Source organism: Eublepharis macularius, chromosome 5 (assembly GCF_028583425.1).
Source record: "Eublepharis macularius isolate TG4126 chromosome 5, MPM_Emac_v1.0, whole genome shotgun sequence".
NCBI classification, from domain to species: Eukaryota; Metazoa; Chordata; class Lepidosauria; order Squamata; family Eublepharidae; genus Eublepharis; species Eublepharis macularius.
In genome coordinates this window covers 36,740,399-36,812,487 of record NC_072794.1, presented here as the reverse complement: position 1 = coordinate 36,812,487, position 72,089 = coordinate 36,740,399, and positions in this window count along the sequence as shown.

Sequence of the window (72,089 nt, the reverse complement as noted above, 5' to 3'; positions counted from 1 at the left end):
TTATATATGAGGTATTGTGCAAAACCAAACAGTCCTGAGTCCTTCCAGAAGTGACACCGTTGAAAATGAAAGACAAATTTCCAAACCACGCCCAATCTGGGGCCGGCTTCACGCTGCAGATTTCGTGACACCTTCGTCAGGAGCGTGCTGTTCACTAAAATACGAAGTTCAAAACTGCTTTCATATCCAAAGTAACTATTCTTGTGCCATAGATTATAACAAAATAAAAATGTACCTCCATCAGGTCAGGACAGAGCACAATCCAACATAATTCCATCACCAACACTCTTAAAAGCCCATGGCACGGCAGCTATGCTTGTTCTCTTGTGCAGCCAAACCTTTCAACAATTCCCCATTACATAGTCTCCTGGCTAACAACCAAACAACCCCTTAAAGGGACCCTGCTCAGTCACCCAGATTCTAAACACAGTTACTTTTGCTGAAAAATCAGCAGTCCCCTTGACCATATCTCTAAGACTAATTCCAAAGGAAACACCCAAGGGAAAGGTCATGATTGAGTCCACCTGGACCCTGCTGACTCCCCAAGTTCTCAACACAATTACTTTTACTGAGAAGTCAGCAGCCCCCTTAGCCACATCTTTAAGACTAATTTCAAAGGAAACACCCAAGGGAGAGGTCATGATTGAGTCCACCTGGATGGACAGTGTCCAGCCCGTGGATCCAATAAGCCTCTCTGCGAAGCAATAATGTTTGAGTGTTGGCATGATTCTGTCTGTGTAAAACTTCCAGTACGATCACCCTGATGGCATTCTCCTTATGTGCTTTGTCCCTAAAATGTTGTGTTAAGGGCGCATCTTGAACACAATTCTGGATACAGGATATATGTTCCAGGATACGTACCTTAATAGGTCTTGTTGTGCATCCTATATACAGGAGCAGAGCAGATGGCAATGTCCATCCCTGCTTCACCAGCTTAGATCAGGTACAGAGTGGGAGGAAATGCCCTCTCCCCGCCCTCCCCCAATTGGGATCATGCGTAAAGCACATGGCAATGACCACCTCTGCTTCACTTGGCCAGGATCAGGTGCAGAGGAGGTGACCACAATCACCTCCCTGCCTTCACCTGGCTGGGATCAGTGATGGAGGAGGAGGGAATGCCCACCTGCCCACCTTCCCCTTCCTAGAGCCCATTGTATTTTTTCCCACAACGGGCTTTGTTGCTAGTGGGAAATAATATGGAAAGCTGAGTTCTGTTGGCCAATATCTCTTGATGTCTGACAACAAAATCTGGACCTTCAGTGTGGATCAGATCCCTCCTTCCGCAACTCCAAGCAAGCAATCCTCACTGTGCTCTCATTTTCCTGTTTACCTGAATGCACAAACAGCAAGACTTTTTGTTGTGATCATGGGCAGCAACATTTAGAAGTTAACTGAGGTTGCATTTTAGGGATGTCAGCCACAAACTCTTCCCCACTGTTCCGTGATGGCGCATAGGGAAAAGATGGGGGGGGGGGAATGCCTAGAGTTAGGTGCTGCTGCTTATATTATGATGAATAGGTATTCAGTTCATTTTGACTTGAATTATCAGTTCAGCTACAATCAAGGTAGTCTGGATTTCGAAGCTCATGAACTGGAATATATAGAAAAGTATGGGAAATCCTTGAATTATTCCCCTAGCCTTCTGCACATGTCCTCTCTATGCTTTGGCAAAACTTAGGGAGAGGGAAAGAGGGAATGAACAATTTGGCCACACCCTTGACTCAGTAACACACAAGTAGAGACAGTGTACATGTTTATGCTCCCTTCTTGTAAGGAGCAACACTCAAAAAGCAGCATCCCTTAGGGTGAGAGCAAAGATTGGGACAGACCTCTCCATGCTCATGAACAGGCAATCCCATGGCGTGCTCATGCCACATTCCCTCTCCACACATTCAGTCAATGGAGGGATTGTATGTAGAAGGCCAATAGTAGACTGAGAAAATGGTATGTAAGGTGTGTCAGAATATTAATAATCCATTTTTAGAATCCTCCATACTTGCAATTTATTAAATTGTGATTTAATTCTGGCATAACATGAACACATAGTTAGTTTGTGAAACTAGGACTTAGATCACTGATGATTACTCCTGTCCTGGTTTGCTTTGACAAATGCTGGTTTTCTCACTTCCATAAAAACACAAGAGAAGTTCTGCTACATCAGACTCATATTCCATCCAGTGCCGCATAGTGTTTCACAAAGTTCTTAAAGCGTAGAGGCCAAGGCCTTCTCCCAAAGTTGCCTTCTAACACAGGCATTCAGAGGTTTGCTACCTCTGACTATGGAAGTTTCCTTTAGTCATCATGGCTAGCAGTCACTGATGGACATCTCCTCTTTGGATCCATTTAATCCTCTGTCAAAGCCATCTATTGCTCATGCCCATCACAAACAGTGAATTCTACAACTTAATGAATGTCATACTTCCATTTGTCTAGCACTACTACTTTTACCTCACTAGACATTACCAGGTCATAGCAAGGGATGGTTGGTCACATTGCAGGCATGGATCCCACATCTGGCTTCTTCGCACACATGCTCAAGAGGCCCCAAAACATCACTTCAGTTGAAAAAATGGGGTCTCAGCAATCATCCCCAAATATTGCATTTTATCTACGTTTGGAGTCAATTTTGATTTAACAGGCAACTCAGCTTGCCTTGGACTGTGTGGGGCACTGCATGTCTTCCTGTGTATATGTGTAATTCTCTTGATAGTAAGCTAATTCTCTTTGTCTAAGGTAGGAATGCCTCCTGACTCCTCCCCTGTCTCTGTGTCTTTGGGGAGATTTCTTGTCTCATGGCCTTCCAAAGATAAAGATGTATTTCTTAGAGCTCCTGCCATGCACATTTCATCTACACACCCACATGCAGCCTCGATACCAGACAGGCTAGCCAATGGTAAATGGAGAAAGTGACCCTTTAGACTGGGATTCTTTCTTCCTACTCAGTGATATTGCTGTGAATGGAACCTACGTCAATAAACTCTAAGTTCTATCTTTTCTACAGTTTGATTGCCTGAGGATTGATTAGAGCCAGTTTGGTGTAGTGGTTCAGGGCCAAGCTACACATGACGAATGACACTTGAACAGCAAGTGTATTTCTCCCTGTTCACTTGCCCTCCACTCAATCCACTTGCCGTTCAAGTGTCATTCGTCATGTGTAGCTTGGCCCTAAGAGTGTGGGACTCTAATCTGGAGATTCCTCACTCCTCCAATTGAAGCTAGCTAGGTGACCTTGGGTCAGTCTCAGCTTCTAGGAGCTCTCTAAGCCCAAACCCACCTCACAGGGTGTTTGTTGTGGAGATAATAATACTTTGTAAACTGCTCTGAGTGGGTGTTAAGTTGTCCTGAAGGGTGGTATATAAATTGAATGTTATTGTTACTACTATTATTACTGCACATTGAGGAAAATGCTTCTGACTAAGTAACTCTGCTATCACTCAGTTACCAAACAAAATATAATTATTTCTAATAGACTTGGCCCCACTGAGACCCCATAGGTTCCAGTTTTCAACCAGAAATGCATCATCAGTACCTCTGAAGCTCACACGGACCATTTCACTGCATGCGCTGGTGGCTCTTAGCCTGCCTTCCCCCTCCTTTCCCGCCTGCCAGACAGGTGAACAAGCCTTGGGAGGTAAAAGGAGGGATAGGGGATTCCCATCCTCTCCCCACAGGGCTTGGCATCCCTAGATCTCTATGGATGTCTTAGAGTATCACCATAATGCAGTGACATCAATTCTAGTTTTTGGGTCACAAATTATGTTGCAGTATTGAACAATGCAATTTTTGCCTACATGTTTCCTTCCACTGCTCATTTGAGTAACAGCTGGGAGGATCAATGAGAGCCCTGTTGGAAGAGGAGGATCCAGCACTTTCCCTCTTCTCAGGTTTCAGAGGGGGACAAACCAAAGAGTTAGAAAGATAGAGAAGTCAGGGCACTCTGTTTACTGTTTACTATTGTTTACTGCTCTGACTGTCCTTTAAAATACAGATTGCTATTCTTAAGATTTCCTCCTCCTGACTTCCTCCCTCTCATTCCTTCTCTCTCCGGCTTTGTTTCAGGCAACACCTCTCTCCTTCTCCTCCCTCCATCTTGGCATCATGGATGCAGGCCTTGCCCTGCAATCCATGTCCATCCTTAGAATAGATAGGTAGTTAGGATCTATCTCTCCTCTTTTCCTATCATAGCATGGAGTTCCTGCAATAAAGAACCCTTATTTCTTTTTTAAATATAAACCAAGTGTATGCTTTTATTATTTTCTCTCCTGCACACACCAGCCAGCAGAACGAGCTCACAAGCACCTATAATCACGCTTTCTATGCCTAACAATAGACTCTGCTAATGGCCCGAACATGGAATCCTTTAATTAGGTTTCTGGGGCCTACATAACGATTTATTTATCAAGCCCTCCTGCTGGAAACAGGTAAGGATCATCCTTGGTCAGTAGAGAGGGTGGCACCAGAGAACAAGCTAGGATTCCGCCATGCTGTCTGCTTTCATAAATCACACATAACTGTATATTTATGACTAATCATGTTCAATAAATCAACTGCAAGTCATAGTTTGAGGCCTTGGTTTCATGGACCCTAACCAACCACAGTTAGTGTAATGGCCATTCAAACAAAGTAACCATAGTTAATTTAACTAAATGATAGTTTTGCATTATGTCTGAACTGAGCTTTATTATTAAACTTGAAAAGATATATTACATTTTATCACTAAATAAGGAACCATTCCTTGAAAGAAAGAACAGGAGGCAAGCCTCAATGGTATTATCGAAACCTACTGTGCAACTAAACCTGTCCTGTTGCCACTTTCTGCTTTTTACATTTAGTTGCTAAATGAGGTTTCATTGGAAAGCAAGAAAATATATTGAAGCCATGGTCTAAATGCAATCAGCTAAAATGAGTTGTTCACAGGTGCCCTCCATACTAACCACCCTATTTGACTTTAATGAAAAATTATCCACTTGAAAGAAAAATGAAAAGCAATATTCTGCTGACAGGTTTGGAAAAAAAATGATAATAATTCATTAAACTAGAGGACAGATTAATCCAGTTGGAACCATTTTGTGCACCACTTTAACTCAGGTGTTCAGGTTTATTTTTCAAAGCTGATAACATTCATCTGTGCAACAACTGATAGCTACAAAATGAGCCTGTTGATTTTCATTATAAGATTAGACTCCCCCTTCCCTTCCCTCTGCACTCACGGCTACAGGGAGCTCAACAGGCTGGCCCATTAATTTCAAGGATACTTGCCACCATATTTGGCCTAAAATGACACCCAAAGCAAAACTGGAGGTTTCTCTGCAGATGAAAACTGCTGAAGAAATTCCAGAAGTTCCAATATTTTGCATTTATCAGGGAATTTTGTTACCTGACTCGATTTCTTCCTCCTTATTGCTTTTGGGAGATGCTTTGTTAAATTGCTAGTATGAACAGTTCCGGCATCTTTACATGTTGCAAAATCCTCACATTTGTGGAGTGATAGGATGAGGATTTTGAAGCAGATGTCCAAAGGAGTTTTTTCTCTCCCAGACACACATGTGCCCTTTCCCCTCATGATGACTGGCTGCACTGGCAGAAGCAGCTGCAGCTTTCACCACCATGCTGTTTTCTCCTCCTAAAAAAACATTCCAAGTTTGAAGTTCCTGCAGATTTTAGAGATGAGACTTGGAAAAGTAGAGTATGGGGAGGGAGCTCAACAGGGATATGATGCCATAGAGAGTCTATACACCAAAGCAGTCATTTTCTCCAGAGGAACTGATCTCTGTAGTCTGGAGATCAGTTGTAATTCTGGGAGAACTCCAGGCACCACCTAGAGGTTGGCAACCTTACTACAGAGCCACTGTGCTTCAAACCTTACATGCAGCCCATGAAAGCCACATGATTTTGCTAATAGTGGCTCCTCAGGACTCTATCGGGCAGAAAAAGTAGCACAGAAGAGAAAGAAACCCATTTGTAACTCTGCACCTTACGAAAATAAAATGACTTGAACACAAAACTCCCATTAAACATCTGCTTCAAAGAGTCTCTCTATACAAGACATACGGGACACTCAAGTGTCTTTACTTTCTGTGTGGTATTATGTGTACTCTGTCTCCCTAGTGTACTCTTAAGTGTACTCTGTCTCCCTAGTGGCACATGTGTATCCACAATGGGAGAACAAGTGTAAGATCTTTCACTTGATCCTACATGTGTAAGATGTCTTGTATATAGAGACTCAAAGGGTCAAGCTAAACGTGCAGGTTTTTAAAGAGTTGAGTTTGTAGCCACACAGCAGCTTTGGGGAATGGCTCTTTAAAAATAAAGGTGAGCCAAAATGGCCTTGGAATTCCACCACAGAGGAAGGAAGAGCACCTGCTACCCCCTCAAGCCATTTATCTGTTTCAAAATAGCAGGAGGGGAGGCATTTCCTTGTTCTTACTGCTTCACATACACAGAACACTCCACATGGAGCAGCAAAAGCAGAGACCCCTCCCAGCTCAGTATTTTGGAAAATGGCTTGAGGGGGGAGGGGGGAGCCCTTTCTCCCCCTGCGGTGGCATTCTGAGGCTGGTTGGGGTCTCCTTTATTCTTTAACAGCCATTCACCATAGTTCCTGTGTGGCTGTAGAGAACCTAAGTTGGGTTTGGGGAACTCAACTTTTTAAAAACATGCATGTTTAACTCGGACCAAAGTCCATGTAACATGGGAAGAGATTTTTGCATGTAGAGTTGTTATTCTTCAGGGCTCCCTCCCAAAGGTGAAGACTCAAGTGCAGTGAGTTAGTTGGGGCCAGCAATTCTGGTTGCTCCCATTGGCTCCTTCCAGACCAAGCTGAGAAGCAGGCATAATCTTTATCCCCAGGGTGATCCACTCCAGAGGTTGTGACAGGGTCCATTCCTTATTAGATGCCTCAGTTGTTCACTCTGGTTTGCCTCCATCTTGGCTGGTTATTCAGGAGAAAGAAACCAACATCTGTAATAAAACGAGGGCTATGCCAAAGGCCTCTGCTACCTCTTTCACTGGAGAGAAGAAGGTGAAGGAGTCATTTACCTGTTTCTTGGATCTAATTAGGAGAAAGCAGCTGAAGTACATGATGAGGGGCAGCAGGGCAAGAAGTTATGCTGTGGGAATGGATAGAAGCCATTGGGAACCCCTGAGCTGCTGCTTGTTTATGCCTATCACCAAAAAATCCCCCCCCAAAAAACCCAAAATATATCAGAAAAGATCTGAAAAGAAGTTAAAAAAAAAAACTTCCTCCGACTTTTCAAGAAAAGGTCCTGCAAAGCCATTGAGAATTCTCCCAATTTTCCTCTCTTCTCGGCATCTGCAGTCTGCCAGCTGCCAAAGCTTAGATGAGAAGCCACACTGCTAATTTAAACACTGGAAAGGAGACCACATTTATTTTTGACTGACAGATTGGATATTTATTACAAAATTGGATACCCACTGTCAAGCTGAGATTCTGGGTTTCTGATGTGAATCTGATATTGCAATGAGAATGCCAAGATGTCTCTGGGAGTTATACATGTCATTTCCTGACCACCAGACATTTTTTCTTTATACAAATGCTGCACAAATATTGAAGTTATAGCTCATATTTACAGAATAGTTGGGACAGTTTCCTCTGTATCGCACTACAGAGAATGCAAGAAAATGATTAATTTAGAACTATTTCTATAAAATAGGCCTTCTAAAGGTGTGATTAGGTGTGTTTCAGATACGGTGGCCTACCAAAGATCCATTTTCTTGCCTGTCTGTATTAGAGATGGGCACGAAGAGGGGAAAAAATGAACCCAATGTTCATTGTTCATTGCCATCCACGAACAGGGATTCACGAACATCGATCCTGGCCCCAGACTGGTGGAATGCTCTGTCTGAAGAGACTAAGGCCCGGCAAGATTTGTTATCCTTTTGCCGGGCCTGCAAGACAGAACAGCAAACCAACAAAAGGAACCCCCTGGCTATACAGACAACACAAGTACAACAACCAGGGTCACAAAAATTAATCATGCAAGGTTGATATAAATTTTTGTATTAAATCCAAAGTGCAACAGTGCAGAGGTGTAATATATCTCAAACAAGATTTAAAGTGCATATATATACAAGAAGAGGTAGTCTATCGGGTAGACAATAAATATATTTCTATATACAATGAATATTCTGGTGGTGGGAGAGTGTAGACAGATGGAAGGATGCACACCGGAAATGTCCATATGTCCAAGAGTGGAAAAAGGACGTGTCCAGAGACACCTAGCCGACGGGCTACAGCTTGCTATTTCCAATTCCCGTTTCGGTCTTTCTTCATCCTGGGCTAGACTCTATGGATGTCCACTGGCATCTCCCCTCACTCCACACACCATTGCAGTTCCAAGTATTGGTAACTATCGGTGTACTTGAAAAGTCGGAGGAAGTTTTTTTTTAACTTCTTTTCAGATCTTTTCTGATATATTTTGGGTTTTTTCTCTTCACAGTGGTAAAAACCGGACTGTCTGCTGGAAGCTAATTGAGGAGTTACAAACTGACCTTCCCAATGTTCAATACCCACCAAATTTACAGGGGACATAGTCCTCACTGTCCTCTGAAGACCCCCAAAGTTTCAGAGAGATTGGACCCTGGGAAAGCCATGATCCATGGGTCCCTCCCTTTCCTGTCATTTTCTTTACATAGTGGAAAAAACTGGACAGTCTGCTGGAAGCTACTTTGAGGGGTTACAAGCCAGAAGGAAAGCCAGAAGGAGTTCAGACAGAGTTCAGACAGTCCATGCCTATGTTGCCAGGGGAATTAATTGAAAGGCGCCAGACTGTCTGGCTTTGTGAATGGCTGACGAACGCCATGAAGAGGGCTTGGAATGAACACATGTTCGCCAGGAATGGGGCCTCATGAACAGCTTGCTCGCGAACAGCAGATTGAGGTGTTCATGGCTTTTTTTTTGTTTGTATTGCTGTTCGTGCCCATCTCTAGTCTGGACAGGAAGGAGAGGGGTTAAGCATCTCCAAGTCATAACACCTGGCTGGTGGTCTGCAGTGCAGTGAAGTAACCAGGGGTTGAGTTTAGGTCTACTCAGTTTTTATTGCTTGGGGTTAACCTTTTATTTGTGATAACACAGTTCTTTGCAGAAGCAAAACAAGCAGCTGTTTGGGATGCCATGACAATAGATGTGCCACCTGTTCATTCATTTTTTGTTCCTGTTTTCTTCCCCCTTATCTGGCCAGCTGGAGGACTTCTCTATGCCTACATCCCTTCTGATTCCCACCTCCCTTCTTGCATAATTTTTGTTGTTGGCAAGATAGTGCAGTGTACCAACATGGATGGAAAATGAAATCAGTGACAAAAATAGGACTGGGAATTAAGTAGAAGACAAAATAACACTGGGGAAGTGTCTTGTTTTAATGAGAGCTAGGGTCATTGCATTTAATGCCAAATATGAAGAGCCTATCTTGTATTCTTAACATTTTTTTTTAGCTTTAAGCACTTCAGTTGCTTACAGTGAATGAGTCAGCAGCTAAAGTGAACACCATAGATTCTTCGTGGGAACTAAAAAGTTGCTTCTATTATACATTCTATGACATCACATTGGCTCACCCACCTAAGGGAGATAGCAGGGATAAGGAGCAAGATACTCATTTACTTCAGGTCAGATTCAGTCCTATGAGTTGTAAGTTGCTGACGCCTGGTGTAGGATATGGATATATGAACTTTATTAATTTATTTTATGTTAAGTGAATGTGGACTCCTTGGATTATAGTGGTATAGAAAACACAGTTTAATTAAAGTTTATGAAGGCTGGGGGGGAATTCCCAGCAAGTATTGATTATACTTTCTAAAAATGTAGCCTTAAGGTCTGTTTTAATTGCTTTCTTTCCCACCGTTTTCGTCTTTGTTTGTTTTACTGTTAATTTTCCACCATCTGATGAGATTATTAGAGAGCAGGGATAGTGATTCATTCAATGTCTCAGCTAGGGAGGTTGACACTGCTTTTTAAAAAAATCTCTCTGCTGTTACATTATTGTTCTAGAACCCCTGATAGGCATATAACAAAGATGTAGTACACACACAAAACCAGACAATACACTAGAATAAAGCCGCCCTGCTTCTGCACTCTTGGGATCACTGAGTTCTGCAGGCCTTGGCTCAGAATTCAGCTGAAACAAACAATAAAAAAATATTTAGTTCCCCAGTTTCACCACTCAGGCTGTGGGTAAGAAATTCTGCATTTAAAATCTGAATGCTTTTGACTTGCTGGCATCTCTTGATGGTTTTTATCTTGGTAGATTTCAAAAAGGAAATTAATTAATAAATGACATTTAGATAGTTGTCTTTAATATGTAATAAAAACAACTTTAACTTCCAAGAGAGAAATTTTTTTAAAAAAACACACAAACGATAATTAAGCATAATAAAAATATTCCTTGGATAGGCCATTCTCTACTGATCTGGAGCTAGATATAATGGAGGGATACTGTCTGCTTACTGAGCTCTTTCTGTGGCCTACTGATGACAGAAGTTGAGGAAAAATGGTTGCCAGCTCCACAGTGGAGAATCCCCCACCCCCAACTGGCATTTTCCATTGCAGCTCTGAGTAGCACTGGGGGAAAAATAAAACAAATGGCTATTGACATGATGCCACTTCCACTTAAACCCTCTAGGAATTGCTGGAAACTCTATGATAAAATATAGAGTGACATCATACCATCAGTCACTGCTCCCTCATGTCCCAACCCCCCTATTATCCAGCTGGTTGCCAAACTAGGCTTGGACACCCCTATGTGAAGAGGGAGACTCCAGTAAGAGCTACTGTGACAGAGTACATTTTATACTAAAACATTTTTTCCTTCAACATTTGTCACATGTTCATCCTAAGCAGGAACTGATAAATTTCTTTTTAGGGAAAATTTATTGGCCTCTCATGTAAATTATTATATATAATAATCAGAAAATCCCAGATCCAATCTGGAAACCTGGATCCAGACCCCCCCCCCAGTATATTCAGGAAACATGGCTTCAGCCCTTGGCTGGCTCCTTCCTGGGCTTCTCCCACATTGTTTACCAAGAGGGAAGGGGGGAGGGAGGCAAGGAGGGGGAGTGAGTGGCCAATCCATGCAGGAGCTCTCCTTGTCTGCCTGGCTTCTGCGAGTGACACTGATTCAGTTGGGCCAAATTATAACAGCATCCCTTTATTCAGTTTGGTTTTTATGGAATTCTCTGTTTTGATATGAATCTCTGGTTTGATGCCGGTCCCCTTGTTTCATTTTGGTTCTGGGGGATTCCATCCATTACCTTTCTTCAATTTGGTTCTCTTGCAGTTGAGAGTGTGCCTATGGTCACTGGTAGCCTTGCCCCTGTGTGTTTCTGCCTGAGAGCCAGTTTGGAAATATTTTCCTCATAGGAAATAATGGAGAGTGGCTGGGCAGCTTGTCCAGGGGGGCACCTGGGATTAAGAAGGACTTCAGTTTGGTTCTGTTGGGGTTTCTCTGGGTTGAGGTTGCATTTGGGAGTGTGCCTTTGGCCACAGGCCCATAGAACTGGACCTTGGGGTCCAATCTTCCTGATTGGAGGGGGCTTTAGAGAACAGTTAAGAGTAGGTCCCCTGCAAATTTGGTGGAGTTTTCTTGAAAAATGCTCACCCAGATTGGTAAAGGTAGCCCCCTGTGCAAGTACCAAGTCATTACTGATCCAAGGGGGGGACATCATATCATGACATTTTCTTGGCAGACTTTTTGTTACGGGGTGGTTTGCAATTTTCGTCACCAGTCATCTACACTTTACCCTCAGGAAACTGGGTACTCATTTTACCAACTTCAGAAGGATGGAAGGCTGAGTCAACCTTCAGCTGGCTACTTGAACCTGGCTTCCACCAGGATCAAACTCAGATCATGAGTAGAACTTGGGCTACAGTACTGCAGCTTACCACTCTGCACCACGGGGCTCTTGCCCACCCAGATAGCCCCCAGATATTTCCCTCCCTTAGGGAATAATGGCCAAATAAATCCTGGATTCTCTGTCTTAACTGGATCAGAGAAGCTTTCCTGGATTTCAGGAATCCTGGATTTTTTTGGGATCCCTGAAACCTGGATCTGGATTTCCCAGATTCATTCATTCATTCATTCATTCATTCATTCATTCATTCATTCATTCATTCATTCATTTCCTGCCTGCCTTCCTTCCTGCCTTCTTACACACCCCTAATAATACAGCATCTCTGTTTCCTTGCAGTGGTTGGGCCTTGTTCTTTATTTATAATACCAAATGGTAAAGGAGATCTTTTCCTTCTTGCTCTATACACATTCATGTTTTCAATTCTCTTCATTTGTCAGTTCACAACTGAGAGAGAAGGGGCCCCTGTACATTTCCCAGTTTATACGTTTTACCTTTCCTCATTTGACAGAAACAATCTATGTTGATGTCATTAGCTGCCATGACATTTTAACTGTCTCTGTGAGGTGAGGACCTCAGATCTGTGACAATAATTAAAAAGACAAATATGAGAAATGTTTTTAAAAAACTTGAACAGCAACAGATAAACTATGATGAAGGCAGATTGCTAATTATTCTTTATTGATGACATTTTCAAGACCTGCTAGGTGTGTTCCTTTGCTGATTGTGATTTATCTCAAAGCAACGTTTGCGTGTGTGTGTTTTATTGCCTTTCCAAACTCAAATCCATTTCAAAGTATTTATGCCTCCACACAGGATTTGTGGGCATGGCTGCTCATACTCACTGTGCACTTATGGAAAGATATAGAGATACCAGGGTTAGAGAATGGAGAGAAGGGGTTCTTTACATCCGTCAGCTACACAAATCCTCTTAGCCACCATCTGGTAGTAAGCTAAAGATTCTAAAAGAGCCACTGTTGTTATAGTAACTGCTTTGCTAGGTATCTGTCTGCACTGCATTTTTATCCTATTTGTGTGATCATTTCATGCGGATATCATGATCTGAAGCCTATATGTCAAGTGGTTTACATTAGTAACAGCATAAGATGATTTCTGCTGGTATCTAAAGTTATTTCTTTGGTATTTCCATTAGGAAATATGCTATCATAAATTGACACAACGTAAATTCAAACTATAAGCAAGTTTTCAAATATGTTGCTTTAAATGTTGTAGAGTGCAGAGGTGTTGGTGACATTGGCATCTGTGTGTTCCTGCACATCACATCATAACCTTACCTTTCACATGATTAACAAAATCAATTTACCATAAATATGCTTTTAAATTATTATTGTTATGAAATTTTAAGTATATGTAATTAAGGAGAGGGAGAGGAGAAACATTCCATAAGTTAGCTGGGTTACCACATATTCTAAATATTCTTTTCTGTTGCAGTTTAAATTTAGTATTCTGTATTTTGTATAAGGTTCTATGTACTTTCTATTGCTATTTGTATTTTTCCTTTGAAATAAAATTCTAATTTAAAAAAAAATACAGAACAAAAGCCTTCTGAACTCAGATTGTCCCATGTATTGAAAATATTCAAAAGACCAACAGGCATTCCTTCAGGTTGGATGTTTATGCATCATGCTATCTTAACATGCTTTCATTTCAATTCATATCCAGAAGTCAATAAAAGTGAGCACTTCTGAAAGAAGGCTATTTGCAATCTTGACATTTGTACAATTATTCATTATCTCAGATACACCCCTTAGGCATCCACTGGTAGGCCTATCCCTTCAAGTTCCTTTCCTTCACCCCTCTTAAGCTGGCTTCAGACCTGGTTAGGGGACTGAGAAGGGAGACTGAAAAGTAGCAAAGTACTGTAAAACCTGGTGGGGATGGTTTAAAATCATGTTACCATTTATCTTTTCCTTTAATCTGATGAAAACTCATTGATTAAAAGTCTTGAGCAGTCAAAGTCACCAATTCTGTCATTTCCAACTTAAGCAAGAACTCCACTGCGGAAGTGTGCAAGAGAAGAAAATCTTTTATGCTCATTTTGTCATATCCTCAGTTTGCAGTCTTCTCAATTCTATCATTACCAACATCCATTTACAGAGACTCCCCATAACTTCTGGTTTAAATAATTGTGTTTTTTCCCCCAGCACCAATGAAACATTAAATAAATATTCTGTTCAGTAGTCAACTAAAACTAAGGTCAGCAGGTATGTAGGGGGGGGAACATAATAAAGGTGGGGAAAATATAAAGATGCTAATAAATTATATGGATTAGCTTGAGAAAAAATAACGGGCTAAGAAAGTGGGCGGCCATATTTCATCTCTTGACAAGCCTGTTACCTAGGAAACAAAAGACCAAATGATTGCTTAAATGACCTATGCCTGTGGATTTAAATTGATGAAATTATATAGGACTGAAAGCTATGAAGAACAAGAATGTAGATCGTCAGGGTCATTCTTTATTAGGTGGAATACAAGAAGAAAAAAAGAATTAAAAAGTAATTTTCAATCTGATGAGCTTTTTTAATACAAGTATTTATTATCCAAGTCTTCTGTCTTTATTATCCAAGTCCCTGACCTAACAAAGCAGAGGAATTAAAACCAACCAGACATGCGTCCTACTGATTAATCACCATTTTAAAAGATTCTTGTATAGGCAGCTAATCACCAAGCGAACTCCAAGCTCTCAGCAGTAGGAGAGAACTTAGTTCCAGCTGACATCCAGATGGTATCAGCAGGGCATCATTTTGACTTGTGGCAAGAATACCATTAATCCTCCTGTGGCTTCCAGCAAAGGTAATCCAGTGTATTTTTCCACCCCAGAAAAACCACAGTGTGTCCTTACAAAAAATGACAAACAGATATTGCTCATTAATTTTACAACATAAGAATCTAGTGATGCAGCACACACAATCAGTATAAATAACCTTCAGGGTTAATATGTAGAAAAATGGGGTATGTTTGCCTGCGTTTGGTGGCAGAGGGGAGGGACCCATGAAGTGCTTAAATAAACTCCCTACAACTTGTGAAGAGCATGTCTTTTCACACAATGAAATTACTTTGGATTTAAAATGTTATGATGTTAAATAGGTACAATGAGAACGGAATCCATGAAAAAAACACCTCACAGATAAGGAGGGAAAATATGCATCTGGAGACATTTGTCCTCTGAAGAGATAATCTTCTCCCAGGGACTTTTTAAAGCATATAGGAATGAGCATAGAGGATGTATGCAAATGAAGACGTCCCTGTCTAAAGGATTTCAGCAGAGTCCAACTCCTAATACTATGCTGTCCACTCTGTCATTTCATCTGAGCATGGAGGACCTACTTGGGCGAGGGGAGTCAGAATACTTAGAGATGGAAATATTGCTCAGCTTGGTCATGAACTCAGTAGGTGGCCTTGGGTAAGCCACTCCTCTCAACCCCAACTCCCCAGCTGTATTGTGGGGATAATAATAACACTAACTTTTTCACTGCTCTGAGTGGGGTACTAACCTGTCTAGAAGAGTGGTATACACATGAAGTTATTGTTGTTGTTGTTGTTCTGATTGGTCCAGAGGAACTCCTCAGAAGCAGTACTGTTTCCCAGCAGGACTGTTTGTTAAAAAGGTGGAGATGGCCTTTCGGGCCAAATGCTAGTATAGCCATATATTTAATTACATTAAACAAAAGGTGTGCTATCACTCACCACAAATGAATGTTCTCAGTCTTTTATTCACCACAACCCCTGCTTTGGCTCTATTAGCATTGGCTTAGGCATGAATGATGAGTTTATAGCAGGGGAGCGACGGCCAACTATATCAGCCAATTGTTGCATGAGAATGTCCCATCTTCTTGTCTAAGATCCATCCATCTTTCTGTATTCTCTCATACGTCTTCCCCAGTGCATTCTGGAAATTGACATTAAGTATCAGACATTCTGGGAAACTTATTAGCAGTGCAACAAGTACCATTCTTCCTTTCCCTCCAAGTGTGTTCTGGAGATTTTAACCCAAAGAATGTCTAATAATTAACATTTTCTGGAAACTACACTTAACAGAATGCATGGGGAAAATAGTGGAAGAATGGCAGTTACAGCATGCATTCCATCTCTGCAAAGGCATCTCCAGTTACAGCATGTGTTCCATCTTTACACAGGCAGGATAGTCAGGGCTCCAGATGTGTTCTGAAGTCCAGTTCTGGCAGTATCACAGATAAGGACCAAAGTACTAAGGAAAGAGAAAACGAACTGTTCCCCTTGTATCATGTTCCAAAACTAAGTTGGCCCCTTCCCAGCCGGATGCATTGTGGCTTGGACGGGGGCCGCATTTGCAGCCCTGGTAGAAGGGAAGACAGCCTGTGCCTTTCCTGGGCATCTGGGGATCGCTAGGTGGGTGGAGCAAAAAGTATATAAACCTGCTCCACTCCCCCTTCAGCATACAGTCACTGGGTTTACTCAGCCCACCCACCCTCCCTATTGTAGTGCAGGATTAGCCAGTCGCTGTTTATCAGGGCCAGGTAGGATTTTTTTCTCTTCTCCCAATTGGCATTCAGGGAGAGGGGTTTTTCACCTATCTTGCACTATGGAATGTATTTAGGTAATTGGTTTGGTGGAGCTGTAAATAGTTTGGCATCTGACAGGTTAGGATGGGAAAATAAGTCGACTAGTGACCCCCTTGGCACATTCTCATTGGAGAGGAATTGGGGTCTGTCAGGAGCAGCTGGTAGGCTGTATGGCAGCCAGTTGCAAGGGCAGACTGCCGCGTGCCTCCCCCTGTACAAGTAAGGCCCTCCTGCTGTATGGCAAGGTGCTGCAGGCTTGGAGGGGGGGACCATTTGCCTAGCTGCTGGGTACAGCCATGCTTTGGATGGCTCCCCCCTGGGGCAGTGGGGGCTTGCCCAGACAAGTCAAGGTGAAGGTCTGGAGTGACCCCAGGGCTTGACCTGTACCATTAGTTAACTAGATACCTTGCCGTAGTGACAAGTGATGTTGCAATCAATAAAGTGGCCCAATTTTATTCCCAAGCTTTGCGTCTACCTTTTATTTCGACTGGGGGGGGGTGCAAAATGCCCCTTTTGAATGATATTAAGCACCAGTAGGAAAAAAAGATGAGTACCCGTATCATCATTGCCATTTTCCAGACTAAATGACATTTTCTATTAGGACAATATGTGGGAAGGGGAATAATTAGCCTCCATTGCCCCCCTACTATAGCCCCATTCCCTGTTGCTTCCCCCACACACACACACACCATGTGGCTGTTTTTTAGGGCCAAACTCACTGGGGATCCAATCATATTTGTTCTATAGAACACCAGCAGTTGGCATAGAGAGAAGTACCTCATTTTAAAGCAATCCTATTCTATTAAACTTGTTTCCCTTGAGCCACAGTGTCCCATATAACAGGTACTATAAAAGCGGGTGTCACAGCTCAGGGCATCTTATCCCTGAGGAAAGAGTGCAATCCAGCTGAAAAGCTGAGTCAAGATTAAGGTGGGCCTACATGAGCAAAGGAGGAACAGCCAGGAGGAAGACCAACCAGAACAAGCTCCAGGGTTTGAGGTGATTTGAAATTATACAAAATCTATGTTTGTGGTGTTGACCTGTAATGGTCCACTTATAGGGAAACAGAATCTCTTAGTGGAAGAGGGATAAAAGGTCCCAGTTGAAGGAGGTAAAGGAGACCATTGACTGTCAGCTATGAAGGCACAGTAGACATTCAAGCTTCTAGCCTGGAGAGTATCAAGCCTCTTAAAGGCTCAAAAGGCAATATCCCTGGCCCAGAAGGAACTTTTATACCAAACACAAGCAGATTGGCTCCTTCTTTCCTAGCTTCAGGCTTAACCCTGTAGGAAAGGTGCAGTAGTCAGGACAAGAGCTCAGAGAACTGGGTGAAAGACTTATGGTGGAAAAGTGGCCCCAGCACCTAGGTGTGAGCAGTTGGAGGTGATGAGAGGTGAACTGGCCAGTTTACAACGTAGCAGTTAACCTCTGAAATTGGCATTGTAAAGGAGCTAAACCATTAACTAGCAACCTATACATCTGTGGTATATTGACTGGTCTTTAGGGCGGTGAAAAGATGAGGCCTCTGACCCTGGCTGTTTCCACACGGCTCCCCGCTGCTCGTAACAATCCGGAATATCGTGAAAAAAATGCGGAAGATTGCGTTTTCTCGCATGAGATTTGCACGATCTTCCGTGTTTTTTCCCCGTGATATTCCAGGTTGTTACGAGCAGCGGGGAGCCATGTGGAAATGGCTAGTGTGAGCTTCACAGCTAGCTCATGAGAGCATCAATGCTCCTTGATTTCTCACCACTTGATTAACGCATGAGCTGACTCAGTTGATATGTGTTTGAGATGATTCGAAATTATACAAAATCTATGTTTGAGGCATTGACCTGTAACAGTCTAGTTATAGGTAAGTCATCATTTAATGTTGCAGTTAATACTCACTAAACACGTATGTGCGAACCAGATCAAAAAAATCTTATTTATGTCAAATGTTTTTATCTTACTGCAAATCCCTTAGCCCTGATGGTCCTGGATCCCCATCTTCCTCTGCCCCTGTTCTTTCCACTGAGCTAACCTTTTAAGTGTTATTGGCTGATATTTCCTGTTGTCACTGATGTGGTTCTTCTGGCTGTCACTGACTCATCAGCTGTGATCTCAGAGGTTCTAACTTGCCTTGTCCGAAACACTTAAGGAGTCCGCTGAGAACTTAGAATCCAATTTCTGTGGGCCATGAGCATACCCTGCTAAATTAAACTCATTCATCTAGGACAGTATGCCAAAGGATTTCAAAGTTTGCAGGTTTGGCTCCATTGGGCAATCATGAAGTTTTTTGCTAGACAGAACAGACAACACCTGCTGCTCCTAGTAAGCCTTAATTGGGATCAGATTCAGTTTCCCTAGAACATTAGAGAAGCTTGAAAAGAAAATTTCTAACTCCTAGACGTCCAAATCTCAGCCACTCTCCACAATTTACAATATTTGATCTGGAGAACAAAGGAAACTATTCACAACTTTTAGTCACATTGTTGAGAACTGTAAACATCTGTAGTAATTTGACATGTATTTAGAAAGTATTCGTAATGCTTATTTGCATTGCTTTACATTTTCCTCACTTGTACTAAGTGATATCACAATTAAATCCAATTGGCTATGCTGTGTTGTACATAACCTGTTTACTTCAGGATCCCTCACTATGTTAGATCAGTCATGGGGACTAATATCGGAGGTAGAAAGAGGTAGCAGGAAGGGGAAAAAAGAGGTAGTACCAGCTTTGGAAACAAACTGTGTGTATGAGCAAGGGAAAAAAATGAATATCCCCATAAACTGGATTTTTTTTGTTGAGGAAATTCTTCTCTCCCATTGAAATTTCTAGTTGTCTATGCAAAAATTAAAATGAAACTCTATTTGGCACAACACTAACAAAACTTGAGTATAAGAAAACCCACAGTCTAAAAGCTTTTTTAGAGTTTTTAAGCATAAGCAGAGATAATAAGGAAAATATCACCATCACCCACACCCAGGCTGAGTGCTTACATTTCTTTTATCTCAGTTGACAAATGGAAAATTGAGAGTCTCTTTTCATCAGTTTTGTTTATATTCACCAGTAATACACAATGCCAACTTCTCTGCTGCATCCTTGGCGGCTTTTGTTAATTATGTGATCACTTTTATCCTTTACTGAGGGCATCAGCCTTGGTTTTTAGCTATAACACAGAGGGGTAAAAAGATTCCACCAGGTCTCACTAATTGGTTCTGCTCTTCTTTGTGTTTCATTATTTCTTAAATGCTTGCAGTTTACTTTGTTCTCATCATGTTGTTTGCACATCCACTTTCACTTATTTTCACATGTGACATTTTGCTTTCATAAACAATCTTAGATGTGTGAACGTACAGGGAACTTGTTGCTCTTTAGCTAGTCCTTTGTTATGCGTACTTTTGATATTTCCTCACAAATACGGCTATTTTTTTCCGTGGCGGGTATAAATGTGATTAACCAATTATTCCAGCTGTCTTATGCAAGGATGACCCTTACTTGAGGGACTCCACAGGCAAATCTTGTTCTTGTTTTATTTTACTAGTGGTCGTGAATGAGATGCTTGACAATTCAAACAAGAACTAGAATCATGTGAAAATCAGTAGCACCTCAAGTAATGGTCTAGCAGACCTAGAGAATCCATTAGAAATTAAAGAGGGGAATTACCTAGAAATGTGAAATTTGCAGAAAGTTTGAAAAAGTGGAGAAAATGTTTCCTTTTCTGGAAAAAAATGGAATTTTTACAAAGAATTGAAATAACTGCAATACCTACTTTTCTATCAAATTTAAACCAATCTGCTGCTTTAGCAACATAAAATATATCATTTATTATAACTTAAATGTCATATAACATAACATTACTTGACATATTTATGGAATTTAAAGTATAAAGATTGCAAATATACTAACACTATACACTCAGGGCTATCAGCTTCCACGTGGGGCCCAGAGATCTGGAATAACTTATCTCCAGACTATAGAGATCAGTTCCCCAAGAAAAACAACTCAAGATGGTGGACTCTATGGTAGACATGGGCACGAATCGAAATATGAATCAAATTTCATGACGAATTGGGCTGATTCGTGTTTCACGAAACACATTTCATGAGGGCACGGTTTTCATGAAATTCACGACTTTTGGGGCTGATTTGTTCAATTCGTGAATGATTCATGATGCCAGACAGGCTGGCTCAGATACATTAATTACCCAGGCAACATAGGCTTGGAATGTCTGCAGACTTTTTGTTGCCATTGGAAACCCCAATCCTAGCCCACATAACCTTGATAGGCAGCTCTTGCTGCCAATGGGAGAGCTTCCATTCTGCCCTATTCAGCAAGGAGCAGGGGGGTTAATCCCCTAGGCAACTGAGAAGATGGGCCTTCTGTAGCTATGGGAACACCAATCTCATCCCTCCAAACCCTGTTGGGCAGGTCTGTCTGCCAACCAGAGACCTCCTGTTCTGCTCTATATGAGCATTTCTTATATAAGGCACAGCTCTTTGCCTCGTGCTTTTCAGTTCCAGTAGACAGAGGGAGAGAGAGGACCTGTTACTGGGATTTGAAGTGAGAGAGTGGAATTGGGAGCTTTTGGCTGGATTTGCTGCTGTTTTAAGAGAGATTGAAGAGCCTCTTTCTTTTTTTCAGCTTTTGACTTTGCTTGGAAGGTCATTGGGTGAGGGTGTCTTCTTTCCTCCACCCCACCCAACCCCAGTCTCAGGGGATTGCCTGGCTCTGGGGCCTAGCTTGACTGAGGCCTACCTTTTTCCCTTTAATTTTCTATGCTTATATTCTTATTTAGAGCATTTGTTCTTGCTGGCTTGTTGGGTGAGGGTGGGTGGAGGAGTGCTTGCTGAAGTCTCCCTGCATGTTTGGTATCTCTAGGGGCCACTGACGTGCCCTAGGTTCTGACGAATCATGAATCATTTCGCAAAATGGGACAATTTCATGAAAGTTCATGATTCGTGGAATGTGATGAAACATGAAATGCCCATTTCAGTTTTTTCCCATTTCATGCCCATCTCTACTCTATGAATGGCATCATACCTCACTGAGGGCCCTCCGATTCTCAAATCCCATCCTCCCCAGGCTCCATCCCCAGAGATCCAGGTATTTCCCAACTTGGAGTTTGCAACCTTAACTGTACTAAAGTGACAGAGCTGCACCTTGTGCTATCTTATCACATTTCACTCATCCCAAACAAACTATTTCATATGAGGGTGTTTTTTTTTTCAGTGCACCCTCATATTTCGACTGGGGAAAAACAATTTTCCAGTGAATACAGCTAACCTTATCTATTTTTTCCATCAGAAAAAACAGAGTTCAAGAAAAAAACGGGGGAAAACAAAATCTGTTTTACTCCCTGGGCCCTCTAAAGTAACCTAAAAACAAATGACCTTATGAAGGGCAGAAGATTGCTTGGAGGTCAAAACTAGTTAGAAGATGGCTGTCCGTGATATAGCTTGCTGTTTTGCTGAACAACTACTCTGGTTTTTCTGTTGAAAAGTTAGCTAATTTTAGTGGCTTATACAAAGTGAGAGAGATGCATTTAAGCAGCATTTGCAGCAGGAGAGGCTGAGGCAGAGCAGAACTGAAACTGGAGAGCAGCCTACATTACCAGCTCCAGTAATTTGGCATGAAAGACATAACAAAAGGAAGACAACAGCCAACAGGACCTAAGGCAGCTCAACCATTCACAGGCAGCTTGGCCATATTCTCCATGATTCAACCCAATTTACTCATGCCATTGGTCTTGGCAGTTCCAGCTTGATAGTCATTGACTCTGCAAGCTATGCAGCTGGTCTTTGATCTAGATGGTAATCTTTTAAAAATTAAATAGAATCCCATTGCCCCTTGCCCATTTTGAAGCACAAGTCATTTTGAACCACAGCAAGACACCACAGCTGTCAAAAGCTAAGGCAACAACATCAACACTTAGGAAGAATCAAGGTTATTTTGTACTTTTGGGCTACTCACGTTTGCTATTTCATCACAAAGGGTCCCATTTATAGAACAAGGTGACATTATGTACACCAAGAGAATAGTAATTCTGCATTTATGGTCTTCCTTGACTTAGAAATAAAGTGGACGACTCTGTCTTCCATTCTGAGATTTCTTGACATGGCCTTGACAGGGCTGGGAGACAAAAAATCCTTGCCTCTTCAGCTGCCTCCCATTTATCCAAAACATTATCCCACCTTTGCTCCTTGAACTTGGGGCAACATACATGGTTGTCCATTCCCTCATTTCATTCTGACGACAATCGTGTAAGGTTGCTGTGGTTGAGAGATGCTGGTAGGTCCAAGGTTACCAAACAAGCTTGGATTTGAACTTGGGTCTCCCAGATCCCAGTTCAATATTAACCACTCCTCCTTATTCCCCCAAATTTTGTTAGGCAATCTATATATGCCTTTTGAGGGAGCCTTGTCCAAGTCATCTCAACAACCTGCTTGGACAACTGCCTAGCTCTGTGGCAGTCATAGACTCTACCTCCAGAAAACAAGCGTGGCCTAATGGCTGCAGGGTGAGTGACAGTTGGAGTCAGCTCCTGTCAGTGCCTGTATTCCTGGAACCTTCCCCATGCTTTCCCCATTTCAGGATCCCCCCCCAAAACTTATATTTTTTAAAAGAAAATTTGAATTTCACACATTTCTTTAGCCTCCATGTCCTCTGTATACATTTAAACTCTGCTCATTTTCTCTCTTGTTGCTTCAACACCTTTCAGAAACACAACTGCTGAGGAGAAAAACCAGGGAAGCACTGCCTTGTTTATCTTGTTTCCCTTCCATCCATGGTTCATTGTACTCTTCTATTTTATGGCATAGGCAGTACTTCAAACCAGACATTTTTTAAGCTAGAAGATTTAAGATTATTAATGGATCACTCTATGCCAGTTACTCTGCCACTGTGGTATCCATAGTGAAATGACGTTACCTGACCTGTCTGAGGATGTGCAAAACACTATTATTTACATATGTGGCTTTTTCTGCCAGTCTCAAGCAGGACTCAGCACTCAGTGAGTACATTGGTGAAACATGCGGTAGAAATAATGACAGCACTCCACTGACCTATGCTCCGATTGTTCTTACTTCACGGATTCAGTCAATGAACTGGAACAGTCTAAGAAAGGAAAAGTCTTGATTCTGCTGTCAGGCTTTTCAACTTGATATCCTAGAGACATGGTATTTACCAAGTTTATCGTTTTATAGATGACTGGCCTACTGAGGAGGGGAAAACAGATGGAGCACCAAGGAATAGAAGTTTAAAACTACTTTCTGTCAGAAAAATTACAAAGGCTCGTTTTTGTCAAAATGGGCCAGCAGCAAAGTTGACAGAGCAGATGCCACTTATGATATGCAAGCATACTACCAGCGCCCACCATGAAAGGACATTTTTGCAACTATGAGTAGATGTAGTTTTGTAAGTGTATCAGCTGAAGGGGAAGTCACATGGTCTTAAGCAGTAAGTAGGAAAACCTCCATATATAGCATATGAAACTGCCTTATAGTGAGCCAGGCCATGGTTCTGTTTTGTTTTATTTAATTTGGAGATCAGTTCCAGTTACTCTGGAACTGGAGAGCTGCTGCTTGTCAGTATCGAGAAACCGGGGGTACACAAATCTAGAAATTAATTATATATATTTTTCAAAGTGCAAGGTGCAAAAATGCTGTAGTAAATTTAACATGCATCATAAATACAATTACAAAATACAAAGTCCATCCATTTAGAACATCAAATCATCACAATTACAAATTCACAAAGTCCATCCGTTTAGAATATGAAATCATCAATCTTCACCGTCCGGAATTCATTTGAAACTTTAAAGTGCAAATGCTGGATACAATGAAAGAAGACAGTAGGTGGGGAGACTGTGCAAGATGTTGTTCATTCACGGTCCAGAAATAGAATAAATACTTAAAAACCAACTGAGGCATATACTAGTTCAATGTTTTGTACGGATAGCAGCAGAAATGTCTGTAAGCCATAGATGAGACAAAAGGGGGCAGTTTGAGGCACCTCTTCCAGCGTGCTTCCGGTCTGATGATCTTTATGCCCAGGATGAAGTGAGTCTTTTTAACTCACAAAACGGGTTAATAACAATTTGCCTGCAAACTACCGTCGACATTTTTTTAAGTATTTATTCTATTTCTGGACTGTGAATGAACAACATCTTGCACAGTCTCCCCACCTACCGGCTTCTTTCATTGTATTCAGCATTTGCACTTTAAAGTTTCAAATGAATTCCGGACGGTGAAGATTGATGATTTCATATTCTAAACAGATGGACTTTGTGAATTTGTAATTGTGATGATTTGATGTTCTAAATGGATGGACTTTGCATTTTGTAATTGTATTTATGATGCATGTTAAATTTACTACAGCACTTTTGCACCTTGCACTTTGAAAAATATATATAATTAATTTCTAGATTTGTGTACCCCCGGTTTGTTGGTTTCTCTCAGTTTGGTTCTAGGGGCTGCCCATTGTCTTCCTTGCTTGTCAGTATCGGGCAATGGTCTCCTCCAGTCCAACTACTTGAATTCCTTTTAATCATAATGTCAGGGAGGGATTCAAGATATGACTTTTTGTATCCAAAGCATACAACTTACCACAAACCTATAGTGCCCTTCCTTAAAAACATGTTTTCTGGGGAAATTTCATCAGACATGAAGGGAAAAAAGCATTGATGATGTACTCAACATTACAATTACTTTTTATAGTCTAATTTCATGTTACTTCTGAAAGATACTGACGTGTAGTTCCTTTCCATCATTCTGGTAACCTAAAAATCCAAAGATCACAACAGGAGAAATCAATGAACATTCACATGCCTAATTCATGCCAGCTCTCAAGAAGGGCACAACTGATATCTGAAATAGTGGTATTAAAATGAGATGACTGACGTGGATTATTATAGGCAATGTAATTATTACTTAAATGCGATTCTTATTGAATGACCTCCTTCATTGTGCTATTAGGATGAACATGGGGCACTATGCTAAACAGCACTTTACATGATACAAGAGCATATATACAAATGGTAAATACTGCATATGCTAAATAAGTGTTAAGAAGTACACGTTTGTATTTAAATGAGATAAAAATGAGAGGCAATATGTACTGTTTCTCCTTATCCCCCAAGACCCATCTCTTTCTGCATCCAGGATCCTCCTGCTCTCCAAAATCAGAAATACAGATGAATCCATCCATCTTTATATCAAAGCAGGGTGTTCCATCCTTGGCCAGTGTCAGCTGGTCTGAGTCATGCTTGCCTCCCTTGCTCATTCAGTCATTGGAACCAGATGGAGATTCCATTACATCACCTGGTACTCTCATCTGGTATCCCTTTGAACTGCCCTATGACAGCCAATTCTGCACCAAAGTCAGCCAGTAGCAGTGCTTCTGTTATCTGCACCCAGATAAATCTAGATGCATAAGAAGGGCATGCCAACCCCTGCATTTTTGTAGCAGGGTTTGCTCCAGAGTCTCCTTCCACTCATCATGAATGTGAAAACACTGGAGTTATTCAAGACAAGTGAAATATGTTGCTTTCGTCTCTGTTTCCCTTCCTAAATTTAACCCTCCATACTTTCCCAACTGTTTCCTGCTTTTTCCTCCCCCAAGCTCATTGGCTAGCCTTATAAAAATTAGCCTCCCCCATACCACCCTTGCCTGGCTAGGGACTCTTTCCCTTTATATTCACAGAATCCTTTCCTGCTTAACGCACTGCACCTTTTGTCCTGTTTGGGAAACCATCACTTATCTCTTCCCTAGAAGTAGGGTTCTCTGGACTAGCCATGTGGAAGAAACATTTTGGATTACAAAGTAACACTAAGTGGGTATTTAGCTTAAAGCAATACAACTGAACACTAGGATTATGCAAATTAAATGGATTATTGGAGTGCCACATATAAATTACTGCTATATCATTGCCATTAAATATTTTAGCCTTCTGTACCTTGGACAAGGTAGTAAAGTTACTTGCTGGTTAAGTATCCACCACTTCCATCTTTCCTTCCTTGTGAGACTTATTACATTAGACTGAGAATTGTGTATATAAAACTCAGCTGATCTTTTTACCGTGGAATTTATGTTCTAGTTCTTCTTGTGTAGGCAATAATCTCATGTGACAGCTATAGGTAAGGAGTTGAAACTAAGAACTGGGGTCAAGTGCCTTTTCAGCTCATGAATGACTTTGAGCCAAAGTCTATCAAGCTAACTTATCTCAGAGGGCTGTTGTGATAATATAATAGGAATATATGCCATATCTATCACTCTGACCTCCTAGGAGGAAGGATGGGATACATCTGTGGTAAATAGTATTGTTTGAGCAACAGTAACGTATAGGAGACCCTGACCTGGATAGCCCAGGTGAGGCTGATCTTGTCAGCCTTACCGGGGCTATCCCTGATTCTAATTTTACTTCTGGCAGGAATATGCTGGATGGTTTACCTGCAGCTTCCCAATTTGCAATAAGGCTAATTTGTGTTGTAGGTTTATTGTAAAGGTTAAGTACATGAAATACTTTAATGCTGTGAAGTGTGTAATATCATTATCTTAATCTAAATAACACACAGCAGTATCCTTGTACTACTAGATTACAGTGTGCATCATTATTCAAGATTGGTCCCGCCTACCAAATATTCCAAGTAGATGGTCATGTTAGTCTTCAAGAAAAAATAACACAGGAGACCAATAGTGTTTGAGAAACTAACAGTTTATTCCATGCTAAGCTTGTGTATTATCCAATAATAAAAATCTTTTTAGGTATAATGTTGGAAGGTTGTCTTACATTCAAGGTCATCTTCCTTTTGAGTAAATGTGGTCATCCTAGGTCTGTAGATTTTGAAATCTTAAGCATGAAAGCTGGTCAGCTTAAATGTTACTGTATTGCTGAAAGCCATATAGCATACTGAAAACTGATTGCTAGCTGGTGAGCTCAAAATCCCGGGGGTGGGTTGCGAAGAGGCTGGCTATTTTGTAGTCTCCTGCTATGACAAATGATGTGTGTGATGTTGTGGAGAGATATAGTTATCTTCAATGTCCATTTTCACCATACCACTTTAGTGCTGGACGTACTGAGTTCAATCACAGCTTTTGGGTGTTCTTGCACATTTAACATTTTATAGGTAACAAAGGTTATGAATTTTTTCACTGTAGTAGGTCAAGAGGGAGGAATGTGTGGATTCATTTCCCCCCCAATCAAGCAACCAAAAAGAACTTGCCCACAAAGTATACAAGTAAGTTTCCTTCTGTTTCTGCTCGTTCTTTACCTCCATTGTTGCAGTTTGAAAAACATACACTTCTGTTAAATATTTTATTGAAATCTATGCTGTATTACAGTGATCACTAACAGTGTGATTCCTGATATCCATTGCTTTCCCTAACAAAATATGTCTTCCCCAAAGCAAAGAACCAATCCTGGCTTTCCTTCACTCAAATGGAATAGGAGGAGAAGAGTCCAGAAGTCATCCCCTGTAGATCTTCATGGAGAAAGAGCTACACCCTCCCTAAGCTGATGCTTGTAACTTGCCAACATTTAGCAATTTTCCCTGCTATGTTAGCCATTTTGTGGCAGCTATCATTACTAGGGGTGTGTGCAATTCAGGTTCTGTATTTGGTTAAAAATACTAAATTTTACCTGATTTGGTAAAATTCTGTATTACTGAACTTAAAAGGGATTACTGAATCAGATTTGATAATACCTAATTCAAGTTTACCAAATTTATTTGGTAAAATTCTGTAAACTTTGGAAATCATGGCTAGGCTGTTCCTTTGCTAAGGAACAGCAAAGAAACACTGTTTCCTGTCTTTTTAAACCACATTGGGGGGGGAAGCGAGACAGAGGCGGAAGGGGGAGAGAGGGGGAAGTGAGTAGCCAATCCTTGCAGAAGCTCTCCTTCTCTGGCCAATAGGATTCTCTGGAAGGACAGTGCTTTTTTTAAATTGCTGGAAGAAGTTAAATTGAGAGGCTTGCTTCAGAGCAGATTCCAATTTACTCTGGCCTGGAGACTGAGAGACACTGCTTGGTTTGCTGCTTAGCTGTTGGCTCTCTCTTTGTGGTCTGGCTGCTTTGGACTTTAACTGGATCCTGCTGCACAGTGACTGCATTCCTAGCTGTTGCTTCCTGTGCTGAGACCTGCTGCACCTGGAGGACTTCTCCTGCACCTGTTGGAGTTTTGCTGCCTGGTTCGAGAGTTGTCAGATTCACTGAGTTTTCTCCCTCTTTGGGAGGAGGGGCTTGGCCTAGTATCTGGGAGGGATTTTTAAAGGGTTTTTTTTTTAGTTTGCATTTTAAAAACTGCTTTTATACTGTGTGTGTGAGTATTTTGTTTAGGCTTTTTGAGGGGTTGGTTTCTGGTTATATTTACTGTCCATTTTGCCATTTGTTCTTCTAGGGGGAACTCTTTTGTTTTATCCTGTGGTAGATACTTTCTTTATTTTCTTAGCATAGTTACTTGGCATTTAGTTGCTGTTAATTTCTGTAGGTTCATTTGGGGTTCTGTTGTTGGCATAGAAGTTTGGTTTGGTGCTTAATTTTTGCTGCTTGTTCCTCTTGAGGGGAAAGATGTTTTATCCTGTTGTGGGTAATTTAGGGGTTTTTTTGCTGGGTTGTTAGAGGACAGTTAGGAGTAGGTCCCCTGCAATTTTGGTGAAATTCAGTCTAAAAATGCACTCCAGGCCAGTGGACATACTGGAATTGTGTTTCCCATAGAAAACAATGTGCCAATATTACCGAATTTTACATAATTTGCTCTGTATTACCAAAACAAACTATAAAATGAATTTGGTATTCAGGGAATTCTGATTTTTTCCCCCCAGTTTGGTACTACCGAACCCAAATTTACCATTTTTTCCCCTGTCCGTACCCTTTATCAATGCCATTACCCATTCCAAGAAGTTGAAGCATATGGAGTCATGTTACTTGAACGACATTCATATATACCAATAAGTGGAGTGGCTAAAGCAGGAATCCTGCTCAGAAGAATCCGGCACTCCAGGCAGCAGCCTCGCTGCGTTCAGCCTGGGGCCGTAATTTGCAGGCTTGTGGGAGGGAGACAGACCCCCTCCCTCATCCGGGCATTCTGGCCGGGGGCGGAGCCAAATGCCTCAGAGGCTGCTCTGCCGTCCCGGCCAGCAGTCGCGTTCTTCGCTCGGAGGGGAAAGCAGCATGCTCTCCCTGAGTGGAGCGACTGGGCCGGTTGATCGGCTAACGCGGCGGCGGCGGACGGACGGTCTGGTTGGGGCGGCCGCGCTGACGCGCGCTCTGAGCCGCGCCAACTCGAGGAGGCCTGCGGCGCCGCGGAGAACGAGCGGCTCGTTTGGAGGCGGCTGGTTGCGTGCGCTCTGCGCCGCGGCTGCTTGCAGCCAGAGGCTTCTGGCTGCGGGTCGTGTCCCTGGGTCGGGGGTGGGTGCGTTTGCCCTCGGCGTTCAGGGCAGCCGTGTGGTGCGGTTTTGTTGGAGTGGCGCAGTTGGGAGGGCTCTCCCTGCGGGGCTTCCCCTAGGCACCCTTCCTTCTCCCCCCCCTCGGCCCCGGACTTTAGCCAGCCCGGCTGGCCTGTTGGGTTTTTTTTTTACCTTCCTTGGGGCTAACTGCCCCTCGTTGGCCTTCGGCTTGGTCTGCACTTGTCCTAGGGGTGGCGGCCGTTTGGTGGCCATTTTGGAGGTGGGTGGGGGAGCGGCCATTTTGTGGTCTGCACAAAGCAGTCAGTGCGTTTGTGCCTGAGCCCATCAGCCACTGCTATACCTTGCGCAGGGGTAATTTGCAGGGCTTTGGGGGTCTTTTAGCCCCCACTGAGTGCGCTGGTCTTGTTGGGAGGATAATAATAACATATTTCCTTTTGTTTGAGTAGGTCAGCGGAGGAATGCCGCCTAAGAAAGGAAGTGGCCCATCTAAGGGCAAGCAGCCTGCTAAGCGGGCTGCTTCCAAACGGCCTCACCCCCCGGCTCTGTCTTCTTCCGAGGATGAGGACGGTGGTCCTAGCCGGCAGGAGATTTTGGCCCGGCTGGCTGCTCTGGAACAAGCACGGGGGGTGCACCATCTGGAGGATCAGGGGCCAGGGTTCGGCGGCCCACTGAGAAGGCCTCTTCTGCCGCCTTCCAGAGGGAAGTTATGATGCGCCTTTCTGCTTTAGAGTCCACAGCAGTTCCAGAAGGCGGTGTGAACAGCGACACTCCCGCAGAACCCAGGACTACCGAGGAGGTTCCCCCAGAGGATGGGTGCGAAGCTATAGAACCAGGGCCGGTTGCCATTGCTGTGGACCCGAACACGCAGGAGGGTAAGTCTGCCTTGCCTTCGCAAGGGTGCACCTGGCCTTGGGGGCCCTGGGGTCAGTTGGCTGCCTCCGGACCTCCAGGCTCTACACCTACACCGGCTCTGCATACACCACAGGTTTGGGTTCCTCCTGTCGCGACCAGTTGGCAAGGCTATGCTAGTCCTTCAACCAGTCAGCAGCAGCCCCCTGTGGCTGATCCATTTGGGAGCCTTCAGGCTGCAGGTTGGCCTTATGGTCACGGCCAACAGTGGGTTTTCCCCCCCTATGGCTCCTCTCCGTATGGCTTTGTCCCGTATAGAGCCTTGCCATTTGGTGACACCGCTCTCCCCTTGGGTGATCACCTGACACAGGCCACTCGGGATAAGATTATAAAGGGGGAGTATGTCGATGTCTTCACCCTTCTCTTCAGGGAACTGGAGAAGAAGGACAAGGAAGACTTAGACGAACGGGATAAAGAAAAGATCAGGCGTAGGCGCGTTGATAGGTGTTGGTCTAATTGGTTGCCTGGATTCCTCATATACGCGGGCGTGTTGGCCAGGGTGCACCCTTGGAGGGCAGCGCCACTGTTCCAATACCTGAATATTATTTATCGCGGTTACACGGACTTTGTGGGGCCAGCTTAGCTCCAATACGATGAAAAATTTAGAATGCGGGCCGCATTGAACCCCAGTTTGCCGTGGGACCAAATTCAGCAGCAGCTCTGGCTGCAAGTGATGTCCCCTGCTAAGCCTAATGCTGGGGACCGTTCTGATAGCAGCCATTTGATTCAGCGCCCCCAGGCTACGCCCAGCACCCGCGGTTCCGCGGGGCAGCGGGTTCAATTCCGGCTGCTCTGCTGGGATTTCACTTCTAAGGGTGTGTGCAGTAGGAAGGCCTGCAAGTACAGGCATGAGTGCCCCGCCTGCGGGGGACCTCATTCATACGCAGCCTGTCCTAAGGCTAGGCAAGGGGGCGGAGGTAAGCGCTTTGGGGGTGGCAACACCCAGCATACTGTTGGAAAAGGGTCCCAGCCCGGTAAACCTGAAAGTTCTTGAGCGCTTGTTGCGGCTCTACCCCAGGCGTCAGGACGCTGAATTTTTGGTTTCTGGTTTCCATTTTGGTTTCCGTATTCCCTTTCAGGGCCAACGGGCACCTTTCATGTCTGCCAATTTACGTTCTGTGGCTGGCATGGAAGAGGTGGTCCGTGTTAAGATTGCCAAAGAGTGCACGGAGGGACGGGTCCTTGGGCCATTTGAATCTCCCCCTGTTCCATGTTTGAGAGTTTCGCCATTAGGTGTGGTTCCCAAAAAGGCGGCTGGTGAGTTTCGCCTTATTCATCATTTGTCATTCCCCAGGGGTGGCTCGGTGAATGATGCCATCCCTGAGGGACTTTGTAACGTGCATTATACATCCTTTGACCAGGCGGTCAAGGTGGTTCGACGGTGCGGCGTTGGGGCGGAGCTCGCGAAGTGCGATATTAAATCGGCATTCCGCTTGCTCCCTGTTCACCCTGAAGACTTCGAGCTTCTGGGGTTTTCTTTTGAGGGCAAGTACTATATGGACAGGGCCCTCCCCATGGGATGCTCGATTTCCTGTGCGGCATTTGAGCGCTTCAGTTCCTTTTTGGAATGGGAGTTGCGGCGCCGATTCTCTTGCCCAAACACCTGTCATTATTTAGATGATTTTTTATTCGTTGGGCCAGCGGGCACCGGGCAGTGCGCCCGGCTGTTAGAGGGTTTTCTTTCTCTGGCAGGGGAGCTGGGCGTTCCCCTGGCACACGAGAAAACTGAGGGCCCTTCACAGGTGTTGACCTTTTTGGGCATTGAGTTGGATACCGTCCAGCAATCATTGAGGCTCCCCATGGCTAAGGTTGAAGATTTGCGACGCAGGCTTGCAGACTTTCGTGGGAAGAGCAAGGTTTCCCTTCTCGAGTTACAGCAGTTGCTGGGACACTTGAACTTTGCCTGCAAGGCAGTTGCCCCCGGTAGGGCGTTTTTGCGTCACCTGTGTGATGCTATGGGTTCCTTGCGGTTACCCCATCACAAAATGAGGGTCAGTAAGGGCTTACGCGATGACCTTGAGGTATGGCAGGCGTTATTAGCCTCCTTTAATGGAGTGTCCTTTTGGAGGGAAGACCTCTTGTTGGAAGCAGAACTTCAGATTGCCTCGGATGCTGCTGGAACCTTGGGCTTTGGTGTATATTTTCACGGACATTGGTGCGCTGAACAATGGCCGGCTGACTAGTTAAATCGAGGTTTGTCTAAGGACTTAACATTTCTAGAGTTTTTTCCTTTATTGGTGGCAGTGTGGATCTGGGGTAAGGAGTTAGCAAACCACACAGTCCACTTCTGGTGTGACAACCAGGCGGTGGTACATGTGGTAAACTCCTTGTCATCGAGGTCTCCAAGGGTCATGGGGCTGGTGCGCCCCTTCACCTTGAAATGCTTGCAGTTGAATATCTTATTTCGGGCTAAGCATGTTCCTGGAATTTTGAATGGGGTGGCAGATGCTCTGTCTCGCCAACAGATGGGGCGTTTCTGGCACCTCGCTCCGTAAGCGGATCGGTGTCCTGTGCAGATCCCCATGGAGCTCTGGGAGCTTGGAAGGCGGAAGCGGAACGGATGATCCAGCTAGCCATCGCCCCTAGCACTCGGCGGGCTTATCAACGTGTGGTAGGGCAGTTTACTGATTTTCGGCAGTCAGCTGGTCTGCAGGAGCTCTGGCCTGTTCCCGTGGAGCATTTGATGCACTTTTGCGTGGTGCAGCGGGGCAGGGGTCTTTCTGTTAAGTCCATTAGGGGTCAGCTGTCGGCGTTGGCATTCATCTGCAAGGCCCGTGGTTTGCCGGAAGTCACTGGGGATTTCCGCATACACAAAATGTTAGAAGGTTGGTCGAGGGAGACCAGTGGGCCTAGGGACCTGCGCCAGCCCATTTCCCCATCGGTGCTGAAGGGACTTGGGGCAGCTTGGGAGACAGTGTGCTCCTCCGATTATGAGCGGCTGCTTTTCCATGCTGCTGCGCTGGTGGCCTTCTTCGGGGCCCTGAGGGTCAGCGAGTTAGTAGCCCAATCGCGTAAGGACTTGTCCGGTAGGGCATTGTTGGCATCTGACATTGCTTTTGTTGGGGATAAAGTGTCCATCAGGATTCGGAGGTCTAAGACTGATCAGCGGCAGAAGGGGACTTCACTGTTGTTGGGTCCTTGTGCTGATTCTGACCTTTGCCCGGTCCAGGCACTCAGGGACTATCTTTGCATACGCGGCACGTGTGAGGGTTTTCTTTTTAGGCATGCTGATCAGTCCCCATTGACACGGTATCAATTTTGGGCTGTCACGGAGCGGGCCCTCGGAAAGATAGGGCTTTCTGGGGTCAAATTCGGAACCCATTCGTTTAGAATTGGGGCGGCCTCTACGGCAGCTGCGATGGGTTACTCCTCCAGTGCTATTCGTAGGGTTGGCAGGTAGCGGTCCAGGGCTTTTAAGAGTTATATTCAGCCCCTCATGCAATTTTAACCGGTTACTAACTGTTCTTTCCGTAGGTGCGGCACCGGGCACTGGAAAGCGCAGGATCCTGATATGCGGGCACAGCATGATTTTCTGGGCTGCCCATCAAGCCAGGAGAACTGAAATCGGATCTCAGCTGGGGCTCAGTGCTGTGGCCGTTGTTGAGTGGCAGGGTCGGCGCGGCCTTCGTTGGCCTGGCCTACTACCACTGTTGTTTGGGGGCAGGACGGGTCCTCCTCCGGATATTTTGGTAATCCAGCTCGGTGGAAATGACCTGGGGTTAGTACAGGGGAAGGCCCTGTCCCTGCAGGCGACCGATGACCTCCGGCTGATAGCTAGCCGTTGGCCTGGTGTCCTGATTTTTTGGTCTGAAATTCTTCAACGTCGGGTCTGGAGTGAAGCTTAAGACCCCCGGGCCATCGAGGGAGCGCATCGCAAGGCGAATAGGGCTATGAAAAAGCCTCTAGGGACTGGCTTGGGAATTTATTTGCCCCATCCACGAATTAAGGCCGAATTTGCCCATCTTTACCGAGATGATGGAGTTCATTTGTCTCCTGAAGGCAATGAAATTTTCTTAGACGACTTCCGGCAAGGGCTTAGGTTGGCCTTAAGCCACCTGTGGGGTGCGAGGGTCTAAGCAGAGGCTTGACCCTTGCAGTGGCAGGAGTTTTGGGTAATAGGGAGCGGGCCGGTGAGCACCCAGAGGCATTTCCCCATAGGGGAAACAGGGTCTGCCAACAGTGTGGTATGCTTGTGACGGCTACCATTGCACAGGCAGACGCCTGCAGGGATCCCCAGGCACAAGTCCTTCCCTCATGCTGTACGGCTGGGGCGTTAGGAGCTTGATGGGGGGATCCAGTAGCCTAGCTGGCCGGGAGGCAGCCATTCCTTGGATGGCCTAATCCTGGGGCTGTGGGGCTCGCCCAGGCAGGTCAAGGCGGAGGTCCAGAGTGGACCCCGTGGCTTGACCTGTACCGCTTAGTTTGCCCTTGCCGTTGTTTATGTTATGTTATTCAATAAACGGCCATTTAGTTCCAAGCCTGTGTCTGTCTCTTTATTCCCACTAAGTTTGCAAAGTATTTGTACCAGTGGCCATTTTATCTTAATTCTGAAGTAGGGAATTAAAGTCTAACACAGTGTCCAAGAATTATTTTTGCATACGTAACATAAAACATGGCATGTACAATCTAACATTTAAAGGGACAATGGTCCAAAAATCTGTCATCCTAAAGGGCTCAACTGCATGTTTATATCTCTTCTATGTTTATTTTAAAATACTTTTTACTTTTGCAGATATATCTGCTGTAAATGTTTTTTTATCAAGGAGGAGAGAGAGAGAGAGATTAGCCTTTTGCTCCCCTGCCATTTTCTCACTGGAAAAAATCCACCCCAAGCCACTTTGATCCTCACAGAAAAATACCTTAAGTTTTCCCCAATGGGAGTTAAGGCATCTCATAGGTGGTTTTTTCCAGGGAGAAAAAAAGCAAGAGGGGAAAGGTTTAGTTTCTCCTCATTTCCCAAGCCATGGTAAGGGCAGTCCAGGCAGCTAGATTTCCAATAGGAAAAAGGTCATTTAGAGCAAAAACAGAAGAAAGCCTAAGACATAAATGAGCCTCTTGTCTACCAAAATAGTATATCTTCATTCAAGCAGAGCTCAGTGCAATTTAAAACAGAGAATAATCCTTCAACAGCAAAGAGAAAGAAAATTCACTGTTGAAAAATAATTTGAATGAAGAAGCTGTTAAGTGCCAAGGGCATCATTACAAACATACCATGGAGCAGAGGATAATTTCAATATTTTTCAATTAATGTAATCAACTTCGAATACCACAATAGAGTAACTATGTTGGCCTTATTTGGATATATCCTTTTCCAGAATGTAGGACTTCAAGTATTAACAAAAAAACTCTTTCAGCCTTTAAAACATTTCACATGTTAGTAAGTTTCTTAATCTGTTGGCAACCTTGGTAGCCTTGATGACAGCAGAAAAGTAGGGCATACATTTGGAAATGAAAATAAACAGGTTTGCTTCTGTGTATACACTTGCTGATGATCTGGCTCTAACAAGCATGCAAATATGAGTCGCGGTTTGTCACATTCACAATTGTAGTTATTGTTACAAACTTTAAAAATTCCTAAATGTACTGCTCCCAGTTACATTTCAATATGAATTTAAGCATGCTTAAGTCTTTTGAAATCAATGGTTTTAAGAAAAATAACCCTTCACATGCTAACAGCCAAAAGACTTACAGTGTGAAGTGCAAAGGAAAATAATGGCTGAAAACTAATTAATTTAGTGTGGCTCTGTAGCCAGCTCTGCCCCACCCACCCCATATTCACTCCAACAACACAATCACTGGACCTAACAACACCAGCTATACCATCTCAGGCACATTCACCCATTCATCAACTAAAGTTATATATGTCATCAAGTGTCAGCAATGCCCTTCTGCTCTATATATTGGACAAACAGTTCAGTTTCTTTACAAAATAATAAATGGACATAAATCTGATATAAAAAACCACAACATTCAAAAATCAGTGGGAGAACGTTTAAATCCGCCAGGACATTCCACCGCTGACCTAAGAGTAGCCATTCTCAAGCACAGAAATTTCAAAGGAAAATTACAACATGAGATGGCTAAAATTGAGTTTATCTGCAAATTTGGGACAATGGATCCCCCAGGGTTGAATCAGGACATAGGATTTTTCTTGCATTAAGATGCTAACTAGTATACTTCAAATCTATGCTCTGTCATGCTGTTTACAACATGTATTATAACTAGCTTCCTGACATTCTAATTTACAATACTCCTCCCACCCTCTACCTGGATTATAAGAACTCTTTCCTTTTTCCACTCCTTATATCTGATGAAGGGAGCTCTGACTCTCAAAAGCTAATACCCTGAAAATGTAGTTGGTCTTTAAGGTGCTACTGGACCTTAATCTTGCTCTTCTACTACCAACCAACATGGCTACCCATTTGAAACAACCTGTACCCATTATAGTTTGAAATTATTACTTTCATCCAAACAGAAATATTGTATACAATGAGGGGTACCGGAACTCCTGAGAAGAGATGGGCCCAAACTGAAATACAAACCAAAATCAAGCACAAACCAGGCCGGTTCGTGGTTCGTGAACCGCAGTTCATCAGATCCCATTTCTGACGAACCGCCACAAACTCTAGGCTGGTTTGTTTGGTTCGTTTTTTGGTTCGTGACTGCAGACAGCCTGGTGCCAGTCAATCAGTTTCCGAGGCAACAGGGGATGGACTTCCTGCAGACCTTCTGCTGACCCAGAAGTGACCTTCTGCTGGCCTGGAAGTGATGATTTTCTGACCCCGGATGTGGTGTTTTCACGAACCAAATGAACCGGTTCGTGAACTGGGGCAGATTCGTGAAAGTTTGTGGTTTGTGGTTCATGAAATTTGACGACCCACGAACCGCATGGTTCGGTTTTTTTCTGGTTCGTGCCCATCTCTACTCCTGAGACTCGGAGCAGGGAGCATATGGCAAAGGATATCAACAGCTGTTCAAGGGGCAGAGCCTGGGTGTGCTGGATAACTCAGGAGTAAAGTCTGAGGTACACAGAATGATTTTAATAAAAATGCATTCAAGCAAAGTAGAAAATATCCTATTCCCTTGCTTCTAAGCACATATGCTGAGGCCTTCCACTAGAAATTCAGAGAAGGGTTTTATAACCCCAAAAGCTTTACTTCTGACACCCAATAAGCGCAAACCTAAGTACAATTGAGCGTGCTAAGACTTGGTCATGGTCTTCGGTTTAAAGCAAGTGCTTATGGGATCCTTCTGTCCGAGCTCATAAGCAGCAAATTCAAGAAGCAGCCAAGTGGTCAAAAATCAGACCTAAAACAAGAACTGTAGCAAGAACTGTAGAAATAAGCCAAGTCACAATAAGCCAGGACTACATATAAACCTACAGGTCAGAATGGCAAAGAACGCAAGACAAAACTATGCCCAACTTTAACTTACAGGCAGGAAATGCAGGGCTAGCGAGAAGGACCAAGCAGGGAGGACTGTTGTCCAAACAAGTTTTTGCAGCCTTCTACATGGCTTTCTGCATCAGAGATCCAATGGGCTGTGTTCATGGGTAGTGGCTTTCAGAGGTCAGAGATTATTATAGCCCCTGGAAGTGGCTCATAATGACTTACCACACAGGGCAGTAAAGCTTTTAATCATAGGATTAGCAACAAAAAAGAGAGTATCAAGTGGTGTCACAAAGGGTCTAACAGCAAAAACCACGTGACATGTCTGACAACATTTAAACCAGTATATTTAATACAAGAAACACATTACACAGTAAAACACATATACTCTAAAATAGCAATTATATAAAACAGATTCAACACCTCATATATGGGAAACCATTAATAAAGTTGCTAAAATGCAGGTACCACAAGTTGATAAAGTGCTGGTGCTACAAACCTCTACTGGAATTCATTGCACATTTATATAATTAAAGTGCAAGTGCCTAGTAACAACTCAGCATATTGTATTGTCGAAGGCTTTCACGGCCGGAGAACGATGGCTGTTGTGGGTTTTCCGGGCTGTATTGCCGTGGTCTTGGCATTGTAGTTCCTGACGTTTCGCCAGCAGCTGTGGCTGGCATCTTCAGAGGTGTAGCACCAAAAGACAGAGATCTCTCAGTGTCACAGTGTGGAAAAGATGTAGGTCATTTGTATCTACTCAGGAGGGGTGGGGTTGAACTGAGTCATCCTGTAAGAGTTTCCCAGGGTGTGGAATGCTAATGGCGGGAGGCTTCACTGTATCCTGAGGAGGTTCTTTTGCATATGGATTGGTACTTGATGTGCTAATCTTCTCTGCAGGGCTATTGTCGGGGATAGAATGTTTTGTTAGCCTGGTGTTTTTCAGAACTGGAAACCATGCTCTGTTCATTCTTAAGGTTTCTTCTTTCCTGTTGAAGTTTTGCTTATGCTTGTGAATTTCAATGGCTTCCCTGTGCAGTCTGACAAAGTAGTTGGAAGTGTTGTCCAGTATTTTGGTGTCCTGGAATAAGATACTGTGCCCTGTTTGCGTTAGGCTATGTTCAGCCACTGCTGATTTTTCAGGTTGTCCAAGTCTGCAGTGTCTTTCATGTTCTTTTATTCTTGTCTGGATGCTACGCTTTGTGGTCCCGATGTAAACTTGTCCACAGCTGCAGGGTATACGGTATACTCCTGCAGAGGTGAGGGGGTCTCTACTGTCTTTTGCTGATCGTAGCATCTGTTGTATTTTTCGGGTGGGTCTGAATACTGCTTGAAGGTTATGCTTTTTCATAAGCTTTCCCATCTGATCAGTAATTCCTTTGATATATGGCAAAAACACTTTTCCTGTAGGAGACTGTTTTTCCTTGGTTGTTTGATTCATCCTGGGTTTGATTGCTCTTCGGATTTCATTTCTGGAGTAGCCATTTGCCTGAAGTGCGTGGTTTAGATGATTGATTTCCTCATTGAGAAAGTGCGGCTCACATATCCGTCTTACACGATCCACTAATGTTTTCATTATGCCTCTTTTCTGTCGGGGGTGGTGATTGGAGTTTTTGTGTAAGTACCGATCAGTGTGAGTTGGTTTCCTGTAGACCTTGTGACCTAACTGAAAGTTTGCTTTGCGGATGACCAAGGTATCCAGGAATGGGAGTTTTCCCTCGATTTCACTGCAGACTTGGACAACCTGAAAAATCAGCAGTGGCTGAACATAGCCTACCACCTTTCTCATTCCTAATACCAGCTGGGTGAAAGTGGGAGCGGGGCATTGCCACCTGCTCCCATCCTGCTCCAGGCCTGGTCTTCCCACCATGGCACATTTTCTGGAGGTACATGGTGCCTTGCCTAAGCTTCCCTCCATGGTAGTGCCCTCTTGTGGTGCTCTAGGGTATAAAATGAGTTGTCTGAAATACGCTTATTCAATTATATAGTAAGATACTCTACCTTCCTCTCCAATGGAGACCCAAAGTGGCTTATATTGTTCTCCTCTCCTCCATTCTAACCCCAAAACAACCATGTGAGGTAGGTCAGGCTGAGAGCATGTGCTGGCACAAGGTCACCCAACAAGCATGGGTGGGATTTGAACCTAGGTCCTCCAGATCCTAGCCCAGCACTTTTAACATTGTTCTATGGTTGCTCACTGTGTTGGGAGGACAGAAAGAGCAGCTTTCTGTCCTCTTTCGCTTCTAAAATACCTCTTTCAAATGTTTCAAATCCTTTCCCCCCATTCAAGAAAGCTAGATCCTTGCAGTAAATAGCATAAAAATATAAACATGCAAGTATCACAGTACTTAATTATAAATTGCAATAGATTAAATTCTATGATAGCACATCAAAATCACAGACAAAATCACAGACACTCTCCTTTCCAGTAGTTAGATTGGCTCTGCTTGAGGAGACACTGAAAATATGACATGGCAAAATTTCTGTTTTTCAAACTGCTCCTCACGTATTCTTCTTGCAAGGCAAGGATGCCTCTAATCTCTAAATTCTAAGAGGCAAACCTGCCAGCCCTCCAGAGTAGAAGAGAATATGCACCAATTCCCAGCAGGAGATTGTTGCGCACAGCATCAAAGCGATCAACAAAAGGAAACAACCAAAGAGGAACAACGTATCATTGAGTTCTCCAAGTCTTCAAACTCTTCCCACTGTGAAAGCTTGAGGCTGCTTCTCTGCCAGATGCAATCAGTCATCAGTCCCCTCATGTTTTCAGTGACCCTTACAGTATCTTGTTTTTGTATATGCATACAAGTGCATGGATGGAAGGAACAGCTCTTCCCATACAAAACCAACCTTGCTATCAGAGTCAAATTCTAATTCAATTGTGCTACCAGAGAGAGGCTGAATAGAATTAGGAACATATTTCTGTTCTCTCAGAGCTACAGTAATGTGGTGGCTGAGCAAGTGATCCATGAACTGCTCTGTACAATTCTTGCCTCTGCCATGGAGTGCCATGTGACTTTTCCCATCACATGGCAGTCTTACAAAATTGTATTCAATCATAGATGTGAAAATGTCTATTTATGGTGGTGATTTTCTCTTAGCATTAGCCCCCAGTTCCAACAGCTTTGACTACGGTTAAAATAATTCTGCCAGGCTTCTCACAATGTTTTCTGCAAACTAATATTTTCTGTACACTGCATGCTTCAGTGTCTCACAACATGTTCCTTCTGTTCACACAAAAGCCTCTCACATACTAAAAGCCCCATGTTGCAGTGCAAACTCTGTCCAAACATTCTTATACAATAAACATGGTTATATGACATTCATTCAGTGTGTCCTCAAACCCTTATAAATAGCACAGATGGTCTTCACCAAGAAACGTGAAGGCACTCTGATTGTTCTTCACGTGTAATCAAGAAAGTTCAAACAAAGTAAGTTAACTTGGCAATCATGCCAGTGGTGAAGTTGTCAGCATGCCTAGTTTGTGAGCATCATTTAATTTCTCCCTCTTAGTTTTTTAGCACTAGCAATGTTACTGGTTGAGGGAATTTCTATATTCTATACTAAAAATGAGACTCTCAAAAATCTTTTACAAAGGGTAGATTACTATTCTTTCCTCACCTAGTTTTCCTGTTTGTGGGGACACCCACTGGTTCTGCTCCAAATTGTGAAATTCCCAGTTTGAGTGTAAGTGTTTTGAAAAGTTTTCTTGGACTTAGATTAATAAAGAGCTCCAGGAAGATCTTCTGCTGCCCTGTCCTCCAGCCAGGTGGTGCCCGTTCAGAGAGCCTGCGTGTCCTCAGAACCAATGCTACAGAACCAAGCCTGAGGAGACCCATGGTAGAACCTTTTTTTGAACTGGGTGCTGATTTCTGGTTCTTGAGGGTGGGTGGGGCGAAGAAAGGATCCTCCTTTCTGCTATAGAACTTTCCTGTTGTAGGGACCCCTTTGTGTTCTCTCCTTCCTCCCATTTGGGTGCTCACTTTACTAATATAGGAAGTAATGCTGTTTCCTTCTGTATTTGCCAATTGGTTACTCAGTTTCTATGGCAACTTAATATTACTCTTAATGAAACTTTTAATATAAACCTAACAAAAGGCAGAAACTTTCTCGCTGGCATGCTCTTACACCTGAAAGCAAAATGTGAAGGACAAATAATGAGAAAATTATCCATGCGCCCGTGTGTGGGAGTGTAGAAAGTTCTTTGGGAAGCTGAGTTAAAGTAACATTTTGCCTTCATAATGAAATGAAGAGTTTAGCAGACTGATGGGAGAAGGTTCCTGTACTGCAATAAACCTAATTACTTCTGCTATCATGTCACTCTTATTGGGTTTCCACTGAGAATATTACACAAGAATATTTTAGAGGAACTTTTCACTGTTTCTAACACAGGAGCCCACTCTTGTCTTATCTCTAGGTTTTGGAATGTCTGAAATATTGCCATGTATAGAATTTGTTTTTAGTATATACTCATTCGTTAATCTTACTTTTGTCTTCATGTAATCCTTTCTAACTAGTGTTAAGCGTTAACTATAAGTCTCTGATGAAGTAGGCTCTTGCTTAAGACGCCTCATATTCTAATACCAAGATCTAAATAAGTTTGTAAATGCCCATCTGTAAAAAAAAAAAATCATTCATTCATGATGTGTAGATATATGCCAATGTTAGGCTTGCCAATCTGAGGTGGCTCCTGGAAGTCTGCTAGATTTCCAATTGATCTCCATACTACAGAGACCAGATCACCTGGGGAAAATGGCAGCTTTATAGGGCAAGCTCTATGGTATACCATAGATTCTAGGTGAAATCCCTCCCCAGATTACCACCTCCATAGGCACCGCCCCCCCAAATCTCCAGAAATTTTCCCAGCTGGACTTGGCAACCCTAGCCAATTTCGCCTTCGATTAATCATTCTTCACATCTCATGAAACACCAGCCTAACCTTCAGGGATGAGTGGGACTCTCGTATGAATTTCTAATGAGGCAAATTTATGGAGAATAGGTCCATCAATTGCATTATGCTATGATGGTTATATTGAACCTTCGTTTCCAGAAGCTCTATACATCTGGATATTACTTTCTGGGTCAGGTAATAGCAGAGGGAGGCTTTAAAATATCTTCCCCGAGTTGTGAGCCTTCCAGGGCATCTGTCTGGTAACTGTGAGAAACAGGAGACTAGACAAGATGGAGTGTTGTTACCTACCTTGCCCACCCCCCCCCCATTGTGGGAGAAATGAGGGTGCAAACAATTTTGAAAAAAATAAAGAGATCCCAATTTCCCAGAAGGTCTAATCTATCTGATTTTTTTTATTGCCATCTGCAGTGCTTTAGCATATTTGCCTGAGTATTTCACTTAATCAATCACTGGGGTTTAAATTAACTGATCTGATTCGGGATGGGGCCGATATACTCGATTTTGTCTCATATTATGCTTTGGATCAGTTACAAATTAGTTTTTTTGTTATCTGATACTGATTCTTTTGTCACTAGCAGAGTATCCCTGTTTGCCTTAGCTGCAAAAAGTTAGAGCCAAGATTGTTTCCTTAGAAATCTAATTTTCCCATAACTGTCTGGTATTTATTAAGGTCCCATTTTAATTGTATTCTATTTTTATTATTTTAATAACTGTATTTTATGCTTGTAAGATAGATTTCTATTTTTACTTTTTTTAACTTTGTATTGTGACAGCCTTTGGCCATATACAATTAAAACTTCTTACAATCTTACAGTTACAAAGTAGCCATAAAATGGGGGACTGAGAGGGAAAAGTGGAAAGCAGTGAGAAGACACATTTTGTGGAAGAGAGACCTGCGTTCTTACGCAAAGTGTCCCACCTCACCAGTGATAATTTAGAATGGGGGGAAGTTGTGAAATGGGTTAAATATTCTCACATTCAGAGTGAGGTCAGGAAATGTTGTTTGTTTGTTTATTTGATTTGATTTATAATCCACTCTCCCCATTTTATTCTGATTTGGTTTTGTGGTATATCTTGTAACCCAAACTCACTGGCTGCATGGTATCTTAACATCATCTTGGCTGCATGCTCCCTGATTGGCTGAATGATACGGCTAACAAGAAACGACAACCTCCTTTCCTTTTTAAAAATGAAGATGGCAGCAAACAGACGTTAAATTGAGTAAGAACATGCAAAGAAAGGTAGGATGTTGGTGGAGGGTTGCTTTTTGAGAACATTTTGGATGGTATTGAAAATGACAGTTTGGATCAGGCCTAACAGAATCTAGAATAGCAATAAGTGGACTTCTCTTCAAGAGACAGAGTGGTTACAGTCAGCTTTCATAATGTTTTTTTTTAAAATAAATTCTGTCAACAATTTAAAAAAAAATAATTAGGACCAGTAGTCTTTTCAATTTAATACATAACAACAAACATGAGTTTCATAGCAGATGAATATAAAAAAAAATCCCAGAATGTTTAGCCAGGATGGGGAATTATCTTTCTGGTGTTGTTTGTTCAACAGAGTTAAGAACAGGGGAAGTACAGCAAATATGAAAGGGGGGAAAGGGTCACTCTAAAAATGATTCAGTTAAGCCACTGTGACTCCTTAATCCACACGAAAGATTAAGTTGCCATCTATGATAGAATATAAAACACTGAGCAATGTGGTTTTTCTAGAGGTCAACAGGGAGAGAGAAATCCACATGCCGTAAGGAGAAAAGTCACATATAGTCAATAAGCTTGGTGATGAACCTTCAAGTATTACTTTTGGAAGAACTTAATCGGTGGTATTAGACAAGTCAATAATGGAAGATGTATTAGAAAGACTAAGTTCGTCTCAAACTGATGAGCTAGGAGACCTTAAGACTTACTTTTGGGTTTTATTACTTTTATTTTGTATTGCGCACAGAACCTGTACTCAGTAAAGAAATTAACCTCCTGGGTATCTCTTGACTTCTCCTAGAGAGGGAAGGCTGCCCTGTGCTTCCATAAAGCTTTCGGGTGCCATTTGCAAATGCCCAAAGAGTTCACTCTGAGACATAATGCTACCAAATGTAACTCTACCCCTGTCATGTATGCTGAGAACCCTCTGATTGACAAGATGGAGAATGAATACTTTTAAAAACCTGCCAAAACAAAATTGATTGGATTGCAGGTGTAAAATTTCACTTTATACCACAGAGCCATTTTAAGGTATTTTTTTCACACCAAGCAACGTGCAATTGTGCTTCCTACTGCACATGACTCATGTGACCAAGTCAAAGGTTAGGTATCCAAAACTCTCTCTCTTTCTCTCTCTCTCTCTCTCTCTCTCTCTCTCTCTTTCTCACACACACACACACACACAATTGTAGTCTCAATAATTACTTTTGGCTTTTTAAAAATATATTTCATCATACTTTCTCAGTCATTCTTACAGCAATCCTGTAAGGTAGGCCAGTCTCATTATTTCGAGAGAGGCACAGGCTAAGAAAACCAGAAGCTTGCAGAAATAGATCTCTGGCTAGTTTCCAGGGCACTGCCATGTGCCTGGTACATGCTGAGATCCTTGCAAAGAATTTTGCACTTGGTCAAATCCTGCCAGGCACTTTGTATGCTCTTAAGTGCTTACTCATAACCAGCTAACACAGATATGCTCTAACAATGAAAAGGACCTCCTTTTTCATAAAGTCACTTTGTGACTTTGGACTTGATCAGAGGCATACTTGCCATGGTTAGCTACTACTGACTACTGATGTGCAGAGGAATGTAAAAATACAAGGATTTTTTTTTAATCCAAAACTAAATTTTATTCTTACTGCAATATAGGCAGTTGATACAATTTCTCTTGACTGCTAAGAAACGGCAACGATTTGCTCCTTCTGAGTTGCCTCTGTGCATGACAGACAGAAATAGCCTGGCATAGGCACACAGAGACAGATTTTCTCTTTTATTCTCTGCCATAAAAAGAACATAACCAATGAAACATAAGCCTGTATTTGCATTTACAGATTGAAAAGTCTAAAACATAGAAAGTGACACACCATTCAACCATGTTCTGTGCAAAGCATTTCAACCATAATCACAGACATTTTACAATGTCACCCTAAGCAGAATTATACCCGTTTAAGTCCACTGGAGTCAATGGGCTAAGAAGGGTATCACCCTGCTGACCATTGCACTGTTGGGGGTTTGTTCTTGGAGGGGGAGGTAGTGCCCTGAATTGTGGAAAGACAAAATCATCATCACCTTTGTGCAGAGCATATGGGCCACCAAATGTATAATGCAACTGGATAACACCACACATCCAGGTTTGATACATTCCTCCCATCACTGAAGTTAATGGAGCAGAGAGTGAAGTCCAAGGCTAGGTCTGGTAACATCTGTGAAGTCTGCATTTGAGTTGATCTGCACATTAGTGGCATAAAACACAAAGCCATGAGGGGCCCTGACAAAGACACAGATGAAGTACTGTGATTCGTATGACTGTGAGATGAAAATGGCAAAGTAAAGGCGATGAGAATGTACTGAATTATCTTCTGAGGAGCTGTGAATGATGTTCTGTAGTAAAACCATTATGTTCTGTATGGCTAAGCATGGGATTCAATACTGTCCAATTCTAAAGCTTCTTTAAAGAAAAGGCCATCTAGAAATGTAAATAGTTATTCTTGTCCTTCATTCTTTTTTACACCAATGAATGCTGCCCCATAACAATCTCTCCAGTATTTGATTCTTGCAACATTCCTGTTCTCACTCTGAGGGCCAAGCTACAAGTGACAAATGACACTTGAACGGCAAGTGGATTGAGTGGAGGGCAAGTGAACAGGGAGAAATACACTTGCCCTTCAAGTGTCATTCGTCATGTGTAGCTTGGCCCTAAGAGTCATTACTTGAGCAGCCTTCATTACACTGAAGACGGCTCTACTTCTGCATTCTGTATTCTGAAGCAGTGTGTGTTAGTTAACCAGAGCTGTTCCCTTTTTCAAAAATGTTAAACAGACTGATATCAGAATGTAACTAGCTCTATGAATCACAAGATGTTTCATGCAAATTCAGCACGATATTGCTATAGTATAAGAATTCCCAGCTTTGTACAGCTTGCAGGCATACTCGGAATTTTGAGAAAGGGTAGTTGGTGACATCATAAAATGGCTGCATGGGAGAAGGGGCCAATCTCAAAATGGCTGCCATGGCTATGGGATTGACTTTTTGCTTTCGGGAATAGATGCAGCTTGGTTTCTTTCCAAAGAGAGAGGAAGATTTGCTCTCTGCAAGGCCACAGCGACAGGTTTCCAGGCTAGAGGTATACTCAAGTTTGTGCCTGTGACTAAACTAAGGGCACATGGCTGTAACACTCCTGCCCAGGTTGTTTTCTGTTCCATTCAAGACCCTTTAGATTTCCTGTCCAAGTAGGTGACAGGCACTGGGTTCCACACTGGACCTCCCCACTATAGTAAAAAGCAGTATACTCTCTGCATGAACAGTTACTGTGAATGAAAGGGAAATTATTTCATTTGGGCACATATGTACACATAATATATGTGTGTGTGTTTGTATACATGTACATATACATATATGTATGTATGTATGTATGTACACACACACACATACATATGTGCTTAGCCAATTTCTCTTTAAAAGTTATATTTTTGTACAATGAAATTTTGGTTGATATTTTCTGTATTCTGTATTGTTCAGATTTTGGCTGGGCTTTGACCAAATAAATGGATTGATTGATAGAAGCACAAAAGCATCCCTCAGATGATTAAGTCTGGTGACACTCTGAAGTCTATGACTACACTGTGCTTTCAGTTGCTATTTCTCTACATTGTCTGAGCTTCTATGTCACTGCTGCAGTGAGGAGGAGATGAGGAACACTGATGAGGTTCAAAAAGTGGACCACAAATAGTTTGTGTGTATTCATACTGCCACCAGAGGACCATAATTTGATCCAGTAAGTTCTGGGCATGATGAATGCCAACAATTAACTAATACTGACTGTGCAAATGCAAACACAGCACCCATGCTCCAAATGATGGTGTCCTGCATATGATGATCCTAACACATCTATGATCCAAGCAAGCCAGAAATTTCTGATCAAGAACCAAAAACAGCTCTCCAGTCCACTGCCACACTGAATGCTGCCAATTGCACAGAAGTAAGAGTACTCAAAATACTGTTCATTTTCAATTGCAAATAACTCATCAGTGTGATCTTATGAGATGCTTGACTTGAAAGAAAATGAGCACTGTGAACAAGGTAGGCTCAAGTTCCAAATGTTTTATTGGCAAAAATCAGATCATCTCTAGAATATTAATGTGGACTTACAAGATACGGGGAAGGATTTTATCAGTGAGTTGGTAAGTTGTGGGAACAACATTTCTGTGCTGCGGGAGAGGAATCTCTGGTCATGAGCAAAGGTGACTGCTCCTAGAGCTGGTGGTATACCAGAAGCCTTTTTTCTGCATTGCAGCTAGAATGTGCAGTTCCTTAGGAGATGGAACTATTGATCACACCTACTGAGACAGCAATGAGAGACAGCTTTGAGAAATGGGGCAGGGTTTTGATTGATGGATGGATGGATGGATGGATGGATGGATGGATGGGTGGATGGATGGATGGATGGATGGATGGATGGATATCCCACTTTTCTTCCAGTAACAGTTACTGGGCATATGCCAAATGAAAAAGGAAAGTCTTCACTGGCTAGCAGAAGACAGCAATAGAGGGAGACAGATGAATATCCCTGGGGAGAGAGTTCCAAAGTTTTGGTACCATGACCAAGAAGGCCCTTTCTTGGGTTGTCACCTCTCTAACCTCTGATGGTGGGGATACTCAAAGCAGGGCTTCCAAATGCTGCAAGTAGCAATGGCTGGTGTACAAGACAATGAGAAGACCCAAAAGGGGCAGCCAGTATTAGTCAGATAGGAGAGTGAGGCCCTTTTCTTTCAATGTCATTTCCTTGTCCTGTTTCCTGAATCCTGATTGGTATTCTCAGGGCAATATCCTGCTTCTCCTTGGATGCTCTCTCTCCTCATTAGCTGGCCAGGCAGAAGCTTGTCTCTGTCTCTCCTCTATACTATCAAGTATGAAGTTCCTAGACAAACTTTTCTTGCTCTTTAAGCAGTAAAGTGAGGCTAACATTGTGTAAAACATTCTGCCAACACAAAGATGACCAGATTGAACTGGTAGGTTCATATGGAAAAGGGTGTTTAAGATATACTGGCCCCTAGCCATATAAGGCTTTAAAAGAACCGATGCACATCAAACAAACCAAAAACCAAAACAAGTCTACCTCAGGGCAGTCCTGAATTCATTGGTTGGTTTGACTGAAGTCACAGAGTGTGAGCCTCAGGGCAAGAGCTACTTGGACTCATGCACAAGGGCTCCAGCCTCTGGCCATGCCCAAGTTTTATGAAGGTACCTGAGACAGAACAGGAAAAGCAAATCTCAGAAAAGATGTTGCATAGCTGCAAAACTGGCCCTCTTCTTACTCCTCTCCTACCTTCCTGGCTGCAAAGAGTGAAAATGGGCATATAGAAGAAAATGCTAAAGTATCACAGGGCCCTAGATTTCCAGTTTGATTTGGGATATTCACTGATCTCTGCCTGATATGCTTGCTGAGGGAGGCTGGCCCTTATTCCAGGTGCAAAAAAGAAAAGCAAAAAGGTGCAATATGGTGGGTGGGGCTAGCCTCTGTCAACTTGGTAGTTCCAAGGGTACTACTGCTTTACACTATTCGTTTCACTTAAAGTTTCCAGCATAAACTCGAAATTCTTATCACACTGAAGTTCCCATGGTTTTTGAGAGTGGGTTTACGGCAGTTAAAGTGGTTTAAAACAGATATAAGCCTCCATGGTAGTGTTAGTATTTGGTCAGCTACTACAGGAATAAATTATATGGCTTTATTTCAAAAGAGGAAGAATGAAACTGTTTGACTAGAAAGACTAGAGAGGAGAGGGGAGGACAAAGAGCTAATTAAAAAAAAACAGGAAGTGATCTCAAAGATGAATGCTGGAAGTTGAACTTGTGCCTTCCAAGTTTGCCAGCCATCTTCTGTAGTTATTCTGTGAATGACGAGAAATTCAGCTTAGGAAAGAAACAGAAAAGACAACGCAACCGTTTAATCTCCTTAGACTGATTATTGCAAGCTGTGATAATTCTTTCCACTTTGTGCCTTTCATACTTTCATATGACAAGGCTTAGGCGGCCCTTCACATTTTAACTCAAATAAGTGCTGACAGTTTTAAAGCTTGATTTCTCAGCTGCCAGTGCAGTTTCTCTTTTACACTGGATATTTCCATTTTTCTTTTTCAGGTAGATACCTGGGACATGATCCATAATCCTAGGCCATGTGAGAAACAGCATGACCTCAGTGGAGCATGTTTCTTGCCTGAACAGATTCTGTAAGTAATTCGTGCAAGAAACATACAGGCTTGAAGCCTGTGGAGGACTGGGAAGTGTTTTCTATCTCTGTCTCCAGAAGTGCCCCAGGCACTTCTCAGATCTCAGAAGCTAAGCAGGGTCAATCTTGGTTACCACTTGAATGGGAGTCCAGAGTTGCTACGCAGAAACAGGCAATGGCAAACCACCTCTGTTCATCTCTTCCCTTGAAAATTCCATGAAGGGCCATAAATTGGCTGTGACTTCACAGCATTTTGCATACATACATACATACATCTCCCATTAACAATGTGAAGCTGCCTTCCAACAAGTCAAAGCATTAATCCATCTAGCTTTATATTGTCTTCTGAGCGGTTGTTTCTGTACAAGGTTATTCTCAATGCCTCCATCTTATGGTTCTTTAACTGGAAATGCCAAAGGATCTAATCTGCAGCCTCCTGTACTGAGCCACAGCCACACTTAATGGCTGCAAGGTTGTGAGCCCATCAGCCAAAAGATTTTCAGGGAGGAAGATGAAAGAAAGTTCCATCAAGCACCATGTTGATCTCTTCCAGCACCTTAAAACAATTATTCCTTACGTCCTGTTCAAAGAGCCCCCCCCACTGCAGCTCATCAAACAATCATAGTATAGAAATCACAAAACCTATGCAGAAGGACACAGTATGAAACACAATAAAATAGGAGCAGTAACAAAGCACACGAAGCTTCCCACTGAAGCAGCCCATCGCTCAGGATCCAAATATGGCTCAATATGGGACAAAGTATGGCTCTGTGAGTACAGTGGGAAGGTACTCACTTCCTCAGCAAACATGGTGTTCTAGGGTTACCAGCTATGGCAAACTGTACAGAAATACAACAATCAAAACATATAAAGTGTATTCAAGAGCAAAGTGCTAGTGCTACTACATAAATACTTACATAAATAGGAATAATTCAGAAGTATAAATACAGGTATAAAATCCAATATACAAAACAGTTGTCACAAATAGAGATGGGCACGATCTGAATTACGATTTCAACCCCCCCCCCGCCCTGATTTTGGCATTTTCGCCATCGTGACTCAGCTAATCGGTTCTGTCCATGGCAACCGATCCAGCCGTCGGGAATTTGCTAGTTCGGGACTTGATCGGATGGGTCAGTTTCTGTTCAGAATTGCAGACACTCTGGCACTAGTAATTAATTCCTGGGGCAATGGAGTCAGGAAATGGGCTGTGTTTGCCCTCCTTCTGTCGCCCTCAAAACACGAATGGAAGCCCAGCTTTCCTTGATTAGCAGGCTTCCTTCCAAACACGGAGCAGCAACCCAGGGGAGGGAGGGGGAAGGGGGTGGGCACAAAGGAAAGGCAAAAGGCAGCACGGGCGGCTGGGAGGCCGCCCGTGCCGTTCGTCTTTCCCCAGGACAAGGGGCGCGTGGGCAAGCCAGCCGCCCCTTGTCCTGGGGAAAGGCAAAAGGCAGCGCGGGAGGCTGGGAGGCCGCCTGCACCATTTGCCTTTCCCCAGGACAAGGGGTGTGTGGACAAGCCGGCCACCCGTTGTCTTGCAGGGCAGGTGAATGGCGCAAACAGCATCTGAGCCACTCGCGCTGCTGCCAGCTCCGCAGCACACCGGGACAGCCGGCTTGCTGTGTGGGCATGGGCGACTCAGGACTCGGAGCGCACGCGCGCAACAGCCTGACTACGTTGCTCTGGGCGCTGGCCTCCCTGATTCCCAATTTTGGACCGGAAAGGAGACTTAATCAGTTAGAACCGGGAACCTACGTTCAGTGGCAGCCCAGATCCACGAATGGCTAAATTGGAATTTGTTTTTGGATCGTGCCCATGTCTAGTCAGAAAATGGTATCCAAATAATGTCGGCTACATATAGTAATAAATTATAGTCTCTAAGGTAAGTTTCTTTCTCAGTATATGAGCTGCAGCCAAAAGAAGTAGCTTCAAACCAAACTGGAATTCCACAGGTAAGTATACCAACGGTTAACTGATGCTTCTTGTATGTTTACTGTCATTAACAATTGAAAAAGGAAGGACAAAAAACACCTCCTTAATCCATTAGGGAACAGGTAGAAATTCCAGTCATCCACCTTTTTCTGGAGGTGCCTCCCATTTTGCTAGCTATGGCAAACTGGCAGAACAGGGGGAGAATTTCTTCAGCATCTCACTGTCATGTGACATCACTCCTGGCACAAAACTGAAAGTGACATCATGCGGCTGTGCGATGCTGAAGAGTTCCCCCCATATTTCCTCCTGCTGGTCTGTCAAGCAGTGACAGAAAATGTTGGGGAGGTGTGCGCTCTTTCTGCCACTATGTCTAGCAGATTGTAGCAAAGCAGGGACCAAGCCCAGGCTGTTGTGAGAGTTACAGACAGAGAACAGCTATCCTAAGAAGTTACAGAAGCTACTTCTGCTGGGGAACATCCCCATATTGTACTCTTATCCGGCCTGGCCACTACTAAGAGGGCAACTGCCCTTGCATGACCCAGAGGGCTAGCCCCACAAACCTGGAAGGGGAGGAAGAAGTGGGGGCAGAGGCCTGAGAAGGCAGGGGGAAAGAGACTTTAAAAAAGAGATAGAAGGCTGAAGGATCACTACTCTAAGAGGGGCTAGATGACAACCCAGGTTGACAGAAAATAGCTTGAATGTAAGCAAGAAGCTAAACTCGATTGGCTATGATGTAAGCTTCCAAGAAATGATGTAGCAGAAAGAAATCCCACTGAAAAAAATCTCTGAGTATAAAATTATGGCAAAAAATTATGCTATTTTAATCAACATGTCAGTTATCACTAATATGATAACTGTAGCAGGTGATGATCTTGTATCATTCTGACTTTGCTGATCTTTTTTTTTTACTACATCTGGTAGGTATTGTAATTATAGAAATATTTGTTGTAAATCATGCAGGTGAGAAGCTGTTAGAGGGATTGGAGCAGATGCAGCTGTAGCACAGAGCTTGTCTGTAGATTGTTACAAGATCTCTTGTGAGGCTTAAAACACTGGTATGATCTTCACTGGAGAAGCTTATCCTCCACTGATACTCACTGGAACTATAAAGGAAAAATGGAGGGGGCTGGGGTTTGCCATCCCTTGATATAGTAATGAGACATTAATACATCAAGCAATGTTCTAGGAATCTCCCCAGTTTCTCTGTTTTTTTATCATAGAGATCAAAGAAATGTTCAGAGTGCCATGAGAAATATTGATGTCTGGAAGTGACACCATTGTATTGAGAAATACAGTCTCTGCCTCCAAACTTCCCACCAGTGACCAGCAAAGGGCTGGCAACCCTACATGTTGTCAACTTTACCTAAAACATGTGTTTTTTTCACTACCTCTGAGTCCCAACTAGAGATGGGCATAAACCGAAATACGAACCAAAATTAAGCATGAACCAAGCCGGTTCGTGGTTCACGAACCACGGTTCATCAGATCCCATTTCTGATGAACCGCCACAAACTTTTAGGCTGGTTCATTTGGTTTGTTTTTTGGTTTGTCACTGCAAGCATCCTGGTGCCAATCAATCAGTTTACTAGGCAACAGGGAATGGACTTCCTGCAGACCTTCTGCTGACCCGGAAGTGAATTTCTGCTGACCCGGAAGTGGTGATTTATTGACCTGGATGTTACGTTTTCACGAACCAAATGAACCAGTTCGCAAACCAGGGGCAGGTTCACGAAAGTTCGTGGTTTGTGAAATTTGATGGACCATGAACCACATGGTTCATTTTTCCCCCAGTTCGTGCCCATCTCTGGTCCCAACAGGACATCCAGAGCTGATGAGCGAACCTAAATTATAGCAACTTGTATGATTTTTTCCAGACAATCTTAGGTAAAAATGCATGAACCTCCTCAGGAAAAGTCTGCTAGTGTTTCTGAAACACTCATTTTTCATTGTTAAGACTTCCTGGGGTATTTTCTCTGAACCTCCAAATTTACCTCAGAAAATTACTTTAAGCAAAATTCAGCGGCAATTCTAATTATTGATATTGTAGATAAATATTTTTGGTATTGATTCCACACCTATGTCAATAAAACAACTCCTACATGATGTAGTGTTGTGCCTATTGCCAAATCCTTCTTCCCTTATAGCTGAAAGCTTAAATGAATGGTCAATAGCATTTAAAAACTACAGTCTAGATTATTTCATTAGCTATTTTCTCTGCTTCATTCAGGAGTACAGTATGTGATCAGGTTTATACATACATACATCACTATACTTATATGCCTGATATATTTATTATTTATTTTATTCAGTTCAAATTTCTATTCTGCCATCCCCACGGGCAGGCTTAGGGCAGATGACAACCTATTAAAACACAATAAAAATTCCATCTAAATTAAAACATCATTAAAATAGCAGCATATTTCTATTCATACAGCGAAAGCAATCAGACTTACAAATTTTAAAAAATAGGATGGTGGACAGCCTTCACAGGGAGGGTTAGAATTTTACACCCCTCCTTTTTCAGCCTGGTGGACGCCCAGCCTCAGCCATGTGCCTGGTGGAACAAGTCTGTCATGCAGGCCTGACAGAAAGATAGTTGGTACTGCTGGGCCCTGAACTCAGCAGACAGTGTTCCACCAGGTGGGAACCAGGACCAAAAAGGCCCTGGCTCTAGTCGAAGCTAGGTGAGCCTCCTTGGGACCAGGGACCAACAACAACTGTTTGTCCTCTGGGGAATATATGGGGACAAGATGGTGCTTGTAGATACGCTGGCCCCAGTCTGCACAGGGCCTTATTCAGAACTGAATGTGATCCGGTACTCCACAGGCAACCAATGCAGCTCGCATAATATTGGTGTTATATGCACCTTATTTGACACTCTCTTAATAACACGCGCCTCTGCATTTTGAACCAGCTGTAATCTCCGGGTCAGGATCAAGGGCAGCTCTGCATAGAGTGAGTTGCAGTAATCTAGCCTAGAGATGACCATTGCCTGGATCACTGTAGTTAAATCATGGGTTGACAGGTAAGGGACAAGTTGCCTGGTCTGCCACAGACGGAAAAAAGAGGACCTGACAACCACTGTGACCTTTGCCTCCATTTTCAGGGAGTCATCCAGGGTCACCCCCAGGGTCTTAACCCTCAGAACTAGCACTAACGGTGTCCCATCGTTGGCCGGGAGCCAGAGTCCCAAACCTAATCCCCTGTGGCTCAAGTACAGGACTTCCATCTTCATTGGGTTCAGTTTCAGATGACTCTGCTTCAACCAACCAGTCATGGCTGAAAAAGCATGTTCCAGGACATCTGGAGCCGAGTCAGGCCAGCCGTCCATCATAAGATACAACTGGGTGTCATCTGCATATTGATGACACCCAAGTCTGAAACTTTGCACCAACTGGGCAAGGGGGTGCAATGGTCACCTCCAGAATAGACTATTGTAACTCGCTCTACACAGGGCTTCCCTTGGATCCAGAATGCTTCTTCATGTGTCCTGATTGGTACACCATACAGAGCACATATTACTCCCATCCTGCAGCAGCTGCACTGGCACCCCGTTGAATTCTGGGTTAGGTTCAAGGTTTTGGTTTTAACCTGTGGGGCCATTTCTCCCCATATGTACCCCAGAGAGCATTAAGATCGACAAATAAGAATCTACTGGTGGTCCCTGGCCCCAGGGAGGCCTGGCTGGCCTTGACCAGAGCCAGGGCACTTTCAGTCCTGGCCGCAACCTGGTGGAACTCTCTGTCGGAGGACACCCGGGCCCGCCAAGATCTTATATCCTTTCAGTGGGCCTGTAAGAGAGAGATGTTCTGCCAGCCATATGGTTGAAGACTGTCTTTGATAATCTTGGGAGCCTCCCTACTCGTCTCCCACCAGGGGGGTAACAAAATCTGTAAATCACCAGATTATTATAAGATGTGGCCCCACCTCACCCTTTTTATTCTGTTCTGCTTGTTTGCATAATGATTGGGGAATTGGAGGGGGGCCACCGTCCGAAATGCTATTTTGTATGTATTTATGGTTAGGTTTTTTTTGTTTTTAACTGTATTTATGTTTTAATGCCTATTGAGCATTTTATTGTAACCCACCCTGAGTGCTTTTGCAGGGAGGGAGGGCTACAAATCAAATGAATAAATAAAATAAAATAAATCACCTTTCCCAGAAATGGGAGGTTCAAAACCAGGTGGTAATTGACCAGGTCAGTGGGGTCCAGCGATGGTTTCTTTAAAAGAGGCCTCACCACAGCTTCCTTTAATGGCCTAGGAAAAACCCAAGAGCCTAAGGATAGGTTAACAAAGGCCTCCAGAGAGGACCATAGCCCCTCAGCACTGGCCTTTACCAGCCACAGTGGGCATGGGTCCAAGGGACATGTGGTGGGCCTAACTGATCACAGGGTCCTGTCAATCTCCTCCCCAGAGAGTGGGCTGAAATGATCAAATATTGGCCCAGAAGACGATCAAAGGGTCTCATTTACTGAATCAACTGTGGCTGGCAAGTCGTGGCAGAAAGAAAAAAAATTATCAGCAAAAAAGCTCCCCAAAGCCTCACAGCTAATATTCAAATTCAAAATTTGACCATTTCAAGTGTCACCAATAGATGTTTTTCTCCTGATCGAAACGTCCTCTGGGGTACATATGGGGAAAGGTGGTCTTGCAGATACGCTGGTCCCAGTCCACATAGGGCTTTGTAAGTTAATACCAAAACTTTGAACATTGAACTTTGAATTTTGAACAACACTCCACTGGCAGCCAATGCAGCTGGCGAAATATGGGTTTTATCTGCTCCAGTCAGCACTCCTACAATAACATACACTGCTGCACTTTGAACCAGCTGCAGTTTCCGGGTCAGGCTCAAGGGAAGCCCTGCATAGAGTGAGTTACAGTAGTCCAGCCTAAAGATGACTGTTGCCTGGATCACTGTAGTTAAGTCGCTGACTGAGAGGAATGGGACAAGCAATCTTCATAGGATTTCGTATTTAGGTTCGTGCCCATCTCTATTCTCAAGCCCTGGAAAGATTATTTCAAGGGTCTAAATACAATCTTCATAGGATTTCATTTCAGTCGACTCTGTTTCAACCAACCGGTCACAGCATAGTTCTTTGTGGTGGAAAGATTGCATATGTGACATGTACATATGTTGAAAGCATACATATGCATAAACACAGCATGTCATGCTCATGATTAAAAACACAATCCTGAAGTGCACTCCCACTCCCAATCGCTTAGACTCTATGTACCCTGCCAGTGTATGAATACTCTTCATTTAAGCCACAGATTTCAAGGCCTTCATTATTTTGCCAGTCTTTTTCTTTTATTTAGATGACATACTATTTGCTTTGGACTGTAACTAATCGAGAGATGGGCCATATGCCTCATACTCTTGAGGATTTTGAACCACAATCATGTTTTGAAATCTTATATTAAATGGCTGAGGAGATGTGATCTCATTTCTTTTACAGAATTAAATGGAGACAGTGCAGAGTGGGGGAAAGATCAGATAGATAAAAATGGCAGAAATGGTCTAGAGGTTAACTTAACCTTTCTCACAGACATTATAAAAGAAAAGGCATTGATTGTAAAAGAAAATCTCAATGAATGGCTGAAACTGTCTAAAAAGAGCTTTCATTAACTTCTGTTTCTTTCAAGGTTTTTTGAGAACTCATTAGCAGCATCATACAAAACAAGATGAAAGTTTTTAGTTCTGATGCAAATTATATTTTGGCCAGGCTTTTGTGCCCCTGTTTTATTACTATGGATTTGGGTTGATTGTGCATGCAAGTGCAACATGTGCCACCTGAAAGAAATATATTCCTTTTCAAGGTTTAGCCAAGTATGCCTGTGAAGTAGAAGTGCTGATTTCTTCATTGACCCAAGTTATTTTACAATGCCCATTCTGTCACCATAGTTCCCTTGATATGAGTAACACATCCTGAAGGGAGAATGGCTCAGTGCCATTTTATGTTCTTACATTGATTTATTTTATTCAAAATTTTTATATTGTGTTATTCATTTTGGTTCCCCAACTGCTCTGAGAAAAAGGTGGGCTTAGAAATATTGAGCAGTCTCTTATCCTCTGTGGGTGGAAGGTGAATACTGTTTCCCTGTGTTCCTCTCCTTTTCTACAGAGATTTTCAACCCATGGAATGATCATTCCAGAGTGTGCAGGGCATGAGCATGATGATCAGTGGACAGGAGTGAGGAGGAATAAGGGGATGAAATTGACCCCTGTCTTGGGATGAATTGCACTTGTGGAAGAAGGAGCAAATTCACCTCCTTGTCCTTCTCACTCCAGCTCCCTCAAACATGTAGAAATATTGATGTGGTCCAAAGACCCTTGAAATAATCTTTCCAGGGCTTGAGAATAGAGATGGGCACGGACCTAAATATGAACCCAAAAAACCCACGAACCAGCCCAGTTCGGGGGTCGCGAACCAGGGTTCATGGAAGCTCGTTTTCACTAACTTCCACAAACTGGACTACTGGTTCGTTTGGTTTATATTAAAGGGCCAGTTTAAATTGCCATTTCTCAGGGGGAAATGGCCATTTAAACTTTTCCTGCCACTTGCAAGCAGCTGGTCCCTTTAAACAATCAGCTGGCAGGTGGAAGGGGGGGTCCCGCCTCACTAACTGCCAGCTGATAGTTTAAAGGAACCTGCCACAGGAGGGGATTCCCCCTCCTGCCAGCTGATAGTTTAAAGGGTTCTGCCCATTGCAAGTGGCAGGAGAGAGCCCTTTAAATGATTAAATCACCCTTTCCCTGCTGGAAAGGGGCATTTAAACCCCACGAACCATGAACCACAAACTGGTTCATAACTGGGCCTGTTCCATGCCAGTTTGTGGTTCGTGGTTCGTGGAAACTCCATGAACTATGAACCCCATGGTTCGGGGTTTTTTTTGGTTCATGCCCATGTCTAGTTGAGACTGAAAAAAATATGGAGAAATGAACCAAATGTGCATAGATTGGTAGGCCCATTGCAAATGTATAGTGATAAGTAAATAAGGTAAATTATAAATAAGATAAACAACCAGGAAGTGGCCCCAAATGACACAGATATGCACCTAGATGTGTGCCCTATTCCTCCCAGACTTCAGAGGTTTATAATGTTCCGTTTTTTCCTCTGAGATAATATGCATAAAATACTGTGGAAGCTACTTTCCATTTTAGAGCGGGTATGCATGTTTTCTGCTCACTAAAGATAATTAAATGGCATTAACCAATGACTATGTGTTCTGTAATCAGAAAAGCTCGATTGACTCCCAATAATTCTTCATTAAAATGATCCTAGTAAGTTATTATCACTACAATGTGCACTGGATTATAGACATGTTTCTATGAAGTTCTTGAATTCATTAACTGGGAATTAATGTAACCAGCATTGCTGTTTATATGCAGTTGCTGTCAACTTGAGACTTTATGGATCTCATAAACTTGCTGTTAGTACTCTTACAAGAGAGCTGTGGCTTATTCATAACCCCGGATCACACAATTTGTAGCATGATAATATTTAAGGATACTGAGAACTTTGACATAAATATGCCTACCTGGAGAATTTATCTTGATCAAACTTCCTCACATACATATGAGGACATCTTCTGACTTGAATGCTTGGATGGTTTCCGTCAAAATTCATCTTGAGCACTGTGCCAAGCATTTTTGCACATGTGCAGTAACTATTAGTGCTATTGGACCATGGCTTGCCTTGGCATAACTTATAGCTTGTCACCACTTTTATACTTGCACAGTCCAAGAACTAAATCTTAAGAAGAGGCACGTATTCCCTGTATCACTCACACTTTGTTCCCTTGGATGCATTTTAGATATATTGTATGCTTTTAGTACCAGTACAACCAGCAACATCTATTCATGAAATGATCACGATTGCAAGATTAGCTGGGCTTACAAATGGACACTTTATTTATTTATTTATTTCAGATTTCTATTCCACCCTCCCCGCAAGCAGGCTCAGGGCAGATAACAACATATTAAAAATACAATTTAAAAATTCATTTACATTAAAAACAACACATTTAAAACAGGATGGTGGACAGCCTTCACATGGAGGATTAAAATTTATACACCCCTTCTTTTCAGGCCGGCAGAAGCCCAGCCTCAGCCATATGCCTGGCAGAACAACTCTGTCTCGCAGGTCTGGCGAAAAGGTAGTAGGTCCTGCCGGGCCCTAATTTCAGCAGACAGAGCGTTCCACCAGGTGGGAGCCAGGACTGAAAAGGCCCTAGCTCTAGTCAGGGCTAGATGGGCCTCCTTTGGGCCAGAGACCACCAACAGCTGTTTTTCCCCTGATTGGAGTGTCCTCCAGGGAATATATGGGGGAGACAGTCCCATAGATATGCTGGTCCCAGTCTGCACAGGGCCTTATAGGTCAATACCAGAACCTTGAATCTGATCTGGTACTTCACTGGCAACCAATGCAGCTTGTGTAAGAATGGTGTTATATGTGCCTTATTTGGCACTCTCGTAATAACACACACCACTGCATTTTGTACCAGCCATAATCTCTGGGTCAGCCTCAAGGGCAGCCCTGCATAGAGTGAGTTACAGTAATCTAGCCTAGAGATGACCGTTGTTTGGATCACTGTAGTTAAGTCACAGGTTGACAGGTAAGGGACAAGTTGCCTGGTCTGCCACAGATGGAAAAAAGAGGACCTGACAACCACTGTGACCTGTGCCTCCATTTTCAGGGAAGCATCCAAGATCACTCCCAGGCTCTTAACCCTCAGAACTGGCACTAACGGTGCCCCATCGAGGGCCGGGAGCTGGAGTCCTGAACCTAATTCCCCGTGGCTCAAGTATAGGACCTGTCTTCATCGGGTTCAGTTTCAGCTGACTCTGCTTTAACCAACCAGTCACGACTGCAAAAACATGTTCCAGGACACCTGGGGCTAAGTCAGGCTGGCCATCCATCATCAGATACAACTGGGTGTCATCTGCATATTGATGACACCCAAGTCCGAAACTTTGCACCAACTGGGCAAGGGGGCTCAAATAGATGTTAAACAATAACATCAGTAACATCAGCAAGCAGTATTGCTTGCTGTGGGACCCTGCACACCAAAGATGGGGATCCCCATAAGAGGTCTTGGACCAGGCTTGGCAGTGGTAAGCCCAGCTCGGGGGGCTGACAGAGCAAGCCTGCGTCCAGGTCACGGGGGAACCACGCAGAGGCTACCGCCCAGTGTAGCTCCCTCATCCGTCATCCCGTGGTTTTCCCCTTTCAGCAGGCAAGCTGAAAGGGTGAGGAATCATCGGCTGGCAGGTGGGTCAGCCGATGTTGGGATCCGTGCCCTACGCAGCCATGGCTCCTTCCCATCTGTAATCAATAAAGTTGTGCCCTGTTTTCTCTGAAAGAAGTGTCAGCGTGTTTAATTCCTGCTTAGTGAACCCTTGGACGTATTAAGCTGGTTGTTATTATTATTATTATTATTATTATTATTATTATTATTATTATTATTATTTGATTTATACCCTCCCCTCCCCACAGATGGGCTCAGGGTGGCTAACAACATTAAAAAAATATATTAAAATTAAAACAACCATAAAATCAATATTTTTTAAAAAGGTTCCGCAATAATATTTCTGTCAGAAAATCATCTTGTGTGAATCTTATCTAATAATGACCAATAATGATACCCTGTTACTATGGGAGTGTGGGAACCAGCATGTAAATAAAATACTGTAAAATAGTTAAGCTGAGCTAAACAGAATATAACTTTGTTTCAGAACTTTTTAAAAATTAAATTTGTTTAACATTTGCAATTTTTATTTCCCCCAACCTTAAAACAAAGAAACTGTTATGGGGCAGGATTATAGGAAACTGAAGAGTGAGATATAACACATTTCTTTTTCCATCAGGGAAACAACAATTGCAAGTTTTTAAAAAGAGACTTTTAATTTTAAAAAGAAGTTATCCAGAAACAGAGAAGTTCTTATTCTGTTCAGCTCAATTTAACTCTTTTACACTCTTATTAACTGTACCAAATGCCTTTTCCCCAGCCTAAGAAGATATTTAAGATTATCTAATACAAAAAAGCTAAAAGTATTTTAGGAAAAAGAAATTAAGACTAGAAGTTATCACCTGCAAATATTACCCAAGTTAGCCATTTCTTCATACATTAACTGAAATTTCTCAAAACTTTAAACGAGGTACCGTATTATCAGGAAGCTGCTAAGATTAATTTTCAAGAAAATGTAATTCTAACTAAGGGTTCTTAAGTAAGTTAAAATACAGTCTGTCTACAATAGTATAGCTTCACCGACAGTAAAAACTCTAGAGTAACAAAAGTCAAGAATGAGAATATTTGATCATTTAATCACAAGTACCTATTTCTTATAAAAGGATTTTAAAATAGTTTAAAATGGAAGCCTTGATAAAATACATTGGAGAATCAGCAAGAGAAAAAAAATGAATTTCAGTATCAGAAAACTACTTCAAGATGATCTGTGCACTTTTGTAAAGCATCTGACATATTGAATTATAAAATAGATATGCTGTTCCTAAAAATGTAAAATATCAATCTAAATTTTGATATTGTATGATCATTGTCCCTTATTTTCTTCAAAAATTCATTCACAATGCATTGTTCATCTAAATGCAGAAATGCATTATGCAATACTAAAAGTTGTCAGTATCATTTTTTATGCATGTAACAGGGACTGAATCATGGTGAAGGAGAAAATAATACTTTTTACAATGCCATGATAAGCAGAATTACACCCATCTAAGATCGTTGGTTTCAGTAGATTTAGAAAGTGATTAGTGGCACGGTTAGGATTACATTATTAGTTTAAGTATCAAAAGGTTGCAGCTTTATTTTTATAGCTTTCAGTAAGCATTCTGTGATGAACCATAGTTCATAGTTATATGCAAATATAAACTAGTCTCTGGACCACCTGTCAAACACCCTGAAAGAGGAATGCTGGTGGGCAAAGCCACTAATCACCCAGTTCACATGTTCCTCTGAGGAGACAAGGCAATGAACCCCTGTGCCCCTTAGGGGATCCTCCCTGTTGGAGGCAGCAGAGTAACTCACCTTCTGTCAGTTCCTGAGTGTGGCCTATATGTTATATAAATCGGTCCCCATGCAGTGTATCCTCATGTAGTCACAAAGATCCCAAGAGATATTTTGCATCTATTTATACACAGTTCCAGGCTTAGCTTAATAAGTCTTCTAGGCAGAGCTTTTTCCCCATGACATTCTCCCTTGCTTCCGGGGTAGAAAAGAGGCAGGGGCATAGATACTTAGTCAGAAAGTAATCTTACTGACCTAACCAAGAGACAGAATATCACAGGGGAGCAAAACAATAGCAATACGAGACAACAAGACTGATCTATTCAATACAGCAGCAATCCAATAAAACAGTTCACTTTTGTGCAATCCTAGTGTTCCATTGTATTACTTTGAACTAATATCTGACTAAAATTACTTTTCTGATCGTACTTTAGTTCCAACCCTATACTGTATATTATTAAGGGCAAATGTTCACTGTTATGAATGTAAGTATGAGATAATTCTGAAAACTAAACCGAAGTGAGCTTACATTAGCAGTTACGGTTGATTCATTATAAGGAGTGAATCGTTAGTGGTTCTGGTGTATAAAAATTATCCAAAGGAATGCTCATCAATTGTTCTTCATCTTGGACACGAGTAACCAATCATTCTGATAATGATAAATAACTTCAACCAATTTAATAAAAAAAAATTCTGAATTCACTACAGAATGTCTTTTAATGTGACCCTTTTATTTTAATTGCTATTTAACAGCTGCTAGGATTGCATTATAAGGCTGTTTCAATATAGTGTTGTAAGTTTTGTTTTTAACTATTAATAATCTTTTAATTCCAGGTTTCATTTACTTTCACTATATTTCTCTTTTCTTTATTTCATGTTACATTTAATAATGATTAATAGAACTTTTATTGTGTCACGAGAACCAGTTTTTTAAGGATTTTAACAATTGTTTCTGTAAGCGATTACCCTACCTTTCATTTCACTCTGATTTGTAATTTGCATAATTTGAAAACTCAGTGGAGTTGTTAAATTCTAAATTGGTATGTTGTGTAACTCAGTATGTCAAGCTAAGTGGTATTGCTAGGAAGTGGGCACATTTGTCAAACCTGGAGAAGGAAGCCTTTAGCAATCTGGAGCACCCACACAACATGGTTTCAGCCCCACGGATTTCTGTGAGGAGTTGAATAAAACATTGATTTTTGTTATTCCATATCTGAAGCAAATGTCATTTGAATCACATTGCTCTTAAAATAGCTTTTTCGAGAGTTCACAGTATATTTACTAGAAAATTTCAGTTCTAGAAAAATTTTCAAGGTGAATTTGGAGGTCTCCAGAAGCATCCTTCTGTGAGATACAAAAGGAGTTTTGAGCAGACTAGTGAAACTTTGAGTGGGTAGGGGGGCTGCTGATCCCTACTTGGACCCCAAAGAAAACATTAATGTTAACTGTGGGTGTCATATGCTTCTCTCTAGCATTGGATAGCTTATTAAAATTCTAGAACAATTGAGGAAACTCTCTTGAAGTCTTCATGCTGTTGACAAATTGATAAGACCCAGGCCTAGAGTTGCCACTGAATTTGTCCTAGAATAAACTGTTTATGTTAATTTGGAGTTTCATGTTCATGAAAAATTCTGAATGAAACATTTTTAAAAATGAAAATAGTGACATTTCAGAGACAATTCTGTACATCCCTTGTGCTAAATGTCTACTGTCAGCTAAATATTATGTCTGGCTTCAGAATGATAACACTGATTTGAGAAGAAGGGAACTGGGATCCTTTCACAGCCAAGCTACAAGTGACGAATTACACTTGCCTGGCAAGTGAACAGTCTCACGTGAATTCCTCTCTGTTCACTTGCTATTCACTTGCTCTCCACTTGATCAAGTGGAGAGCAAGTGAATGGCAAGTGAACAGGGAGGGATAAATACACGTGAGTCTGTTCACTTGCCAGGCAAGTGTAATTTGTCACTTGTAGCTTGGCTCTCAGGGCCAAGCTACAAGTGACAAATGACACTTGAACGGCAAGTGGATTGAGTGGAGGGCAAGTGAACAGGGAGAAATACACTTGCCGTTCAAGTGTCATTCATCACTTGTAGCTTGGCCCTTAGTCATCCTTATATTTTGTGTTGCTTGCTGCTGTCCAGTGGTTTCTTAGCATTGGCACAAGGGGATGACATCTTTGCTTTTCTTCGGAGCTGACAGACTCAAGGCCAAGCTACAAGTGACAAATGACACATGAATGGCAAGTGAACAGACTCACGTGTATTCCTCCCAGTTCACTTGTGCTCCACTTGCTCTCCACTCAAGTGGAACACAAGTGAACTGGGAGGAATACACGTGAGTCCATTCACTTGCCATTCAAGTGTCATTCGTCACTTGTAGCTTGGCCCTCAGATCCTGGTCACCATTCACACAATAAATGGCTGCCATTCCAGGGAAGGTACAGGGAGACGGTGAGGAGAATTCTATTTATGGTATAAAGTTTGCAAACCTTATGAAGCCCTGGATTCTATTCATGTATGGGGCAGCTGGAAACCATGGGAGCTCATCCAATTCACAGTCCCTTTCATCTCAGGAAAATTACTATCCTAATTTTTTAAGGATTAAAACCAGAGTGTTTAAATAATCCTTCACTGCAAAGAACTACCCATAGAGACTAATTACTTTGTCAAGCTGCTTTCTTTTCTGTTTAATCTGCAGCATCAGAGGCTGCTTATTATAATTAATGCTCAGACAAAAAACCCTTCCACACATTCAAAACTCAGACATAACAATCTTCCCTTTGCTAGAGTTTCAGTGAGGAAAGTTGAGGTTTCATCATTTCTTTACAAAACCTTAACCGGAAATTCTTGCTGAAATTTGAAATTCAAAACTCCAAAATGTGAAATTAAAATTTGCCTACCCTCCCACCCCCTGGTAGGGGTGGGGTATCCTTGCCTCCAGCAGCCATTTCTCACCACTGCTCCATAGAGTGGCAGGAGAGATTTTTTTTTTAAAAAAAGGTCATCAGGCTGATGGCATGACATGACTTTTGGGAAAATCTAGAAGTGATGTTATGCCTCTCTAGGAATCAACAGGAACTCTAAGGTACAATCACACAGTTTCTGGTGATTTCTAGAGAGGTGTGACATCTCTTCCAGGGAAATCCTGAAATTTCCACTAGTCCTGTCTACAATTTGCCAGAAACTCTATAGCAGAGTTTCTGGCAATTCCTAAAAATGCATGTCACTTTTGGGTTTTCCTCAGAAGTGATATCATACCATTGCTGCCCCCCCCCCCAGCCTTCCCCAGTTTCCCAGTGGTTGCCTGAACATGCCTGGTAACCCTAGTTAGATATACTTCTTCTCTAACATTTAAGGCAATAACAGGCAATTTCAAAGACCCAATTCTCCTCTACTCATGCACTAAAGTTTACAAAGTTACAATATTTAATAATGAGGTGGGCATTTCTGTACTTGTCCCCTAACTTTCCAGGCTTTAATGCATGTGGCTGTCACCATGCATTCAAAGTACTAACAGAAAACAGAGAGAGACAGAGAGAGAATATTTCTTGCTTGATTCTGCTGGGTTGAAGACAATACTAATATTACAGCTTTGCTTTTTTGCCTCCCTGACTACCAGTATCAAGAGTATTTGGTTGTAAAATATTTATTCATTCTCACCCTGCCACCTCGGAACTGTAGCATAATCTTGTATGAATTGAGCATGTACCAGTATAATGAATGCCACCATTGTGGACTTGGAAGTTCAAATATACCAGGAGCAAGCCAAGCAGGTGTCAATAAGCTCAGATAGTGCTGATGATGGGTGTTTGCACACCTCAAACAAATTGTTATTGAATGGTATAATTTAAGTTGGATGTAACCTGGGATTCTTTTTTTCTTTTTTCTTTTTTCTTTTTTTTTTTGCTAGGAAGGTGTACACACATCAGCCACCCACTAAAATACAGCCAAATTGCTAGAAGCTTTTTTGGTTTGGAAGCTGCTACAGATAAGGGTGTACACTTCAACAATTATCAATTTGATTCAGTATCAGAAAGTTGGGGAGGCTTTGATTATCACTTTCATGAAATATCAGGAGCATTATTATTGTTCCAGGAAGTCATGCTGGGAAAATTCCATTTTAATAAATACAGGAATAATTCTTCCAAAGTGATAATCATACTCATTCTGAAATAAAATGAAATTAAACCAATAATTTTCTAAGTGATCTCCCCACAAGAGACAACAAAATTGGGGTGGGGAAGAGCCTACCCCAATCTCCAGCTGGTCTGATCTAATACTGGAAATATTGGGCATTTCATTAGGTTGACATTTGGAAATATCTGATTGCACACAGAATAGATTCACAATTCAAGGCAGAAGATATTCAGTTTTGTCCTGTGTACTTACATTTGTTGTTGCCCGATGAGACTAAACACATGCTTAGTAAAAGCCTGTCAGGAGAAGATGGTTCCTTTACTGGCTAGGGTAATCAATGTAGAACTGGTTTATAAGGCAGCTTCAAATAAGTTTTCATCCAAATGCTACTCCCATAGAAGGTTCATTTGCGGTGGAGAAATCTCTGCAGCTCCTTGTCTTCAACTCAAAGAATGGTGATGTGCTGTAAAATACTTGTGCAATATCTTCGTGTGTATGTACATACATTACTGCTTAGAGTTACATTCAATGATGATGATGATGATGATGATAATGATGATGATGATGATGATGATGAGCAACATCTAAAAATATTGAAGGAAAGGTGACAACAGCCTTGGGCATTGTTGAATATGGGTACAATCGAGAAAGAAACAGAAGGTCTGATCTTCACAGTACAAGAGCAAGCATTGCAAATGAATGTTAAGAAAACCAAAATTCAGGAAATCAGTGAAAATCCAAAATGTCGACTATGTCAGGAAAAAGACGAAACTGTGTCCCACCTTATTTGTGAATGCAGCAAAATTGCACAGACAGACTACAAAGCTAGACATGACAGGGTCACAAAGCTGATTCATTGGTCATTGAGTAAAAAGTATCAAAGAATTCATGGGAAAATCAGGTGGAAAAGGTGTTAGCAAATGATCAAGTTAAGATCTTGTGGGATTTTAGAATACAAACTGATCGACACCTTGAATACAATACACCAGACATAACATTTGTGGAAAATCAAAAAGTTTGGATAATAGACATTGCAATTCCGGGAGATGCCAGAGTCGAAGAAAAAGAACAAGAACAATGATAAAATATAGAGATCTGGCAATAGAAACCTCCCGATTATAGATGAGGAATACAACAGTAGTCCCCATTGTTATCGGGGCATCGGGAACTATTTTGAAAATTTTTGCAACCCGTATGGAAAAATTGCAATTTTCTGACATAACACCTACAGAACTGGGACCTGCATACCTGTGGGACTGCCTCTTCCATTACGTCCCCTGCAGGGTGTTGTGCTCTGCAGACAAGCAACTCCTGGTGGTCCCCGGCCCGAAGGATATCCATCTGGTCTCAACCAGAGCCAGGGCTTTTTATGCCTGGTGGAACGCTCTCCTGCTGGAGATCCAAGCTCTGCGGGACCTGTTACAGTTTCACAGGGCCTGTAAAACGGAAATATTCCACCAGGCCTTCGGCTGAGTGCCAGCAGATGTCCTCCTTCTTCCATCTAAGGGCCAAGCTACACATGACGAATGACACTTGAACAGCAAGTGTATTTCTCCCTGTTCACTTGCCCTCCACTCAATCCACTTGTCATTCAAGTGTCATTCGTCACTTGTAGCTTGGCCCTCAGACCACCACTTCTTCTAGGGCTGCCCTCGGCCATCTGCTATGCCCATATACGGACTCCCAATATTTGTTTAAATAGCCTGCTCCTGGAGTATTTTAATGGTTTTTTTAAAAAAAAATATTGATTTTATATTTTTGTGATTTTAATGTATTTTTTAAATGTTGTTAGCCACCCTGAGCCCATCTGTGGGGACAGCGGGGTATAAATCAAATAAATAAATAAATAACTGCAAAAGACAGTGTTACTTGGAACAATGTACATATTACATCGATACCTGGCTGATACTTAGGTCTCTGGCGGAAACTTGTATCAGCTTATAACGTGATCAATTATAATCAATTATAACGTGATCTTTATTTATTATTGATTGTGTTGCATGTAATTCAAATAACAACAACAACAACAACAGATTTATATACTGCCCTTCAGGAGAACTTAAAACCCACTCAGAGTGTTTTACAAAGTATGTTATTATTATCCCCACAACAATCACCCTGTGAGGTGGGGCTGAGAGAGCTCTCAAAGAGCTGTGACTGACCCAAGGTCACCAAGCTTGCTTCAAGTGGAGGAGTGGGGAATCAAACCCAGTTCTCCAGATTAGAGTCCCGCTGCTCTTAACCAAGACAGCAAACTGGGTCTATGACCTTTAGAATTCCCAAGAATGTCACACTGGAAATTTACTGGCATTACTGTCTAATCATAATATTGACAACTTCATCATAACATGTTTGGAAAGGGCTCTCCAAACATGTTATTCCAGAACTGTTTGCTTTATCTGGTACACTCTGTAGAGGGTACCAGTGGATCCCGGCAGGAACGTCTTTGGCAGAGGGGGGAGATATGGACATGTCTGAAGAGCATCTGGGGTGTAGAGGAATTTGAAAGTAGTATTATGTGGAGTGGAGTAGAATTTTTTTCTAAAATTCATTTTTGTTAGTTACAGCCATTGATTCCTCTTTATTCTTTTTCTGTTTCAAAAGAACAACTCTTTGATTTCTCTTTGTAGTGTTCTGTTATGCCTCTTTGCATCCTTTTGTAACTTCAGTCCTCTTTGGTTTTTTTTTTTAATTACTACAGAATTTATGCAAAAAAAAGACTTCAAATTCCTAAAAAGAGGGAAAGAAAATGATTATTGGATTTCAGGGAGAAACTGAATAAAGTGGAATTAACCAAATTCCTCTTAGCAACGTTACTTGAAACTTTACTGACCTGTTCACATTGTTATCCATCCATTTTTACATCAACATAATACAATTTTTGCATGATCTGATGTTTCAAAATGCACAATTTGGGGTAGGGGGGTACAGTTCATTTCCATTATTTATTTATTTATTTATTTATTTATTTATTTATATTTAATTTATATTCCACCCTCCCCACATGAGCAGGCTCAGGGCGGATCACAACCAAGTTTAAAAACATATTTCATCATATATACAATTTAAAATCATAAAACATCCTAATACATAGATTAAAATACATGTAAACATATTCATACACACACACACACACATGTGTGTGTGTATGTATGTATGTAAACACAGTGGCACATAATCCAGACGACCCCCTATTTAGCCATCTCCAGAGTATTTTGCCAGGGATGTATGAGAGATGGAGGTTTCACTAGTAGGGAGGGCATATACTGTGCTCCCCCCCCCAGCTAGGGGGCACTGCCCGGCATCAACCATATGCCTGTCGGAACAGCTCCGTCTTACAGGCCCAGCGAATGCTAATAAATCTCACCAGGCCCTGGTCTCATTGGACAGAGCGTTCCACCAGGCTGGGGCCAGGACTGAAAAAGTCCTGGCCCTGGTTGATGCCAGGCAGGCGTCCCTAGGGCCAGGAATCTTTAATAGATGCTTATCGCTAGAGCAAAGAGTCCTCTAGGGTTCATATGGGGAGAGGCGGTCCCGCAGATATGCTGGTCCCAGTCCATATAGGGCTTTATAGGTTAGTACCAAAGCCATGAACCTGATTCGGTACTCCACAGCAACCGGTGGAGTTGCCAGTGGAACTACCCATTTTGTGTCTGCTTGCATACTGAAGATAGTGCTGCAGTGCAGCATGCACTTAGGCTATGAATTTCTGGAATGCTTATGCTGCTCCAATAAGTTCCATCATGAACGGATGGAACAGGGCTTTTAATATCCTTGGGCATCCCACTTTGAGCAAGCACAGCCATGACACTGCTTACACAGCTTACCAATGATAACATATATAAGTAAACAACACAGCAGGCATTCCCGATATGAAACTCTCATTTCCAGCACTGTCGTCCTTGACCTAGTCAACCACATTGGGAAGCATGGTTTCAAAGTCTTTCTTTTAATGAAACAATGTCTCTGAAGTAATTTCAAAGTGAAAAGAAGAAAGTAATAAGCACAGTGGTTGGTATATTGGAGACTGTTGGAGTAAGAGTGTTCAAAGCCGAACTCTCTTATCTAAATGAAGAGAAACGAGGAAACAGCAGTAAAGAGAGAAGCATCATAATGTAGCGAGATCTATTTTGACTCAGCTTATTTTCCCCATCATCGAGAAGGGGCAACTCTGCCATCAATCATGATCAGATCTTTTTATTTTTTTAAACTCCTCTGTTAAAGAGACAGCTGGTCAGTCAGGTTACTAAATGTGATGCTTCAACAATGTCATGTAGGAGAAGAATCAACATCCTCCGCTTGACTTTCACAACACGACAATTTGATGGTAAAAGACTGTTGCATCTCAATAAAGCTTGGAGCACAGTTTTAAAACAAGCATTTAACAAAAAAACAACAACAGCTGAATGATTTTTTTTAAAGCATTAACAACTACAAACGGAGTATAAAAGGGAAAGGATTAAAAAATGAAAGAGAGAAAACCTCAGAATTCTAAAATTTCACTGGCTATGCTTTGCTTATTTAGGCATCAGAAGCAGATCAGTT